At 31.5% G+C, this 72,089-nt stretch overlaps 2 protein-coding genes and 2 long non-coding RNA genes across 8 annotated transcripts; 1 reads left to right on the top strand and 3 right to left on the bottom strand.

The window, feature by feature from the left end:
- Positions 1-17,775: 17,775 nt before the first annotated feature.
- LOC107946208 (zinc finger CCCH domain-containing protein 15) lies at positions 17,776-20,168 on the bottom strand. 4 transcript variants are annotated; one of them, XM_016880436.2, is made up of 3 exons: positions 19,908-20,168; positions 19,185-19,834; positions 17,776-18,544 (listed from the first exon to the last, which is right to left on the bottom strand). In XM_016880436.2, exons 2-3 carry the CDS (start codon positions 19,785-19,787, stop codon positions 18,218-18,220), a joined length of 930 nt encoding a protein of 309 aa, XP_016735925.2. In that variant the 5' UTR covers positions 19,788-19,834; positions 19,908-20,168; the 3' UTR covers positions 17,776-18,217. The 4 variants fall into 4 exon arrangements, with proteins under 4 accessions (XP_016735925.2, XP_016735924.2, XP_016735927.2 ...); XM_016880435.2 differs by having other exon boundaries at positions 19,185-19,809; positions 19,908-20,167; XM_016880438.2 differs by having other exon boundaries at positions 17,776-18,529; positions 19,185-19,809; positions 19,908-20,166.
- Positions 20,169-23,907: 3,739 nt separating this feature from the next.
- On the top strand, positions 23,908-26,441 carry LOC107946207 (uncharacterized). The gene is made up of 3 exons (XR_001696872.2): positions 23,908-24,547; positions 25,081-25,195; positions 25,833-26,441. It is a non-coding gene; the product is annotated as an uncharacterized lncRNA (long non-coding RNA).
- Positions 26,442-30,395: 3,954 nt separating this feature from the next.
- On the bottom strand, positions 30,396-32,285 carry LOC107946206 (uncharacterized). 2 transcript variants are annotated; one of them, XR_001696871.2, is made up of 4 exons: positions 31,941-32,285; positions 31,470-31,687; positions 31,291-31,370; positions 30,396-30,734 (listed from the first exon to the last, which is right to left on the bottom strand). It is a non-coding gene; the product is annotated as an uncharacterized lncRNA (long non-coding RNA). The 2 variants fall into 2 exon arrangements; XR_001696870.2 differs by having other exon boundaries at positions 31,470-32,282.
- A 1,638-nt stretch (positions 32,286-33,923) lies between these two features.
- On the bottom strand, positions 33,924-37,803 carry LOC107946205 (GDSL esterase/lipase 6). The gene is made up of 4 exons (XM_016880433.2): positions 37,510-37,803; positions 37,274-37,419; positions 34,263-34,728; positions 33,924-34,196 (listed from the first exon to the last, which is right to left on the bottom strand). The coding sequence occupies exons 1-4, from the start codon at positions 37,745-37,747 to the stop codon at positions 33,958-33,960; spliced, it is 1,089 nt and encodes a 362-aa protein (XP_016735922.1). The 5' UTR covers positions 37,748-37,803; the 3' UTR covers positions 33,924-33,957.
- Positions 37,804-72,089: the final 34,286 nt, after the last annotated feature.

Raw genomic sequence — 72,089 nt, 5'->3', positions numbered from 1 at the left:
GGGCCGTGGATGCTCGTCAAGTTGAAATCTCGACGTAACTCGGAACTAACCGGAGCCAAAATATGACTAATCCGGCTAAGGAGGGGGTGAGATCCTGGTTTAGTGCTCTGTCTACCTTACATGCAAATGAGGACGAAAATGGTGCGACGACTACTGATTTGTTTCAGAAAAAGGAGTTCTTAGAGAAGAGGGAACGGGATAACCTACTTGGTGCAAAAATTCAAAGTGGTGGGCCAACAGTGCAGGGCTCACATTCTTTAAGGGTGGTGGGCCAGGGTATTGCAGCTGGACCTGGGGTTGTTTGTGAAAATGAGGCTATGGATGGTAATGGGTCTGGTTTGGAGGGATGTGGTAATAACCTTGAGGTTTCTAATAAGCGGCTTGGTTTGGGACTTGGGTCGTCTTCAAAAAATGTTAACCCCTTTTGAACTGTGTCTATTCAACAGGTACAAGATAGGGTGTTGGTAACATCGATCCCTTCAAATAATTTTATGGCGTCTCACGTAGGGGATATGGAGTTAGTGGGTCCTTCAGACCTTGATGGTTTAAATGCTCTAGTCACTTTGTTGAAGAGTAAGGAACTAGCGAATACGTCTTAGTTCGCATTTTAATCCCACTTTTGAAGGTCCGATGGAGTCGACGATGAAGCTAAATATTGATGTCTTTGATCCCGGTAGGCATTCAGTGGTGTCCTTTAAGGGGAATGTTGTTCCCAAATCTCTTAAGTCTATGGGTAATGTTGATTCGATTGGGGTTAGTAAAGGTCACCTGACTTCTAAAGGGCGAGGCTCGGTAGCCGGTTTTGCTGCAACAAGAGGAATAGTGCGAGACCGAAATGGAGGATGGATTCTTGGCTTCAATAGATACTTGGGGAAGTATTTTGTATTCAATGCTGAATTATAGGGATCTTAGATGGGTTGACTCTTGTAATAGATCGGGTTATAATAATGTGTTTATTCAAATTGATAATCTTAAGGCAGCTTAGGCTATTTAGGAGAGTTTTTTCAGATGGTTTCAATTATGCTTTCATCAGGCTTTTGTCGTAGATAGGGCATTGGAGTATTTAGCACATATCTAAAAAAGATAATCACATTGGTTCGGGATAGAAGAGGTGGTCTACGCTTGTTTGAGGTATCCTTGTTGTTGGGGGGGGGGATGTAGTCTATGTAGCTGGTTTGTTTATTTCTTTTCACCAAAGAAGCCTAATCACATAGGCTTTCGCCACTAATATAGAGTTTGTGCTATATTGGTTCTACAAACCCCACTTGTAGTAAAGGGATGCATCAGAGTTTAATCTCCCGAAAGTCTTGGCGAAGGGCAGCATTCCATGGGACCATTTAGCAAGCCGCAGAAGATATCCCTTTCATTTTTATAAAGGGCCCATTTGATTCAATTCATGAATTGGTACGCTATTTTATTGTAAAAAATTTGTGAAAGTTGTGTGAATTACTAAATATGCTTGATTTCAAAATGTGAAATGGATACTGAAGCTATGGATTCACCACTTTCTTTCCCTAAGTAATATGGTATTAATGTGTAGCTTAATCCTACAGTTAAATCTTTATATATTTTTTAGTATTTTTCATGTATGTTGTCCACATTTAAAGTTTTGTTGTTTTTCTAAACAATATTGCCTTCCATAGTTGACTTTTAAATATAATTAACAACAAGTCCTTAAAGGAAAATTTAAAAAAAAACACAGAAGGACTGAAATTGAAATTTAAAAAACTATAATTACATTGGAGGATGATTTTAAATTTTTATCAATAATTAGAGGACTTATAAAGCAATATTTAAAAGTGAAAGTATTTAATGCCTTGTTTCAAATTCAAATTCTGTATTTGGATATCCAATAAAAGGTCAATTTCATAAAAGGATTTGAACATAATTTTAGAACTAAAATTTTCAAAATTCAAATATCATAAACTTTTCTTTCTTGAATCAAACTAAATCAAATCCTTCCTAAATCAAAAGTTACATCAAGTTCCTATAGCTTTTTTTTTTTGGTTTTTTCCAAGTTTAATATAATTCTAAAATTTTTTAGTTTAACCCTCAAATTTAGAGTTTGTAAAATAGGTTTAACCCCAAAGTCTGCACCTATTGATTTAAGCTTGTAATGATTCATGTTTGAGAAAGCATCAAACACGTAATAGATTCAAGCTCGAGAAAATTTGAACTCGATAAAACTAAAGATCGAGAAAGCTTGAACCTGTAATAATCAAAGTCTCAAATCGATTTGTCTCGAATTTAAAATAAATCCGACCCAAAGCCCGAAAAAGACAGAATTTATAACTAAACATCCATAATAAACATTAATAACTAATATAATTTTATGATGTTAATTAAAATAAAATAAAAAAATGAAAATTATTTATTTTATGAAAATGTGTTCATAAACCTTAGATATTTATATTAAATTTTTATTAATAGCAAAAGTAATGAATAATCAATTTTTAATACTATAATTATATTTTATAAAATTAATAATTATTAAATCTATAAAATTTAAATTTAATAATAATATAAAATATATAATAACACAATATTTTAATTTAATCATTTAATAATATGGTAACTACTGTTATACTTATCATCATTGCTAATAAATTTAAATTTAATAATTTGAGAATTTAGATTTTACTTTTAAGTTTTTTTTTATGATTTGAGAATTTAGGTTTTACTGTTAGTTTTTTATTGATAAATTTTTACTGTTTTTTATTGATATTAAAATTTTATTAATATTATTATCTTTATATTAATTTTTAAATTGGAATGGGCTTATATTTATTTAGGTTGCATTTTAAATAAGGTCTAAATTGGGCTTAGGTTTGAGTTTGGGTTTAACTAGTATTGAATTTATATTTGGGTTTGTGTTTGGGTTTAAATATATCGTATATTTAATATGTGTAAATTTGGGTAATTTGGTTTAAATGGTTTTGAATTTCAAAATTGAACCGAATTGACAAAATCAAATCAATTGATTACCTCACTCGACCTTAATGCATACATATAAACTATTAATATATTAACCGATTATACAATTTGTCAAAAACATCACTTTCACATGTATTAAATATAATACCCCACTTTCGACCCGACCGTTGAATTTAAGATATGAGGTGTCACATTCATTACTAAAGCAAGTACGGTTTCATTTCAATATTCAAAAGACAAATCATACAGGATAATCAAGTTTTAATACTTATAAAAACATTATTTATCAAAATCTGAGTCATAGGTATGCTTATGAAATCTCTCATGATACTTCATGAATAATTGAGGGACTAAAATGTAAAAACTATCAAAACAGGAGGGTGTTGTCGCAACATCAATGAGTAGTGTTGCGACAATGTGGGTAGTAAGTTTATGTCACGACTTCAAAAGGGTTGAGTTGCAACCATGAAGATAGTAACCCGATGTCGTGACTTAAAAAGGAAAATGTCGCAAGCATTGATGGTAGAAAGCTTAGTGTTATGACTTCAGCAAAGGCAAGTCGGGACATTGAAGATAGTGGGTTGATGGTCACGACTTCAAACAGGGGAATGTCACGACTATAGGGGAAAAGGCTTAATGTCACGACACCAACGAGAGTGTGTCACCACTATAAGGACAGGTTCCTTAAATTTTGCATCTTTTTCTCTAAACTTGCCAAACACCAATCTCAAATGATCTAAGTGACCTAAAAACTCAACATAATACATTGTAGGCATTATTTCAAATGTCAAATTACTATCTAATAAACTTGTTACCATATCATATCAACTAAACTTATACACAAGAAAATCAGAAAGCTTATTATAACAAAAGGACTTGATCAACAATATATAACAAAGAACTAGACATTTTTTAGCTATATCATAAAAATGTCAAGCTTAACACTTCTATACATATGTTTGACAATTACTTATAAAAGATATGCACATGTCACAACGTTTGATAAAAAAATAAACATACTCTTATCGTCTTATGGATAGTGTGGTATCCACCCTAAGCTGGCTTCAAGAATTTCGATAGTTGAGGATTTACACATAAAGAAACACAAATGGTAGGTAAGCATTCAATGGTTAGTATGTTCAAAATGGAATTTACTATACTTACCTTGGTTATAGGTGAGCATATTAAATGCCAAGTGAACTAAGCACAAATCTAGCTAAACAAGGCACATAACGTTACAAGGCAAAGTAAGCATATGTAAGCAAATATATACGCTCAAAACATAATAACTACAACCAAAAGCATTAAAGGACCATGTCATTACTTATGTGTTTATATAGTTATCAATTCCATCCAATGGGTTACTCATCCATACCATGACAATTATATCTAGAGGGATTCATAAACTGCCATATCGAGTTCATTTTTCATTACTCAAATTCACATGCCATTTAACGTTTCACCCAATGCAACCTTAGTAAAAATGGATTGGGACACAAGTATGAACTACACCACACCAAGATAGCTCAAAAAAGTAATAACTACACCACACCAAGCCACGTAAGTGTAAGGCTCAAACGCATCAAAGATATATATATACATAAATACATCATTCTACCACATCAAGGTCTCCTTAGAGATAATTCGTATTCGATGATCCACAACAAATGCTAAATCATCCAATGACATAAAATATTCTTCATATCACTACCAAAACCTGTACAAGAATGTACATATGAACTTATTGGCATGCCAATTGTATCCTATCCTTTCTACCAAGTTTACATGGGCATATATCATTAATGATAACACGTTTAGTTCTAACAATTACATCTTAATTTTCTTAATTCATAAGTCGTAGCTTTATACGGAACATATACTTATCATATAACATAATAAAGATCATTGACCCTTTTCTTAGGCATATCTCAACAAGCATTTTACTATGTATATATACATACTTGCATTCCAACTTCACTAGTATCCATTTCATCTTATTCACAATTCATTAATGTTTCCTTGCCAAGCATTTCTAGTTCATTTATTTTTAACATAATTGTAACACCCTAACCCATATCCGTCGCCGGAATAGGGTTACAAGGTATTATTGGACATAGCACAGATCGAGACAGATATTTACTACCTTTCTTGTTTTGAAAGTCAATCTTATTAATAGACATACATTTTATATTTAATAACAATATAACACAATTTATAAATCTGAACACATGTAAATACTTATAATACATATAATTCATTGAATCGATTAAAACTCAAATAAGTTTCACAACTTAAAATTTATACGCAATTCATGCTTTAAAATTTTAAGTATATCAATGTTTATTATTTGCTTATATATTCGAAATAACTAATGTGCAACAGAAACCATGTTACAAGCACTCAATACGTATATAATTTGAATATTATATGACTTCATCAATATTGGCATTTGCTTCCTGAATACATGCTCAAACATATAATCTTACATTCACATAGCAACCATGTTACATAACCCAGTTTTTATTTGTTCTTGTACATATATACGACATTAAGAATGATATACTATGACCGAACAACTTAACATATTGTATACCATTACTTAAATCACCAAATAATACACCATATCTTACGACAAATGAGAGTTCAATAATATACATAATCTACTAAGTCAATTGAATAATAAATATAATTATTATGAACGCTTTATGCTTAATATTATACCTATTTTCATTAGATTTAACGAAACCTAATATAAAGCTTAATAACTAAAAACATAAGTAACATTTCACATTTCATAGAACCAAAACATGCATATTTTCCATTTATATGCATACGCATATATATACATAATTAGACTATTTCCAATGTCCATATTTCATTACCTTAACAAAAACTAAACTTTACATATTCGATTTAGTCTATATATAATCCAGTCATAGTATATTTGTATTAAGCTATAAAATAAAAATCATGATTGTCATTATAAGCCATCCCATTAACCTAATACATATATATATATACACTTAAACTTTCATATCTAAATCAACCTATTCTTTTGTAACATGCCATTACAACTCGATAACAAAACCACAAATCTTAGTTCAATACACACCCGAACATACAAACATTCATTCATTTATCCCATTATTATGCCAAATTGTAGTAATTACCAACCTCTTTCAAACATACTTCAAATTATGAATCACAACCTATACTTACTTAATTACTAAAATCAAACATACCATACATGTCATTTATATATATAGAATGCATAACCTAATCACTTAACTTAACATTATTTATCTTAATAAGTACATCAAACATACTTACCTCAACCACTTAATTGCCGAGACACATGAATGAATACCACCACATACATATATATATATACTTTACCATATAAATACTATCCATATAAAATTTAACCATGATTAAAGTATACTTAAGCCACAATTCAACCACAACCGAACACAAATAAGAAAATTAAGCCATTTTTGCATGGCTTTGATACATACACTTTCGAATTAGGCTATCTCCAAAACTAGTCTATACATGCCATAGTTCCAAAAGAAATTTCAGCTTATAAGATATCGTAGTTAGTCGATAGAGTGATAGGCTTTACTGATGAATCCCCGAGCTCGTAACAATTTCAAAATCTATAAAACAGAGGTAAACAAGTACAAACATACAGTAAGCTATTTGAAGCTTAGTAAGTCGTAAGCATAAACATGTATATTAACTATGGCTAGTAACATTTAAGTAGTAAAGATAAAGTCACAGAATTTACAATGTATAAGAATATCCTTTAGTGCTATAATGCCATACTTTGATTTCATACACAAGATATATATATTCGAATGTAACCTTTCATAAAAGAAATTTTAAACTTTCACCTTGAACATTATATTTAACACCATAAGCCGAATCATATACATACATATATATCAAATATGTTAATTCAAAAATTATATTCTCATACCTTATATAATAACAAAGAAACAACTTACCTTATTTTCATACATACAATTAACCAACACATACCTGAATATATAACTCAGTTACATATCCGTCTTCGTTTAACATTGCCCGATGAACCGTTCAGAATTAAAAAGGATACACGGATAGTCGGATAGCTCAAACAATACCGACGTCCCAGACGTGGACTTACATGTGTTCTTAGATCGATGCCACTGTCCCGAACAGGGTCTTACACGTAAACACAAGTCGATGCCAACGTCCCAGACATGGTCTTACATGAAAACACATATCGAAAATCCTATGTCATGACATATGTATCCTATCTATTCCTAGGGTTCGTACGGGACTTTCAGACATTGAATCTCGATCGGATCAAACTTGAAATATAGCTCCTTTGCTCAATACACATTCGGCCATACACAAATACATTCACAAAAATTCCATTCATCATGTAACATTTATATATTATCAAATTTAACAACATTTATATGCTTATAGACTTACCTCGGATATCGACGAACGAAATCAACTAATCGACTACTTTCGACTTCCCTCGATCTAATTCAATTTTCTTCGATTCTCGATCTAAACATATTCAAATTTAACCCTTTTATTCACCAAATCATTAAATTTAATCCAAAAATACATAAATGGGAAAATTACCATTTTGCCCTTAATTTTTACACTTTTTGCAATTTAGTCCCTATTGCATAAAACACAAAATACACAAAATCTCACAACAACATAGTTAGGCCGAATCTTTCTTGAATTGATAAAAGTCCATGCATTTCACTTATTTTACATTTTAGTCCATCAATTTATTATTTTTACAATTTAACCCTAATTACTCAAAATCATCAAAAATTTCAATTCAAAACATATATTTCATAATCCATCATCAAACATCATAAAAAACAATTATTCATCAATGGCATAACTCAAAATATTCCTCAAAATCAAAAATTCTAGCATGGGTCGGATACTACTCGAAGCAACGATCTCAAAAACATAAAAATTATCAAAAACCGAGCTAGAACTCACCTTGAATCAAGCTCAACAATGGCCGAATACCCTAGCTTTGTTTCTTTTTTTTCTTTTGTTTAGTTTTGGCTAGGAGAAAGATGATAATGGCTTCATTTTTTTAACATATATTATCATATATATTTTTTATTTTACTAATTTAACCTTATATTAATAAACAATAAACATACATATTTTAAGGTTATTCTTGTCCTTTTCCGCCTACTATCTATATATTGGCCTTATTGCATCATAAATTCTCTATTTTATAAAGACAACAACAATTAGGTACTTTTAGATTTAACCCCTAAATTTTTATTTTACGCGATTAAGCCATTTTCTTTAATCGGTCACTCAAACGACAAAATTAAAACACGAAAATTTCACACAATTAAATTCACACATAATAAGCACAAAAAATAATATTAAAATATTTTTCAGACTCGAATTTGTGGTCCTGAAATCACTATTCTGATTATGAGTCGAAATCGGGCTGTTACAATAATACATACTACTAATATTATGAACTAAAGAATTCACACAAGCATGCATAACAAACAAGGAAAGATAGTAAGTTCCACAACAACTTACCTTCCAAAACACAAAAATGAGTAGTTTTCTCTTAAGACTTAATCAACAACTTTTGTAACAGCCCAATTTTCAGTGGTGTCAGAAGCAGTGGTTCGAGATTAGTAAATCATACAAGTGAGCTCGTAAATTTTATTATATAGTGTTTATGAGTCGATTGTGAATTTAGGAAGGCTTATGAATTAGTGAGTTATGCTTTAGAAATATTTGTTAGATTAATTGGTTTTGAAAACGAGGTATCGAGACCTCGATTTTATAAATCGAGCTGTAAATATTTTTATAAATATTTACAGAGTGTCATTAAGGTAGTATTAAAGTTTCATTAGAAAATTTTAATGTTTCGATAGTTAATTAACTAAAAAAGACTAAATTGAAAAAGGTACAAAACTTACTAATTAAAGAAATAGTGATTAAATGGCTTAATTAATGAATGAAGGAGAAATTAAGGAGGAATTATGCCTAAAATAAAGGCATGAGGTGGCATAAGCAGAAAAGAAAACAAAAATCATGTGATTAAAGGGAAAAATTGTAAATTTTGTGAAATTAACTTAAATAAATTGAATTCTAAACTTTTCTAGGCTATTCTTCTTCTAATTTTCAGTCCAAAAATGCCATTTAAGGTCCTCTAAGCTTTTTTTTCATATTTTTGCATCATGTGAGTTCAATTCTTGCTATTTTCTTATAATTTTTGTGTTTTTAAGACTTTTACAATTAGGTCCAACTATCTAATTCATTAGTTTTTGATTCTATGGGCTATTTTTAAAGAAACCATTGATTAGTTCTGGATTTTTATGATGAAATAACATGGATTTGAAGTTTTAATTTTGTTATATGAAGATTTTATCAAGTAATTTCAATAGAAATTGATTATAGGACCAAATTGTGAGAAATATTAAATCTTAGGGTTTGGTATTAAAGTATGTTTATTAAAGGCTGTGTAATAGCTTATAATATTTATATAAAGTGTTAATTTAGAAAAATTAGCTCATTTGATGAGTTAATTGGTGAGGGACTAAATTACAAAAATTGTAAAAGTTGGGGTAATTGTGTAATTTCAAAATTTGAAGGGTAAAATTTTTGAAGTGGACTGAAATTGAAATATATGCTAATGAATGAAAAAATTTACATTTTAGATCAAGAGCTCGTAGATCAACGAGAAAAAGGAAAATTAGCCGAGTAGTCTCTAAACTACTACCAATTTTACAATCCAACCCAAGTAAGTTCATATGGTTAAACTTTCATGATTATTTGTTAATTTAGGAATGGTATAATATATTTATTCATATTTTGTTGTTGAAATTAAGATTATTGTAAAAGTATGAAAATTGAATTGAATGTTTAAAACGAGTAGAACGCAGGATTGAGTACGATCGTTCCGTAGCAAAGAATGAATTGACCGATAAGACCATGGTTGGACCATGCCAATGTTTAAATGTAAGACCATAGCTGAGCTATGACATTTTAATGAAAAGACCATAACTGGGTTATGGCGCCTCGAACGTAAGACCATGGTTGGACCGTGGCAGTATAGATACAAGTGTAAGACTATAGGTGGATTATGACATTCTGATGATAAGACCATAACTGGGTTATGACACTACAAATGTAAGACCATGGAAGGGCCATGGCAATGCATGTGTAAGACCATAGTTGGACTATGGCACAAAAAGAACGATGTACTCATATCCGTAAGCCGTTCTTTGATTCAGTAAGAAATGGTAAGAGACTTATGTGATTGAATTGAAAGATTTATATATTATTATTGATATTGATCTGAAGGAAGTGTGTTTATTGATTATATTGTATTTGACAGGGAAAAATGTATGATTTATTTACAATTTAATTTATTATAGATCAATGTTTAACCTGTTGAACTTACTAAGCTTCATTAAGCTTACTCGTGTTGTTTAATGTTCTTGTAGATTAACGTGTAGTTGGAAGATTGGATCAACACATCAAGCTACACTATCCAGTTTATTCTGGTAGTTTTTGCAATGTAAATTTTGGTTTATAGGGTTGGTTTGGCAATGAAATAGTTTGAATTGTGGTTGTGAATCTTAAATGTTTGCATGTATGTAATTAGTAGTAGAATTTGATAAATCAATGAAATGAGTTAAATAGGTAGGTATAAGTAAATGAAATATTTGTGATGTTATGTCATGTTGAGAACATGTTTAAGCTTGTATTGATTGCTTGGTTGGGATATATTGGTGTATTTGAATGTTGAGTGCAGGTTAATGTCAAAATGGGTGAGAAAAGTGGCCTTAAAATGACCTATTTTTGTCCACACGGGCAGAGACACAGGCGTGTGTCTCACCTGTGTATGACACACAGCTTGGCACATGGGCGTGTAGTCTGGCCGTGTGTCCCCTACACCTTGAATTTCAAAACAGAATACCCAGGTTTTTACACATAGCCTAGCACAAGGGCGCGTGGCTTGGCCGTGTGACCCCTGCACCTTGCACACGACCTAGCACACGGGCGTGTGGTTGGCCATGTGACACAAGTCAGAGAGTTACACGGGCTGGGACACGGTCGTGTGCCTCATATCAAATGCCCACACGACCTAAGACACGGGCGTATCTCCTTACATGGGCGGCCACATGGGTGTGTGTCCCTGTCTTCTAAGAAAATTTTTGAGATTTTGGGAAAAATTCCCTGAGTACCCAGTTTAGTCCCGATTCACTTCTAAGGTGAATATTGGGCCTCAAGGATCTTGGGCCTCAAGGATCCATCTAAGGGACAATATGAGTGTTATATGATTGATTCTTAATATGTGTAACAAACGTTGGGAAATGTTCGTATTTAATTCGTAAAGTTCGGTAATGCTTTGTAACCTTGTTCTGGTGATGGATAAGGGTTAGGGGTGTTACAACTTTAGTCTTTCATTTGTTTGCTTCACTTCTTGTAACACCCCTAACACGTATCCATCGCCAGAATAGGGTTATAGAGTATTACCAGAGTTTACAAATTAATTTACAAACATTTCATTTCATCAAGCATTCATATTTATAACCAATCAAAATCAAAACTAATGAGCTAACGTTGGCCAATTTAACTTATTCATGCCATTTTAACCAGAATCAAATCATCCAAAATTACTAATATAACCAATAGATAGTGTGATATATCTCTGACAAGCTTCCAATCCAATCGAGCTTCCGATAATCATTGCAATGCATCTAATAATTATACATATTACCAATAAGAATTCAATTCCAATAATAAAACACATATTTATATAATATTCACCACCAAATGACATTCACTTTAATTAAAATTATACAGAATAGTTCATACGAACTTACCAGGCTAAATTGTAGAAATACTAAATTTAGGGACATTTTGGTAATTTTCTATTTTCCTCGAATTTCCACCCAATCTTAATCTAAATTAATATTTCATTCAATTTATTAATTTAAATAATAAAAGAATTCATTTCATGCAATTTGGTCACTTTTTGATATTTTTACAAATTTACCTTTAAAATTTTACTTTTATTCAATTTAGTCCATGATCCTAAAACATGCAAATTAGCCATTTTTTAATGAAAACTCATGCTAGTTGAATAATTATTTATTTTCCTCATCCTCCTCTCCATTCCACATCCTTAATGTATATAACATGCTTATATATAACATTATCTATAATTTCACTATTTATTTATATGTTCATTCAAAGCTGTCCACTTGAGTCACAGTCACCAAATTGTTTATATATTGAGCTACGAAACTCTGAATTAAGATACAATAAATTTATATGAAACTATACTCACATATATTCTTACCATAAAATTTTCAGAATTTATGGTTTAGCCAATAAGTGCAGTTTATTTTAAAGTCATCCCTGTTCAACTATTTGACAGTTTCGACCCTTCTTGACTAAAAATTAATTATCTCCTAGTACGAGATTTGGATGATGTTAAAATTTGCTTTTATTGAAAATAGACTCATTAATTATTTAAACATATAAATTTAAGCCCCTAATTATTTTTATAAAATTTTTGATGATTTTCCAAAGTCAGAACAGGGGAACCCAAATTCATTCTGACATTGTCTCACAAACTTTATTATATCTCATGATTTAAAATTCCATTACTTACACCGTTTCTTCTATGAGAAACTAGACTCAATAATATTTAATTTCATATTTTTTTCATCCTCTAATTCGATCTCCACAATTTATGGTTATTTTTCAAAGTTAACCTACTGCTGCTGTTCAAAACTATTTTAGTGTAAGATGTTGATTACTAAGTTTATAACTCCCTTATTCCCTTTCTCTATAATATTTCTCATCACTTTTACTTATTTCCCTTCACTAATATATTAATAACATAAGGCCTTATATAAGAAAACTCTACTATAACATCATTTCTATGCTTTTTCAATAATATTAAACTTAAAAATATATTGAAATCTTGATGTTCTTACCTTATCCTATTAGTTTCAACCTTTAACTTGATTTTCTCTCTCCTCCAGCTTCTCTTTCTTGAATCTAATTTGATATTATAGCTCCCCATAGTCTCCTTGTTATCTTTCTCTCTTGATGGATATGGAAATTCTTTTAATTTCTAAGTGAAAATGGTGAATTTTTGGTGGAAGGACCAAATTGTAAAGAAAGCAAAACTTTCTTTCTTTCTCTCTTCTTCTCACGTTGGTGCATGGGAAAAAATGGTGGGATGTTGATTCTTCATTTTCCTTTTCTTATATATATACTAAATAAAATAATAATAAAATAATAAAATAATATTTAAAAATCAAATTAAAATATTAATAAACTAATATTTATTTAATTAATTAATCTAAAATATCTCCAATATCATCATTGCCTTCTAGATTTCTCTCTCTTCTAATTTACCATTTTTCCCTTTATAATCTTTAAAAATTCCATCCTTGAGTTATCACTTAATTTGATAAAATTACGATTTAGTCCTTCAAAATTCTTCACATTTTCAATTTGGTCCTAATTCATCCGTTTTCCTTAGTTTCTAGATTATTCCACCCTTAAAATATTTTCACCATTGGTCCTTTAACTTTTTCATATTTACACTTTACCCCCTCAAATTTTGAGTATTTACTCTTAATCAACAAAACTTTTTCCACTTTTGCGATTTAATCCTTTTTTGAATTAATATATCATAATATACTTCCCAATGTTGTCATAACTCAAAATTTCTCTTTTTGTCATTTTATTTCCTTATTTTACTATATCAAGGATATGTACTTTCTTATTGTAGTAATTTTCGGGGTATTACAATAGTAATTTTCGAGATATTACATTTCTTTCCAATTCATTCTCTATACAAGTATATAGACACACAATCAATGGAATAAGTTAGACATGTAATAGCCATTCAATGGCTCACCAACAATAATGTCATGAGATGTATGACCCTATTTAACCCTTTTGAATCCTAATGTCCGAAATACTTGTATTTTTCGATATTTAACATCGAATAAAAATCTAATTCCATATTCTTTCATTAGGGACCTTACACTTTTAGTCTATAGCATAATCTCCTAACAACTTTCACTTTATTCAATTTGGCCTGTAATGTCATAAAATTATCTATAAAACTTAACTTAATTTCTAACTTAATCTTTAACATAATCCAAGCTCTCATGATTCAAATTTCATAAAAATTTTAAGGAAAGAACTTAATTACCTTGATTAATTTTGGATCACAATGAAAAGAAGAAGAATTTTTCCTTCTTCTTTTTAGGGCATGGAAAACTAAATCAAAGGGGAAAGATGATGATGTTGTCATCTCTAACTTATGAATATATATACTTAGAATAATATTTAATTAGTTTAACAAATCATGCTTTGTTTAATAAATTTAAGTTTATTTTCTATATTATAGTTATAATAGATGATTAAGTGGATTTCATCATCCACTTCCACTATCTTATACAAAACAATGGTTTAATAACCATTTGGATCCTTTGTTTAATTGTCAATCGGGTCTTCAAGCATTTTCCAATTTAAAATTCAATAATGATTTAACTTTTACAATTTAGTCCCTGAACTTCAATTAATGATTTTCTTGATTTAATTACTCAATCATTCATTAATATACATTCATTTTAACTTCATAAATCCTCCTATTATAATCTCATGGACTAGGTTAACGAATTTGGGTTCTAAAATAGTATTTTCTGACATTTGTTAAAATTGGGTCGGTACACTAAATATAGAAGCAAAGTTAGAACCATCAACATATAATTCCTTAATATGTTCAAATCCTAGAATGCCAACACTCAAAGTAGTTATTAAGGAATATCTTCTGGATAAATCATCAACTACAACATTATCATTTCTTTTACTTATATTTAATTACATATGGGAAAATCTCAATAAACTCGACCAACTTAGCATGCCTTTTATTTAGCTAACCTTGACCCTTTAAGTGATTAAGAGATTTATCATCAGTACAGATGAAAAACTCCTTTGGAAGCAAGTAGTGTTGCATATGTCAAATGCTCGAACTAAGGCATAAAGTTCCCTATCATAGGTAGAATAATTTAGATAGTGCCATTCAACTTTTCACTAAAAAATGCAAATAGGTTTCTTTTCTTACATCAAAATTGCACCAATCCCAACACTAAAAGCATTACATTCAAGTTAAAAAATGTTAGAAAAACATGTTACTTTAATATTTGTGCACTATATAATTAAACTTTCAAGGTGTTGAAAGTCATGTCTTACTTTTCACCCGATTTAAATCCCACATCCTTTTTAATTATTTCGAGCAAAGGGGAAATAACAATGGATAAATCTTTCCCAAAACGATGATAAAAACTAGCAAGTCCATAGAAGGATCTCACCTCGAAAATTGACTAAGGAACATGCCTCACAAAAGACTTACATTTTATTCATTAACTTTGATACATTTAGCACTAATAACAAAACCTAAAAAGATTAATTTGTTGATGCAAGAAGTACACTTTTTAAGATTAGCATAAAGTTGTTGTTCCCTTAAAACTTTTAATACTAATATAACATGTTCAACATAATCATTAATACAAGTATCTATAGATTGGTATACCATCAAAGTAAACCACAACAAATTTCCCTAAGGCCTTAAAACACGATTCAACTATCTCAAAAAATAAATAGATGTATTAGTCAAATCAAAAGACATAACTAACCATTCATAATGTTCATATTTAATTTTAAAAGCAATTGTCCATTCGTTTTCTTCTTTAATTCTAATTTAATGATAACCACTTTTTAAGATCTATCTTAATGAAGATAGAAACACTATGCATATATTTGATGGTACCAATAATAGCTCTACAATCAATGAACTTTAGAAAACTATCAGCTGTTTTAGGTACCAATAATATCATAATTGCGTACGGGCTTAAGGTTTCTCAAACTAATCCCTTCTCTAAAAGTTCTTCCACTTGCTTTTGTAATTCCTTTGCCTCCTCAAGATTACTTTTACAAGCTAGTTTATTTGGAATAATGGAACTAGGAATGAAGTCAATTTGATGTTCAATACCTCAAAAATGTGGCAATCCTTTAGACGTCTCTTTGGGAAACCTATCGGCATAATCCTTTGAAAAACATATAAAGAAACTAGAATTTTTTTTGTTAAGGTTAGATAAAGTTAGAAAATTTTCCTTGAACCTAAGTAGGAAAAATGTTTGTTTCAAATTAAAGGTTTTCCTAACATCTCTCTCCTTATAAAATAGCTTAATCTATTTGTCCTCTGCTTTTTTTTCATAAGAGGATGCACATACCATTGGATCATTATTTTGCCTTTTTCCTTTAGTGGTCTCTTTTTTCTCAACCTTTTTCGAAGTGTTTTCCTTACTTCCCTTTACCTTCTCACAAAATATCATCATCTTTAGTAGACCTTGGTATACATATTTAGGAGATAGTGGAGTCAACGTGTTTCTTTCCTTTGAAGATGACAGAATAACGGTTCAATTTACCATGATGAACCACATCTCAATTGAAACCAGTATGGTCACCTTAAAAGTAGATGGCTAGCATGCATGGAAATTACATCATACCAAATCTCGTAAGTATAATTTCCAATTTTAAAAGAAATTAAAGAATGTTTAATTACCTTAACTTCAATTAAGCTATTGAAGATTGTATAGAGTGTACTCAACACATTAGCACAACTTCCACTATCAAAGATGAGTGAACAAAGTTTACATTGGATTAGGCTTTGAGTACGGATATATTATCTCTTTGTTTCGAGCTGTCTCCCCCCCTTTTTATGCATTCAACATGTGGTGCACAATTAAGCTTTGAGAATCACAATATTCATCTTCTTCAATGAATGCTTCGAAGAATTCTTCTTTAATTTCATGATTAATTTTGACATCTTCTTTTCGGAATAGGGCATCTTCATATTTGTTTTCTAAACAAGAATAATTTTCATCATCATTTTGAATGTACATGATTCTTTTATTTAGGGTTTCCAATTGATTCAACCAGTTTGATCGATTGAATTGATAATCGAAAAGACTCTATCGGTAATCATGAGACTCGATTGGTTCAATCTCCGATCTAGTTTTTAGAACATTTTTTTATTGGCCATGAAATGTTTTACTGACCACTTTTCCATTTTGAATTTTTTTTACTTATAAAAAATATATAATATTTATTTTAAAAAACTAAAATTTTATCGTCTCTTTACAATATTATACATTTCTTTTATTTTTTAGAATAAGGACCCAAAATAACTCCTTTTACATTCCTAATTTTTCCCTTTTATAAAATTTTTGAAAATTTTATTAATTTTCATTAACAAAGTGGTCTCCCAATTTTTAGTATATATAAAGTTTTGAATTCAAAACTCCATTATTCCATGGGCATAACCAAACTACTGGTCACCTAGCATATGTTATGTCAAAGGCTCTAAAAGACTTATAGTACATTAGTTCCACATCGAAGAAGAAAAAGTGAGGTTTTGGGCATATAGGCGAGAGTGCATTGCATATCAAACATGTTTCTTAGGAAGAAGGTACTGCTCATGTTAAGTGGTATATGGACAACCCTTTATTGTTCAATTCCTTACTGGCTGGATAGTAAAAAATGCGAGAGAAGCTTATCATGATAATGGCCTCGTGACACAAACATATGGGAAAAAATTCCTTAAATAAAGAGTTTTTAATCATAATTCAATTTTCTGCCGTACTTAATTTTTTTTATATTGTTGTTCATACAGTAAAACCGTATCGCATTTAAAATGGTCGATCAAAGTTATATGACACTAACAATACCAATATCATATTGACTCCAAACAGAAGATGCTTAATTTGCCAGAATCAAGAACATCATCACTATTAATGCTTTTCTTTTCTTTTCTTTTTTTGTTCGACATTGGATTGGTTTAAGCATACCAAATATCCCGAGTAAGGATTATGCTTTAATATCATCCTGGAAGAAACAATGATATTAAGAAAAAAAAAAGTGAATACCTCTAATAACCTCAACAAATCTCCCACCTTCCGGGACCACATGGCCTCTTCCAATCTCCATCTACTAACTTGTGTGCTTTTTATGATTCTAATTATTCCAATTGTATATACGTCCACCATACCTGTAAACTTCCTTCCTACCTTATGCATATAATACTTTTAACAAATTTTTGGGGATTCAGGATTATGATTATGATTATGATTATGAACATTGATCTCTACAACAAGCAACCAATATGTTGTTCTCCCATTATTTACCTGTTCCTGGGCTTGAGGTGGTCCATGAACTTCTCCTGTTCAGTAAGTGCATGGCGAAAATGGCATCGATGCCCATAGGGACAGACATCACCAGCAAGGACCATCCTGCAAACCTCAGTCTTGTAGCGAGGGTGGCGGATTACAGGTCGGAGCTCTTCAATGCCGTGAGCAAATTGGCAGTGATCGCCATAAGGACAGGCACCAGTCTCTTGCCATTTGTTACAGAGTTCAGTTTTGAACATGCCTTGGTTGTACACTTCCAATTCAAGCGGCTCTTCCTCCTTCTTTCCGCCCTGAACGTACACCTTCTGCTGCACATTCACCTAAAAGGATTAGTCAGCATTTCCATTTTAAGGACTTAAGGAGAACAAGAATCAAATGTAAACCTATTACTGTTCGCATTTACTATTATATATATAAATGAATAATTTCATTTTAATTTCTAATTTACGGCCAGCGGCCACAAGACTGTTCATAAATACACAAACCTTACATGTCCAAGCACATTTCTTGATAAGGGTAACAAGTTTGGGACTGTTTCACTAGATTTCAGTTACGCTGCCCGTGAATCCGGAGATTGGAAGTAAAAGAGTTTAAATTCTCTGAATTAACAGTAAATGTGAACCCTAGTTTTACTCGCTTAATAAATTGTCTAAACTATGCAATTGTCATCTTATAGTGCCAAAATAGAGGACAGTAACAGACTCGGTTGAATTAGGTTCTTGCCAAAGCCCCCAAACAATTTTATTTATTTAAAAAAAATAAAAATTAAAGGAAAGAGAGTAGTCTTAAATAATGAAACTCGCGTCTTAACATGATTGATTTAGTTAGCTTATTGCTTCATTGCCAAGCCAAAGAAGGCATTCATTAAATAAAATAAAAACAAAAGGGAATACTAGTGGCAATTACGAATTTGCATCCAAACAGAACTAGAAAAAGAAAAAGAAAAAGAATCAAACTCACCGCTCCACTGAGTTGAGAGGTATTTCCAGTCCGAGTTGGTCCACGAGTTTTACCACGATGACTCGCTCCAGCTTGATTCATCATCTTCAGATATCCATTAGACCTAACAGATATGCTCTTAGGTAACATGACCCGCTCCACGTCCACCGCACCACCTTCCATCACACTCGTCGGACTCTCATCAGAAACATCTACCTCTCCTCCACCGCCACTACCGAGACAAAGTCCTCGCAACGCGTTCACCAACTCAAACGGCGTGGTATTGTAATCAGATGATGAAAAGTGGTTCTGCACAGAGGCTTGGATCAGTGCGCTGAGTTGCTTGTTGAGGTCTCGGTTGGCAGATCGAAGGGAGGTATTCTCTTGGCGGAGTGCCTCGGCTTCCTTTGCAGCTTCACGGAGGCGAGTGAGGCAGAGGTTGTGGCGGTTGATCATATCTTGATGTTGTTGCATGAGGATGCGAGGATGGTAAAGAGCGAAGACAGAAGCGGCGGAAGTGGAGGACGAGGTGGTGGAGGAAGAGAAAACTCCGTCGCTCTGGTGATCTTTCGATTGCTTGGCTGCGAGGTCGCCATAGACGGTTGCAAAATTGTCGTTTTGCATTTCCGAACGAAGCTTGGAAAAGCTTTTAGGAATAACAGCAAAAAAATCTAAAAAAAATGATATCGAATAAAAAACATCAGAAAGTAGATTTCATTGAAATTGAGAAAATTTGACGCTCACCTGAACCTTAACTGTAACACTAGTGATTTTCTCTTCAGAACAGCGAAAGAGAGTGAGTGAGAAATCTCTTTTTTGATATATATATAATATATATATTCTTGTTGTTTGTTTGGAGAGAGGCAAAAGAAGAAAAGGAAAGTGGAAGAAGAAGAAGACTGGTTTATTATAGCAAGAGAGAATTGGAGGGAAGGAAAAAGTTGATGGTTTCTAAAACCGTTTAAACAGAATTATCCTTTGCGCTCGATTGGATTTTCAAACCATTATTAAGCATTTCCTTAAGGGTATTTAAGTCATTTGCTTAATCTAATTTGTGATTCTCTAATCGATTAAACGTCGTTGGATGGAGTGGGTCGCCTGATTTCATCAAAAAAAAGTTTGGAGGGGAAATTTATAGTGGATTTAATTATTATTGATGTAATAATGAAATAAAAAATAAATTAAACGCAATTTTCACAATTACAGTTACAATTTTATATATATTAGTATGAGGGATAAGTGAGAGATATTGTAACACCAACAATTAAGTTTCAAGTCAGTGAACTGGGTTTGTTAGTTGTTACCCAATAAATGAGTTTTATGTTAGATTATTATGCTTAAGCAAGGGTAGAGTCGCAGGCCAAGAACTTCTCCAAACTCTTCACCTTTTACAAATTACTAGTTTGTCAACTCCACCTCATATTAAGTTTTTTTTTTTAATTAATGTTAGATATAGAAATTAGTTTAATAATTTAAATAATATAATAAACATTTCAAATCATAATTACTATATTATAAATTATACTGTAAAATAAATAATTTCCACTCTTAAATTTTCATTTTTTTTCTTTTCTTGTAAGCAATTTATTCTTTTTAATATTTAAATTCACCAATGTGCTTTTATTTATATAAAATTTGATGGAGAAATACATTTTTTATTGTGTATGTAAATTTTTTAACCAATCTAATATCTCTATTATATTAATCTAAAATATTATATATATTAATATTTATTGAACGGTTGAAATTTTTTTTATACAAATCAAATATATAGTTATGTCAAATTTGACACACATGATTTATATGAATGTGATATGAAATTCAACTGTTAGATCGTTAAAATATTTATTGTAAAAAAATATTTTTTAATTTTATACTTGTATAAGTAGATCCCTCGCAAAATTTGATATTAATAAATTATAATTTATAAATTGTAAGTTATTAATATATTTATAAATTCTCTAGGTTTGATTATATTTACCAAGATAGCCTTTAAGGGTCCTTTTCCTTTTTAGTATCTCTGAAGTTTCAACAGCCCAGAGTGGTCCGGGGGGCGGGGGGATAATCATCATCAAATCTTGAATGTTTAATCCAATGGTTGGATGAACCATAATTCACTCATTTATATCACTTATTTAATATATACTAAAGATGTAATGAAAAATATTAATGTAACAAATATATTTTTTAAAATATTTTTAAAAAATATTTAAAAGCTAAATAAAATTTTAATTGAAATGATACAAGATATATATATATATAAAATAAGTATGGGGTTTGGTTGCAAATGACATCAACTGCAATTTTTTTAGATTTTAGATGTTTTAAAATGATAAAAAGTTTCCCAGATTTTATATGATTTGAATTGACTAGAATATCTCTATAATAATGTTTATTATTTTTTATAAGGAAGAATTTTTGGTAATTGCTTGATTAAAGAGTGACACGACTTCAATAAGTTATTTAAATATAGTATAGATATGCAAATAATTCATATATTAAAAATTGATAAGAAAATTAAAGGTGACCGTAGTTCAAATGGTTCAAATTTTATTATGTACGCATATACATGAGAAAATAAGTTTAAATTACTTAATATAAATTCAGAATTGAGATGGGTGAACCAAATTAGTAAGAAGCATAAAGAATGTATTGATAGATAAATATTCTATATTTTAAAATTGAAAAAAGTTTCATGTAATAAATTAAATGATAAAATAAATATACACATAATATAATGAAATTAAGATTAATAAATGTTGAGTACAATAGTAAAATATATAGAACAAAAAAGATGCATTCGAAAATGATATTATTGAATCGAGGAGTAAGATAAATAAATAAATAAATATGGAATTAGGGAAGGTGAAGAAGGTACAAGAAATGCAAGGGGCGGTTGCGGTTAGAGGGGCATTTGATTGTATAATTTGCTTGGAATTGAAGTTAAATGAGAAGGTGATATTGTGAAAGGGGGGAGCTTTACAAAATTGTCATATTTAATTTATTTCAGAGTTTGCTTCTTTATCACAACTACAACTACCTCCTTTTCTCCAATTTCAAACCTTATAATTGAATTACAAAAAAGAGAGTAAATCTTCCAATCAAAACCCATTTGAGCTATTGTCATGGTTGTTAAGTTAGGCATACATTTCTTGTTAATATAAATCTTTGTTGTAATTAACATTTAGGTTCGTCTTTCATTTTCATTTCAGTTAGGGCATGCTACTGCTTTAGCTAGCTCTTTGCCCACGTTGCTGTTGCCGGGGATTTATCAGGCAAAGGGACCAAGCGCAGTCTCCCATGGTGTCTCTCAATTATCATCCCAAGTGCTGATTATGAGAGTTTCTTTTCCATTCATCAACCTGCTAACTTGATGTATGACTCTTAGCTGATATAGCTAAAAACAACGTTAGCAGCATCTCTTATTTCACATCAAATGTTGGTGCTGATAAATAATTTTTAGGCAATGATTTTCTACCATATACAACTCTTTTTGTTTTTATTTTGGGAGCATTCACGCAACAAATAATATCCATGTATGACATTTGAATGCTTTTACAGCAAAAGAGATCATATGTTATAAGAAATTATTATATTAATCCATTTAAATCATACCATGTAATCAAATTTTTTTATTTGTTAATGAATTACTTAAATAGATAGTAGGAAAAAATTTATATAGCAAATATATTTATAAAAAAAATGATTTAAAGATGAAATGAAGTTTTAGTTAAAATGGTAGACATTGAACATTATTGTATTTTAAGTTTGAATTTCATCAAGCGCATATTTTTAGATTTTACGTAAATTGAAATGATAAAAATATCATTTTGATAAAGTTTATCATCTAATTATTATTATGTAAAAAGTAAATAATGTTTTTGTAATGGAAGGGGTAACTAAAATTACCTTCCTTTCATGTCGGTCGTAAAGAGCATAGATTTGGGTGGGTGTAGTGCCATCAATGTAATCAAAGGAGTTTAGCCCATGTATTGCCTTGAGATACAACAGCACAAGTTCTAAATCATTACAACTAACAGCAAATGCATATATTTTGTAGGTGTTTGTTAAAGATGGTTACTTCAGAGACAATTAACAGATAATATCAACTTCCACATGAGTTGATTCTTTGGTTATATATAAATAAATGGATCTATAAGCATAGAGATATGCATTTTTTACAGCCAAAATTTTTCAGTTAAAAATAAATAAAAAATTATATAAGTAATAAAAAGTTGTTGTTATTTATAGTGATGAATTATATCTCCTACATTGAAAAGTTATGTCACTTGATTATTAATAAATAGTCAAAATTATTCAAGTAAATATCTATTGAATAATTATGTTTATTGTTAAATATACGACTATCTATTTAGGTAGTATGTCCCTATGAAGAGACATAAAACCTCTTATAAATAGGAGTGAATTTTTATCTGTATAACACATTCAAAAAACATAAAAATAGTTTCTTTCTATTGTCTCATCATCGTTTATATTTCTAGATTGTTATATAAAGAATTTCTGCAGTGCCCAGTGGACTATTTCTATCATTGTAAAATATAGAAAGTTATTGAACTATATTGCATCTTTGAAGCTCATTTGTCAACCACTTTTTTTTACACCATAATAGAACCTTAAAAAAAAACCCATTAATATACACTTTAAATTCTTCATTAATATCTAGTAAATTTATTTTTATCCCACAAACTATAAACAAATCACTAAGAAAATATTTTCCCAAAAATGTTTTTCTAATTTTCCAGTGTTTGTTTGCTTGAAAATAACTTACCTTCTTAAAACGTTTTCAGAAACACGGGAAAATGAGAAGCTATTTCTGGGAAAATGTCTTACTGAAATTATTTCTGGAAGACATTTTCCATCTTTCCTCCTCCTTCCGTCCTTCTCCTTCTTCATCCAGTTCTAACTAAAACCAGAATTACAGCTCCCTTCACTCTAATCTAATCATACCCCTACTCTTTTCCTTCTCAATCTTTGAATTTTTCTCTCTTCGTTTTCGCAATTCCTTACCAATCTGGGTTTGCTTCTTTTCTGGCGGGAACTCTTCAGCTGGATGGATGGAACCAACTTTCATTTAAAACATTTCTTTTTTCTTTTAAATAAAAAATTCCTTTTGTGTTTCCATTATATTCTGTAGGAACCAATAAAAGGTGTGAAAATCGGAAATTTTTTATTTTAAAATTGATGGTGAACCCACCAGGGAACCATAAAAAAAGAAGCGAATCAAGCGTCATCTTTTAATGGAGCTCACTTGAACAACGGGAATCCTGTACCAGAGACCTCAGGTTCGGGTATGAAGCATAACCCTGGTATTTCCTTGGATTGGACCTTGGAAGAGCAAGCTATCCTCGACGACGGTTAAAAAAGTGAGTCTTCTTTGCTCTTTTGGTTGCATGGGATTTTGGGGCTTTGGTGAAATTCTATTTTTGTGAAATTTCAATTTATAGTTCTAGAAATGTGAACTTTGCTGTTGTATCATTCTTGATTGAATTTATCGTTTCTTTGAACTGGTTGGGAGTGTTTAAATTTATAAAATGGAAGGGAATGGAATAGTTCAGCAGCTCATACGCATGGTAACAACTTCTCTTGTATATGAAAGGTAGTGGAGCAGAGCTCATTGAGCATAGGGAGGTTATTGAGTTGAACATAGTATCTTATATTTTTGTGGTACATATGTTAGATAGAGATTTTTTTTTTGATGAATATGTTAGATGGAGATTTAATTGGTTTTTAGACTTGTAATATATTAGATTCAAGCAAAATAATTTCTTTCAAAGTTGCCAATTCATGATAATATTTTGTTGACATAATAATAAATAGGGAAATATTTGTAGTTTATGATTTATGACTGTTTTTTGGACCAAAAGATGCTTAGGAATAGCTTTCGCTTTGTTTTCAGGACAGAGTTGCTGATCCCATGGAAAAGCCTACTCACTTTGCAGCTCGACCTAATCTTTCTCCTTATGCACCCCCAGTGATTCCTATGGACTATGACGATGGTATTCCATACAGAGGTGGGTGTTATCTTTGACTATTTTTAAGTTGGTCTTAATTGTTCGAGGTTTAGAGATGTGCTCTATTGGTTTAGATTTGATCTTTGAATCATTTTGGTGCTTTCTTGGGTTTTTTTATTTACTTGATCCCTGCTATGCATATTGTTCTGATTTTAGATGTTCATAGCCTGAGCTATCTGTCAATGCTTTTGTAATTTATGTTGACAAGAGATGTTGAAACTTTGAAGGATTTGGACAGTGGGGGTGAAGCATTATTTCTGCCTTTTTCTTAGCCTGTGGGGCTTTAGTTGGCAGGTCTTATTTGATTCCCGTTTTATGTTCTGTCATGAGCTTTAATAAACTACCAATTTCTAATAAAGAAAAGAAAGTGCGAAAAGTGAAGAGGAAAATTTGATGTTCTTCTATAGATACATTTTGTGTCACAGGATGCAAGTAACAGAAGAAAGGGTCCAAGTCATGGCTAAAAATAGTCTAAAAGAGAAGTAAGAAGTAGCCGTAATTTTTTATTGAATATATTCTCTTCTTGATCATTGCAACAAATAAAAGCTTGAATATAGATTTATGGTGCTTGATTAAAATAATTTATGATGTTAACACTGGAAATTTTAATGGAAAGCTGCGTTATGCTATTTTACAGCTATTGGTGGGGTGACAGGAGAACTTCTAGAGCAGAATGCTCATGCCTTCAATCAAATATCTGCAAATCTTGCAGCTTTTCAGGTTAACTACCGATGTTATGAGTAGATTGTTTTATATTATCCTTCTATATGTTTGGTGAAAATGATTGGTATTGAGAGGTCCCTTTGGGACATCTTGATTTCTCACTTCTATGAAGTCTGGTATAAAGTATTTTACTAAAGCACATTAGAAGAAAAAAAAATCATCTCTGTTACATACTCTTCCCTGCAAATGAAAGCACTCAGAAAGCAGTGCTGGAAAAAGAACTATTTGGCTGGATTCAACCTGGCTCAGTCTTCTAGCTATGACTTCTCATAGTTGTCCAACTTTCAGAAGATTGGACGAAATTGAAAGGAGTGCATGATTTCTATGTGGTTAATAGAAGTGTCTTGACTGATTCATTTATTTGTTCAACTAGCGTGTGCTTTTTGATGTATTTAGATAAAAGCTTTCGTTATTCTACAGTGAAAGGGTCTGCATCATTATTTTCAAATAGTTATGATATTATTTAAACCTCCTGTCTCTAATGTTATTCCTTAATTAAAATAAATTGTATTATTTGAGGGTATTTTAGTCTTTTTATTTAAAAATAATAATAAGTTTACGTATGGTGAGATTTTAATATTATATTTACATTTTAATTGTATTACACTATTATGCATACTTTATTGCTTCAATGAATTGTATATCTATACTTAAAATAAACCATTGACTAGGGAAATACAAAAAATATGCATGTGGCAGGATTTAAACTCGTGTTAATATTTTAGTTTAATAATTGAGTATTATTATATATTTAATTTAAAATATAAATTTATTAATATATGTAAAAATAACTTTTCTGAAAAATATTTTCAGGAAATCTTTACATAGATTCATTTAAACATTAGAAAAATAAATCATTTTCAAAAAAGTAAATCATTTTTCAAAAATTATTTTCTAAAAAATATTTTAAGCCTCAACTTTAAATAGAAATTGGGAGCCCATACCCACAAAAGTCTCACGCATCAAGTGTTTTAATGGGCAGAGTTCAGTATATTGCTGGTATCCTCACGGTGTTTTAGCTTACTATAATATAATAAGATAAAGACGATATTTTTGTGTATAAATCCGGTAATATATGTTCCACGGAGATAAATTGCGTTTGTGATCCCATTTTTGATTGAATTGTGCCCCCATAAGGCGTAAATTTCTTCTTTCCAAATTCACACAATTTATAGTAAAAATTACTATACCTTCTAATCAAATTCCAAGAAAAAATAATTTCATATGTTAACAGAAAAAATTTAAATAGATTATTAAAATTCCAATTATGTTATAAGGGATAATTATGAATTTAGTTGTTAATGTTTTTTTTTGTCACTTTACTCTTTTTTTTCTTTGATAGTCAACCTTCAAATTTTAGTCAATTTATTTTGACAGAAAAAAAGAGAGAGAATAAACTGTTAAAATCTGAATGACATTTACATGGCAACTCCCATGGTAATTTACATATATTTTATTACTAGCATTAATAAAATTTATACAACTTTTTATGAACTTTTAAATATCTTTATTTTTTCATCCAAAAAAAGTAATTTGGCTAAAATTTGAATGTTGCAATCAAAGTGGTCCCAAAATAAGAATAAGGGTTAAAGTAGGAAGATGAGTAAATTTAAGTCAGAATATGAGAAAATAAATCTTTCTGTTCTTAACTTAAGTGAGTTTTAAGAGTTGGAAGGTTTTCTCCTTAATTATTGCAACATCCACCAATGAAAATATTTACAACAAATTATTATTTAATTACGAGGCTTTAATAATAAAATGATTCATATTCCCATATTCACCCCTAAAGTTTTTTTTTTACTATAAGTAGTCCTCAAAGTTTTATTCGGTCACACAAATTGACCCTTTTACATAACACCATTGAAAAAAGTATGTGGCTCTTTTAGGTGAATGAAATCGCAACATGTGGCATCAATTTTTACAAGTCAATGTTGATGAGGAATTTATTTTATTTGAAATTAAAATTTTAAAAATAAATTAATTTTAATTAAAGGTGTATTTGATAAACTATTGAAAATTTTTATGTAGAAAATATTAAGTTGATTTTATTTTATTATTAAAAATGAGATATTTTGATTATTATATTTTTCTTTCATCCAAATTTATTTAAAATAATATAAAATATTATATTAATAAAATTAAAATTAAAAAAATCAATTATATTTTAAAAATTAATATCTGTTTTTATCAAACAATAAAATTATATTCAGTAATTATATTTATTATTTTACTATAAATTCAACACTTATAAAATTTAATAATTTTTTTTGTAACACTTAAATTTTCAAACACTCAATTAAAAAAATGAAAAACATGTTTATTTCTTCCAAACCTCCAACAATTAATACCCAAAATCCATTAATAACATCTCTTCAATTTCAACATCAGAAGAAGACCAACAAAACCCATCCCTTCAATTTCAGCATCAGATGAAGATAAGACTAACAAAACTCATATTTTCCTTTTTAGTTTTCTGCTCATACTTTCTTTTTCTTCTTTCTATTTTCAAAATTTTAATCTTTTTCGGAGCATTTTTTCTGATGTTGTTTTATTTTCCAACATAATTTTTAGTTTTTTTTTTTTAAATTTAGACTTTCAATTCGATTAAACTGGGTAATTAGGGGGTTTGTCGACGTCAATTTAATGGTGCGAAAAAGAGGTTAGGAAGGATAGGGTAACAGAGTTGAAAGGGGTTTAAAGAAGATGAGAGAATGGAAAGGGGTGAAGATTGTTCAGTCTTTTAATTTAATAAATTTGTTTAAAATTGTAGATTCACATAAAAGTCCAAACCATTAAGAAAGACGGTTGATGATGATGAAACCAGAGGCCGGAGAAGGTGTGGTTTGTGAGTGAGAGAGAAGGTAGATGAATATAAAAGAGAAAGTATTTTAACTATTATTTGGTAAAATTTTTAAATTTAATAAATTTGTTTCTTAATTTCACACAAATAAATAAAAGTATACATATGGAAGCATCTCATTACTATTGTCTAAAAGTCTTGCATACTTCATTTTAATGTTATTACATAAAAGGGTCAGTTTGTGTGATAGAATAAACTCACTTGCATTCTATAAGTTTTAACCCTTCAAGTGGGTCACTCAATATCCATACTTAATTAATATACATAAATCCATCTCAGACCTCATGGCTTCTAAGTCATTTCTCAAAATTTAGATTGTCATTGATTCTTGATAAGTCTTGCGATAACCTTAATCCTTAGGTAGAAAATCATCATGCGTTGTAATGAGAAATCCATATATCTCAGCCGCATGGAGTTCTTTTATAAATCTATGCGATGATTGTATTTCCTCAACAGTTGTCTATTTCTTAACAACTTAAGAAACATGTTATCAGAGGTGTTTTGTAGTTCTTGAATATTTTCGAGTTCAATTTTTCTCCCACTTTATTTTTTAGAGACAAACTCTTTTTTTAAGAAGACACTTGTTTGAACAACAAACCCTTTGTTTCGATGAGACTAAAGAAATAATATCCTTTAGTTTCTTTAGAAGATCCCACAAAGATTTTTTTTTTCCGATTTGGGTTCATGTTTAGTAGATGTTTAATGTCTAACATAAGCTTCATAACCCTAAATATTCATAAAAGACATACTAGGATGTTTCCTAGTTCACATATCATATGGAATCTTCTAAACCAATTAAATAGAACACAATTAAGTGTAAAAGTAGATGCAATAGATGTATCTAGTGCACGTCCCTAAAAAACTTCAAAAGATCAACATGACTCATTATTGATCAAACCATGTCTAACATAGTTTGATTTCTTCTCTCAAAAGCTCAACTCCATTGTAGAGTATTATGAGGAGTAAGTTGCAAGTCAATCCTAAATTTCTTCGAAAGTTCATCAAACTCTAAGCTTAAAAACTCTCCACCTTGATTCGATCAAAGTGTCTTGATACTTTTACCTAGTTGATTTTGTACTTCTTTTTTTAACTCATTAAACATTTCAAGAATTTCAAATTGATGGCGTGTGAGAAAAAAAATACCCATAGCTATTGAAATCATTAGTAAAGGTTATGAAGTACTGAAAACCACCTCTATTTTATGTATCCATTGGTTCTTATACATCACCATGTATTAGGTCCAATAAATCACAAGTTCGCTCACTTTTACTAATAAGATTATGATTGCTTGATTGAAAATAATTTCCGAAAAATGAATTTTAGAAAATGAATTTACTTTTTTTGAAAAAGTTGATATTTTCTGGTATTTAGATGAATTTATGTAAAATATTTTTTGTTATTTGACAAATTTCCAAATAATATTTTATAAAAGTTGTTTTTAATGAAACAAATATACATTTTAGATTTTTTTTTTTATCTTTTCATTATTTAATTGAGTTTATTAATACCAATGTGAACATATTAATCATCTGTCATAACTCTTCTCTCTTTTCTGCTTAATATAGAAATTGCTAAGAGAATAACAATGCTTGCTTCTGTAAGAATTCGACTGAGATGAGATCATAATGTAGTATTGAGATTTGAGATGACAATGCAGCTATGCTCAAAATGATATTCACAAAATACATCCTTTTAAAAACTTTCTGTGCAAACTGTCCAGTAGATTGATACTCGAATATTATAAAAGATTGATAAAAGAAGAAAAACACATACACAGACAGAAAGGCTTAGCTCCACTATCTCCTATTTCATGGAAAGATCATTCATGACAAGTAGTGAGTTTCCAATGCTACTGCTTTTCTTTAATATCTATGCCTTCTAATCAACAACTTTCTTTGAGGATACAACTGCATTGATAGCACCTAGTTTCTCAGCTTTTCCCACCACAATCTCAATCTTCCAAAAAACAAAAACAAACACCGACAAAGAATTAGACATATGAACAACAAAGTATTAGCATACCAAAATTAGACATGGAAAATATTCTCTCAAATTCTCGTATGGTAACTGCGCATCACAGTATGCAAACTTGCCAATCACGATCAATGTTGAATCATAAACACATAGCAAGGAGGGAGGTTAAAGCTAGTAAAATTAAATCCTTCATTGTCAATGTGCAGATTCAAATTCTTGGTAACTACAATTCAATTTACAACATAAATGGAACATAGAGGCAGACATACAGGGGTAAGGACACCTCCAAGACTTCTGACATAATTAACTCACATTATCTGACAAAAGTCTGATTTCAATATGCTTAATCTTCGATTACTCTCTCCCTGAAAGCAATTCTGACATAACACATTTTGCAAATTTTTGCTAAACAGAATCATGATATTTCCTATGATTGTTTACTTCATATAGATATAAACAAACCCAATGATATCTAAATTCATGAAAAATAATCACAAAAACTTATTAAAGATCCGTAAGGAAATCAAGGGGCACCTACCTCTCAATTTGATATGTGACGAAGCGATCTTCAAAGTCAAGTTGTTTCAATCACATCTGCTTGGTATAATTATTTTTTTACTGTTCAATATGGTAAAAGTTCCAAGAATTCAATCATGAAAAAGCAAGGAGTAAAGGATAAAGGAAAAGGAAACGGAAACGGAAAGAGAATTATCCTACACTATCTTTTCTCCATCAGTACCATCTGCACATGTTAAATCAGAACCATCCTTGCATCATATCCAGCCAATTGCTCAATACCACCGGTTCTTTAAGCCACAAATAATAATATACAATCAAGACAATATGATAACACCACCAATTCATAGAGCATCTTACTTGCACGAAGATAATGTAAACATGTCTAAGTTGCAAACCTCCCGCAAATGTTGCAACAACTGCAATAGAGCCAATGATTATTAGAGCAAAAAAAGAGATTAAAATCCCATGATATGAAAAAAGAAAACATCAGAAACCAATTTGAGCACCAAGAAATAGAAGAATTAAAACCCATTTCGGAATAAATGCAAGAAAGCATAGAAAACCAATGAAAACAAATAAATCTCAACTTCTACTCCAGGGACTAAAAAACGCATTTTGGAACAGATGCAAGAAAGCATAGAAAACCAATGAAAACAAAGAAATCTCAACTTCTACTCCAAATTAGGTGGAGGGACGGGTAAAATAGGAGGAAGAGAAGACGAGGTTGGAAGAGCGGTGGTGAATTTTCTGGTTTGTTTGTCGACTGGTGCAGTGCAGATTTTGGCAATGAAAGACAGAAAGGGGGAAGATCAAAGATGAACGCTGATGACTGGTGCTGAGAAGCGTTGCTGGCTGGCGGCAAGCATCGGGTCTGGGTCGCAACGAAGGGGGAAGGGGAATGAGGTTTTTCTTTGTTGGGATGTGAAGAGGAAAAATATTAGAAAATGTCTGATTGACAAAAAAAGGTAGGGCATTTTCTTAAAAAAAGTCTCATTTTCTTGTGTTTTGAAAAATGAGTTATGGTGGAAATTCATTTTTCACCAAACAAAAATGAGAAAATAAAAAATATTTTTCATAGAACATTTTACTGTAAACAAATAGGCCTAAAAGGAGTTTTACTCATTTTGTCCAATAAGTAAGATTTACAAACTTCAAAATGTTTGAAAATAATTAATTCAAGAATCCATCTTTATGGAGCTTGAAAATGCAATTCTCACTTATGAGTAGAGTTGTCCATGGGTCGGGTCGGGCCCGTAGGAAAAGTGAGAGGGTTTAGGCAAAAAAATAAGGTCTATTTAGAAAATAGGTTGGGCCTCAGGTAAGGTTTTTTTAGCTCGACCCAAAAAAATAAGGAAAAATTTGTTGTTTTGTTGTTATTTTTCCACTGTTTAACTATCATTTTATTATTATATTGCTATTATTTTGTAGTTATTGTTCGAATATTATATAACTCTTGTTTTATTGTTAATTTTGCTACTATTTTAGAGGTATTTGCTCATTAAGTTGCACCTTTCTTAGTGTTATTTAAATATAAAGACCTTTTTAATTTATTTTCAATTTGTTGGGAAATATTTACTTTAATGTATTTAGTTTATTGAGATATTATATTTTTAAAATTTTTTATATAAAAAATAAAATAAAAAAATTAATACGGCCGGACCAAACCCAAGTTTTAGCATTTTTATTTGGGTTGAGCTTGGGCAAAAATTAGGCCCATTTTTTGAATCAGGCTCGAGCCTATCAATCGGGCCTAAAATTTTGTTAGGACCTGACGCATGGACAACTTTATTTATGAGACCTAAACCACAATACTAAATATTATAAGTTTCATTTGAGTAATTCATTTTTGATCTTTTAATATTTTGTGTTAAAAACATACACATCATAATCTAAAATGTACTAGAATAACAATTATACCAATTGTACAAAACATAGAAAATACCATTGAGATAAAAGGAATAACAATTATTCATTATAAAAATCTCAAAACCCATTTTATCTAAACATGAATAATTAATGAGGAAATCTTATATAATTCCCTAACACTATTTGTTGTCACAGAATATTATATTCTCAAAATACACAAGGAAAATTGATACATCGTCATTCTTAATCTTTAGTGACACACCGTGTTGAACGTGGTCACTATAAATTTTGTGTCACCAAATACAATTCGTTTTAAATTGCCAGTGTTATATCAATCATGTCCTTTTGTTACTAGAAGCGTTAATTTAATCGTTAAATGATATATCAGATTTTATACGACATAATCTAAGATGAAAAATGTAAGAAACTTTTTGTTGTTAGAATGGATGTTGTAAAAATCTTGGTTTTGAAGTTTTCTGCTTTATCATCCGCTCTCTCTTTCTTCAATTTTACTTTTAAAAGTTATATTGCAATGTATTATTATTATTTTTTAAAATTTCATTTTAAATTTAGCTATATAATATTTGAGGATGCAATTAAAATGAGTATCATAGTATGATATCTGCTGCAATTAACTGTTTTGGTTATATTACAACAACAATATCTTCCCTTATGAGACGAATAATAAGGAAAGCTAGTACACCTCTTAAACATTTTGGAAAGCAAAGTTATAATACTTGAGCTTAAAAACCTTGGATGAATAATAAGGAGACAAGGAGAAAAGAATTAAGACCAATTAATAAATATATAAGAAATAACATTAAGCAAGTGCGAGGGTAAGATTGGTTAGAGTCTTTACATTAATAGGCCTAATTCGAGATTTTTTACCCTCCCATAAAGCTTTGGAGATAAGTTCATAGGTGTGTTGGGTTGGATGGAAGTAATCCCAGAACAAGAACCCTTGAGGATTTTGACAAATTTTATATCCTTCCTTACCGCATTGCACCTCCCCTCCCAGAGGTCCATCTCCACAGCAGGCGCTACTCACGTTAGAGAAACCTGCTCAATCAAACGTGTTATTATACATAGCATTTATAAATCCATACGCTTACATAAAAATCATACCATAGCGAGTTGGAGCTGCCCGGAGGTGTTGTACAGTGTCATAAACTGCTCCATAAACACCAATGGCACCAGGGTGCCTTGTGGGGATATCATTTACCAAGCTCTCCAATCTCTTATTGTATTTCTTGACCATTGCATTCATCTTTCCATAGCAGCGCTTGATAGGGGCAGCAGGCAAGAGGGCTCTTGCTGGAACGCACCCAACTGGACCTAGTGAAAACACAACAATTCTGCGAGCACCCACTTTGTAAATTTGGTCAGTTAGGTTGGTTACTTCTTTGACCATGGCCTCTACATAGGCGTCTGGATCCAGTTTCGGGGTATCCAATGGAAGGAAGTAATTGAATATGTCATTAGATCCCGACTCCAAAAAGAAAAGAGACCTCTCGACTACACTTCTATTTATCGCTTTTTGTTCTATTAATGTTTTGAATTGTCGTAGTTGTTCTTGGATTGGTAGCACTCCCTGTGGCGTGCCATCAATCACCAAACTGTTAGTAACATAAAACTCTAAATTTCAGCATATGCACGTCACAAAATTTATAGTAATATTTATAATATCAAAATAAATTTATAATCATAAATATATACTCCAACCAATTATATGAGTGAAAGAAATTAATATTAAAATAATATTTATAAACATATTATTTAACAACTTAATTATAAATAGATTCATAAATAAATGTTATTTAAACTAAAGTTCAATAGTTAAATATCTTTTTTTTAATTATTTTATTTAAACATTTCATATAACCACCATTATATAAATAAGGTTGGTAACCAAAAGCGCAAATGGATGAGTTAACAGACGAGCTCGGAGAGTGTTTGCAGAGGGGATGCTAGTGGCAACGGTGTTACCATTGAAGATTTAGTCAGCCTTGAAACACCAATCACTAAATCTAAAACAAGAAAAGTGAGATCCTTGTTTGAGATTGAGGAAGAAAGAACATCAAAATTGGGGTTTAAACGATTAGGGAAACGTAGAAAGAGTAAGAATAATAAACCTATGACCAAATCTCTTGGAGGCAAAATTGCTAATGAGTCATTATCCGGTTTTGACTTTCTTAATCGAAACAAGGCTTTGCAGAAAGAGGTGAAAGAAGCGTTGGAGCTCGGTAAAAAATTGGGACTTTGGGAATTAAAAGTTCTAAGGAGTGATTTGTGGAATTATCATCTAGGGTATATATAGAGGATAAGATTAAAGTGGCAGCTACAATTTGGCTTATATGGAAAGGAAGGTGAGATGTTGTGGCAGGAAAAAAAGAAAGTTGATGTTCAAGGAACTGTTTTGAAGCTTCGGTAGTTTCTGAAACGTTGGGATTACTTATTGAAGACAAGAAAGATATGCATTCTACTACAGTACTGGAAAATGGTAAAAGGAAATAGTGTCCCCTACGAGAAGGATAGGACTAAACTGAATTGTGATGGTGCCTTCTTGGAAGGTAATCTTTGAGGTGCAATGAGGATAGTTCAAGAGATTCCCATGGAAAGCTGGTTGGAGGTAGGGGTAAACAACTATGTGTGAAGGATGCATTGGAAGATAAAGCTTTAACTGTGAGGGAAGTTGTTTAGTTGGCCTAAGGTTTAAAATTGCTATCAGTCATTGTAGAATCAGATTCCAAAGCGATCATAAAGGACTGTTGCAAACCTAAATCTAGTAGAAGATGGAGAACCACTCCAACCCTTGAAAATGGTTATCAACTTAGGGAACATTTCTTGAACCAAGAATTTTCCTTGGCTAGGCATTCTGCCAACGATGCTGACAATTGGGTAGCAAAGGTTACAGGGATGGGATGATACCAAAAGGTTGGGTTGAAATGCCCCCATCCTCGTTGACTCTGATTCTGAACAAGGATGGACTTCCTTGCCCACATTAGTTAATCTTGTGTAGCTTTAGGTACGAGTTGTAGTGTTGTCTACTCCTTTTTTAGCCTTTAACAAGGGATTTTGGTTAATCTTCTTGTTGGTATGACATTTCTTTCTTGTTCACCAAATAAAAAGGTCAATTCGTTTAGCAATATAATCATATATGTTGCAGACTTCAAGTTTTGAATTGATTTGATATTTTTATTACATATAATGAAATTAATGCATTTTTTTTTGCATTATGAATTGGGAGATGGATGTTATTATGAATAAAAAAAAGTAGTTAGATAAATTAATATTAGAAATTTATTTAAACACGATTTACATAAATGAAGTGTTCAATATTATGATCAGAATAAAAAAAAATCATATAGCATTTTATTTACATAAATGAAGTGTTAAATATTACGATCAGAATAAAAAAAATCATATAGCATTTAAATCTCACGTTTATGTGTATATATTATTTTTATTTATCTGTTGAAAAAATTCAATCAATTAAAAGTTAGTAATATTGGAAAATTTATTTTTTAAAACACATTTGATAACTTACAATGAAATTTAGTAGATATAATTTTTTTTTTAAAATGTGAAAAAATGATAAGTAGATTAAAAGAAGATAAATTCATTTATTTTATTTTATTTAAGATTATATTATCATTTATCAAACAATATTCTAATTATAATCATTATTTAATTTTAAGTAATATACCAAACAAATTTTATCACTTAAATTCAACTTATTAATTTTTCAACATCTACTTTTTTTTTTACCAAACATAGCAAAAATTCTTTGAATTGAGTTTAATGTCATAAGAGCAAAATAGTAATTTTATAAAAATAATAAGTATTATTTGTTGTGATAAAAAGCATTACAATTCTTAAAAAAAATTAAGTTTAAATTGTGAATATAACATCATATTGGGAACCAAAAAAATTAATATTGTAAAGCAAATGAACTATGGGTGAAATAGTTTGTTTTCACTCTGATTATCTTTTTGTTCAATCTTTCATCATGGATTGTTTTGAAGGTATATTTCATTTTGGTTACCAAAAATTAGAATTTCAATGTACGAAATTTTAATTATGATTTGGCTTTTATGTACTTAAACTAGAAAAAAAGAAGTATGGGAGTTACATACCCAGTCTTTATTGGTTCCTTGCAGAACACCACTCCCAGCGCTAGCAAAGTTGAGTCCGTTTGATGGATACTCTTTGCTACTACCATTCATCACTGCAATCTGTGCCTCTAGGTATGGTTGTTGCAAACCAATGCCGATAAATTGTGCTGCATGCATTCCATTTTAATCAATCCTAATAATTAATTAGTTAAAAATAAATAAAAGGAAATCAACTACTTAAGTAGGAGGTAGCTCACAGATGAAATCCGCAACTGTTCTGCCATCAGTGAACCTGCCGGTGGGATGGTGGAAAAATGTTGAGCCATAAGGTGGGAAATCTGCCTGTACGCTACAGTTTTTGATAAAATGATTGTTTCCGGCATCAAAAACTGAGTCTCCGAAGATAAATATTGCTGGAACGTTTAGGGATGGTGACAGATTAATGAGGACGAGAAGAATAAGCAGATGAGTAGTGTAAAGGTTCTTCTTCTCCATGTTGACGAAATGGTGAAAAAGTAAAGGAAGGAGGAGGGTGTTATATTAAGTGAAGAACAAAGGTGACCGAATATATGTAACGTTCAAGGAGAGAAGAAAAAAGAGAAAAATGAAACTGAATGCACGAGGTTGGTGTTGGTCTCACAATAACTTTTTTATTTCTCTTATGTCAGCTCACCCTAAAATTCATCATATATGCTAAATCCATTCCACCTCCATCAATTTGCTCTAGGAAAACTATGAAAGCAATCTCCTTTGACATGAATTTCAAACCATATTGTTTTTATTTTAAAATTTATACTATAATATTAAATTCAAAACTTGAGAATAAAAAATAAAACTGAATTTTACCATCTGTCCTCCTCATCTATGTAACGCGAATTTATCATTATTAGAATTTTTATCACTGTGGAAATTATATACTTAGAACACATAAATGTGATTTAAAATAACTTACAATAAATAGTGAAATGTGTGGTTTGATGCCATCAATCTTGAATTGATATCAAATTAATTGTATGCATGTGGAAACTATATACTTAGAGCATAGATGTATGTTTGAATAACATACAACAAACAAAGAAATGTATGGTTTGTAACTAATTAATAATAACACATAAAAAATGTGTAATATTAAAATGAAAAAAATAGATTAAATTGTGACTAAAATGAAATTTAAGTACGTAAATACATCATATTAACAATACTAAATGCATTATAATTGGTCATCATGGTGTTGTCATTAATTTTGAGTTAGTGTCAAATTGACTTGGGACACCAACTCAATCAAAAACATTATCAATACTAAAAGTCCTATCACACACGTATACGTGCGAAAACTACGTATTTAGAATACAGAAGTGTATAAAAATAAATACAATAAATAATAAAATGTATTGTTTGAAATTAACTAATAATAGCACGTGAAATATGTATAATATTAAAATTAAAAAAATGATTAAATTGTGAGTAAAATGAAAAGACTAAAATATCATCGAATAATATAACTTATTTTAAATACGAAATGTCATTTTTGTAATTTTCCAAACTGAGTTAGTGCCCGAGACAGAAATAAAGATATCAAATTCCTACCAAGATAACTAGAAGTTCCAACTAATAAAAACCATAATGAACCAAAAAAAAAAGGATAAATGTCCAGCAGAAATTGCTTCTTTTTCGAGATCCCACTATAAATTCTATCCATATAGATTCTGATCGCCAACTCATACAGACTAGATCCAGTTGCATTTTATTCGAATTGAGAGAATAACCAAAAAAATTCGACTTTACTTTTTTTGTTTCCAAAGTAACTCTCATTAACTAGTACTATTTTGATATGAACTTTTAGAAGGAATTCATCAAACACACCAACTCAATCAAGGATTTTATTAATAATATAAATTATTATTACGCATAATAACTTATTTAGCCCTCCAACTTTACTAAAAGGTTATTTTAGCCATTCATTTAATTTTTCACCTCTTTTAACGTTTGAACTTTTATTGTTTGTCAAATCACCCCAAAATGTATGGAAACGTTAATGTTTGTTAACTTTGCTGATGTAGCATCCATGTGGCAATCCATATGGCAATCCACGTGCATGGCACGTCAGTAAAATTAACAAATATTAAAATTTTCATATATTTTAGGATGATTTGATAAATAGATTAAGTTTAGTAAAATTGAAGGGCCGAATAAATTATTATGCCTTATTATTATTATTAAAGTAGAAATCCGATCATGGTTTTAAAGAGGGATGATGGCAGTTGGGCGAGGGGATCTGTTTGAGTAACAACAAATGGATGTTGATTATTTGAGTTCATAAGAAAAATTAAATTATACAGATTATACTTGTTTAGTTGTATTGATTCCTTTTGTCCTATTTCTACTTACCATTTTTTGGAAATTAATTACGCATAAATTTATACATGGTTTAATGTACAATTTAATATATAAATTTTGATTTTATGTAATTATACTTGTGAAGTTTGAATTGTAGTTGATATGTATATATGAAACTTTGATTTTGATTCAGTTGTACACATTTAAAGAAATGAATATATATTTATTTTTATATTGAATTAATATAATTCATATATAATTTTGATATTTATCTTAATTAAGGTTCCCATTTCACAAGAATCCTAGATCCAATCTATTTCTTCATGTATAAAATTTCTATCCTTAATTGATTAGTCTCAATTTGAATTAAATTTGCAATTTGAAAGGAAGTCATTAAAGTTGCAAATGGGTTATCTTAAAATGATTTAAATTCAACCCCAATGTTGGTGTGAACTAAATTGTAACCGATATTAACCATGAACAAATGAACAAAAAGAACAAAATTGTAATACTGACACCTTCATATATATGCAAAATGTAATTACAAAATAAATCCATGTCAATTAGGGTACGTTTGTTTCACCATTTCTATAGAATAGAATTTCAAGCAGTGTAAATCTTTGTCTCCTTGAATTCATATTGATAGTCTTTAATATAGAATAGAATTATCAAAGATCTTTACAGTATAATCTTCTTAAGAAAACAAATCTCTTCACATAAAGAAACTTTAGTTGAAGTCTTTAAAGGATCCTTGCTTAACTTAAATTTCTTCATATTTTATTTCAATAAGGTGCTTCTAAAAATCTTCAAAGATGAGCTTCTATAGAGTCCAAAGATTTTTAGTCAAAAGATGCCAACCAAATATGGTAAGTAACATATCCTTTTAGATGCAATCTGAGCTACAATTAGAGTTGCATATCGACAATGTAACTGGAACTAACAATGTGGTTTATTTGTAAGAGTTAAAATTTGATATTAGTATCATAAAGACCGATTTTATTTTTACTAGTTGTAAATAGAGGGTAGTCTTATAAACGGTTAAATTTTATAAAAGATAAGATAAATGTACGAAACAAAATCAAATTTTAGGATATTATCAAATTACCAAAATGTTCAAAATGCATTAGATGCCAACAAGGTTAAACTCAAATAGTGATATAGAATGATATAAATTTAAACTTGTTGCTAAAGGCTATACTCAAAAGGATTATAAAAAGATTTTCTCACTAGTTTTCAAGAATGACTCCTTAAGAATTACTATGACATTGGTGACTCATTATGATTTAGAGTTGCACCAAATGCATGTGAAAAAAACATTTTTCAAAGTTTATATGGATCAATTAGAAAGTTTTTCAATAGAAGGAAAATGGCATATTGTGTGTAAACTTTGCATAAGACTTAGACAAAGTGTACAAAAATCTTGATGTATAAAACATAGACAAGATGTAGGAAAAGGTCTTATAGTGTGTAGAATACTATTCATCGAGTGCAAACACTTGATTTGTTGTGTCAAACAACTTAGCATAAAATTCTAATGTCGCACAACTTTGCATAAAACTCAGATATGGTCTCATTGTCTTTCATCATTAAGGTCTCAAATATTGTTGCTAGCATTTGAAGCTTAGATTGCATAACAATATTCCTTTCTTCCTATTTAGTTTTGAGAATGATCCAAACTTTCTTTGCAACGGTACACTTGGAGGTACACCTAAAATCTAATGGGTCAATTTCACTAAAAATTGCATCGTGGACCTTAGAATTTGCATTGCCTAAAACCTCTTCACTAAAAATTGCTCTCCTGGGTCTCGTACCCTTTTTCATGATGGAACTTACAATGGTTCCTTGTCTTTCCATGGTTTCCTCTTGAATCAGAAATAACTAATCCCCTTCCTGCTCTCATGTCTACCCCATTATCATCATGATCGGGTAGTGGATTTTTTGTGCTAGACGAGTCATCCAATCTGACAACACCCATGTTAATGAGTTTTTCAACCAGTTTCTTGAAGGCAGTGCAATTCTCTATTGAATGCCCCGTAATTCCCGCATGGTAGTCACATTGTGCGTTCGTGTCATACCATTTGGGATACGGAGGTTGTATGGGTTTTAAGTAGAAGGGGGAAACCACGCGTGCATCAAATAAACTTCGGTATAACTCACTATATGACATCGGTATAGGTATGAACTGAAGCCTTTCTGTATTTGTCTTTGTGTAAGATTCTTGCTTTAAAGGACTCTAATGTCTGGTGGTTTCTGTCTTTGGCCTGCCCACTATGATTGGCTTTGAGTGGCCCCTGTTATACTTGCCTGCATTATCCCATTTATTTCCCTTATTCCTTGGGGCCTTTGTAGTATCTAGGTACTCCACCCTCGCCTGCTTTGTCTCAGTTGGGTTATCAAAAGCAACAGGAAAATTGTTCCTAAAATTGGATCTTGGGTCTGTCAGGCAACTCACTGGTGTTGCTGTACTAGTCTGATATTGTTGAGATCTGATAATGAAGAGTGCCCCCTTGTAGGCGCCCATCTAGCTGGACCTGGGCACTTGTCGAAGTACAATCTAGGAAATAAGCAAAATCCTCATTATCAACCCCCAAGTGGTCCATCGGGTCTTTCATTTTTTCTCCAGCTAGCATTCAGTTTAACTACTCATCATGGTTCTTTGTAATTTTAGCATCTGATCTCTCATCTCCTGTTGAAATTCGGTCAATTGCTCCTGCATTTGTATCTGCATTCGCTCTAATTTTTCCAACCTTTGTTTCATTTCTCTAGTCTTTGCTTGGATACTGTAAGGGTGTTTGGTTGGCTGGTTTTCCAAATTAGCTGAAATAAATTTACTCAATTAGACTCTTTCAATGGATTTATGCATGCGATGTCATGTAATGCAAATGCATGAAATGAATGCCTAAAGAGACGTTGATTCTAATTAAATTACATTTAGAAAACTTTACTAGAAGGATTATTTCTTTATATAAAACGGATATATGTACGACATCTCCCTTATATTCCAAGAGACAACATCGATCTTTTTCTTCATCCGCATGTTTGGGATAATCTCGCCAATTTCCAATAGATACCACTGCTAGCTCCTTTTCTTGATCTTGGTCACGATCCATCATCTGCCCATCTTCATAAGGCTCGTCCGCTTCTTTAAAAGAGTTGGAACGTCGAAGGCTCTTAGACAACCGCCTTGAATCCTCAGGCCATGAAGCATGGTCACGAACTCTTCCATCACTCTTCTTGTGTTTCTCAGAATATATTCAGGTAGCCGTATTGTTTTTCACTTTATCAAGGAATTCGTATTCCATGACAAGCTTTCTAATTTAGTAATTGGATTTGAATCAATATCTCTTTCCTAAGATGCAAATGCAATGCAATCATAATCAAAACAAAACAAGATGGGTTAGTACAAAACAGAAGCAAACAAAGAAAACAAAAGTACCTAGTCAGGTGACTACTAGGGGTTTGGGGTGACTCTACCTAGGATGGGTTCCTAAGGTCTTCTACATGCGGTTTGACTTTAAAGTCAAGGTACCCGAACTAGTAGATTTCTCGATCTTCACCCATTATAGGCTCATACAGATCGAGTTCAGTTCAGGGGAATACATTTCCCTATGGCTACACGGAGATGAAAATCTCACGATGACATAGGTACGGATGTATTCCGAAAGTGATCCACTATCCTGCACAGAGGTGAAAACCTCACGAAGGAGTAGCTTCTCACTCCCACTTAAAAGGGTAAGACTAAGCAGTCCTTATGCAATATGATGCCAAGATATAAAATTTAATTTACAGTAATCATACAAACAAATACAAAGGGAGAAGCAAAATTTTTCAAATCAAATTTTCAATTTTCGACAATAAGATAGAAAGCAATCAATTTTACGGTCTGACTCTCTATCCTCCTCAGTGGAGTCGCCAAGCTGTCGAAACCATTTTTTTTTAAAATAAAAATTTAGTTGTCGACAAAAAAACAAAAATTGGAGCCGCCACCGATATTTTATTGAGGTGTGATCGGATCACCTTGAAAATAATTTTAGGTCTGCGAATTTTGAGAAAATAGGTTTGGGAGTCGGTTACACACGAGGAAGGGTTAGCACCCTCGTGACGCCCAAAATTAGTACCGAATTGATTGTTTAATGTCTTAGTGTCGAAATTTTGAAAAGATTTTAAAATATGATCTTTTTAACTTGAATAAATTGAATTGGATGATGAGACTCATTTATTTTAAAGAAATAAATTGTCACACTCAGTGAGTTAGAGTGCAACATTTTAAGTCCTCAAAATTAAGTTTATCTTTTGACTTTTAAAAAACCGTGCATGTTGAGAAGGATATTTGGTTATTTGGGTCAAATGAAAAATCAAAACCCAGTAAGTTAGGGTTCAATTTCCCGAAATTCCTAAATACCGCATACTACCTTTATTTTTAGAAGAATCCACGTCTCAAGAAAATAACATGTTATATCCAATGCGTTATGACATGACATATCGAATTCCCGAGAATGAGCTTTTTTATTTATGTGTTTTGATTAAAGAATATCTTCGATTATTTGGATTCGACAAAGAAAATTGGAACCCAATGCGTTAGGGCTCAATTTTCTCGAAGATTTCAAATGTCGAGTATTTGCATTATTTACGGATAAAACGATTTTAATGCTCGAATAAAATGTAGTCATTTTAATAAAACACAATAAGATGACAATATGTATCGCGAAAGAAAAATTCATAAGCTAAGTGTAAACTAATGAACAACAAAGAATCGATAAAATACATATAAACAATACTACCTACATAAGGACAACCATCTTATATTACATATTATGCTAACATTCAAAGGCTAATGAATATAAAATCAATCAAAGCACCAAACAAATTAACACACATGAAATTGTACAATTTTTAAAATAACTTAAGAAATATAAAAGAAGGGAAATTATAAATAAAATAAATTTCAAATAAATAATATATACATATATGAAAATTTGAAATAAATAAAAAAATAAAATAAAATAAAAACAAATACTTCATAAAATAATGGTATCCCAATAAATTTAAAAATAAGTATTATATCAAAATACATAAAGTTATATACATATATTAATTTAGATAAGTAATATATGAGAAAAAAAATATAAATAACATACGTATAGACTAATAATAGTAATTAATTAATTAATAAATTAATAAAAACAAATGTAAAAAAGGGTTAAATCACAATTAGATCTAAATTAACAAGTGATTAATAGAATTAAAACAAAGTGGGGGACTATATTGCAACGCGCGAATTATATGGGGAGGTCGAGTGGGAAATATCCCGCTTCCCAAAACGCTGCGCAGTAACATGGGTCAAAATAAAACGAAAATCAAATTAAAGGGTGAAAATTAAAAAAGCAAAGAATCTATTTGGACACGCCACAATAGGGAAAGGACCATTTATGCAAAGTTCCCAACAGAGGCCAAAACGCGCGGATCCTTCCCCGGGTCGGGTCACCGGGCGGGTCTACACCTTATACGGCGTCGTTTCGACTCTTATGATTCCTTGTTAAAACGGCGCCGTATCAATGCACCATTTAAACCAAGTTTCTATTAAAAAAAACATTTGCATAAACAAAATAAAAAAAACCTAAACTCTCTGCTAGGGTTTTAACCCTAGCTTTCGCGCTGCTCGGAGGCTCCGTCAGTCCTAGCCCCACTGTCCTCGCTCGAGCTCCGATCACGACGAAGCGAACGAGGACCTAATCGGCGTCGAGAAGGTAAATCCCTCCCTTTCCTTCCCTTTTATTTATTATTATTAAAAATAATATATATGAAACAAAGATAAAAACCGAAAGAAAAAAGAACTCGAAAAATAAATCACCTTTAGAAACTGTTTTTCTATTGCTTTTCAAAATTTTTCTTTCATACAATATTTGTGTGTGTAACCTTACAAGAATGAATCAATCGGCTTTTTATATTGCCGAATATTACAAAAATGGTTTTATCCTTTTCTTCTTTTTTTCTATTATTTCTTCCGTTTTTTTATATGCTGGCCTATTGTTGTTGTTGTTATTTTGCTGTGTTGTTTTCGTCTTCTTTGCAGGTACGGAGGCCAGCTGGTGTACGGAATTGGTGGACGTGGCGTGTACGGAGATGTGGTTCGCGGCGGTGGTGCAGTGCGAGGGCAGAGCCTGTGTTTGATTGCGGCGCGATAGCTTGCTAGGGTTTTCTGTTAATTGTCTTTAGGTGCTCGGCCATTGGGCCATTAGGTTTAGGTTAGTGGGCTAGGTGAACTGGGCCACTGTTCAGTGGGTTTTGGGTATGTAATTTTGGGTTTTTAAATTGGGTCAATGTAATGGACATTTGGAGTTTGGTTTTTTTGTTTTCTATTGGTTTTATTTATTTATGCTTTTGGGCCCGTGCAAATTGGGCCTATTACATGTATGAAACTTAAAGCTTGGTGTCTTAAGTAACTTTATGTTAGGCTAAATTGAGTGATTTTGGCACATTTTAGATCCACACGGCTAGCACACGGGCGTCCGAGGCCATTTCGAAGGGTACACGGCCTGGCACACAGGGGTGTGGCTTGACCGTGTGACCCAAGTCAGTGAGTTACACTGGCACGGGCACGGGCTAGGACACAGCCATGTATCCCTACTTCAAATGCCTACACGGCTATGTAAACCCTATAGTAAAAAATTTTGCAAATTCTTCTCTAACTTTGCAAATGATTTCTATTAGTCCCAAAATGTTTTTAAGGGAACTTTAAAGCTCGATTTAGGGACAATTCGCATTTTAATGATTGAATTAGAATATGCTTATGATTACTTATGAATTGGTTGTTAAATGCTTTGTTTGGTTGGTAATATTTCGTAACCTTACTCTGACGACGGATACGGGTTTGGGGTGTTACAGATATCAAGGAAAAAATCTATACGGGTCAACCTAAAGGTTTCTGATTTGAAGGAAAATGTAATCTAGTGTGTAAATTTCAAAAGTCAATATATGAATTTAAACAAGTTTCACAATAATGATACATCAAGTTTAATGATACCTAAGGAAAAGATTTGTGCACACTGCTAGCCAGTGAATTCTCAACTTGTTGAGAGTCAATATAAACGGTTAAGAAAAGTGTGTGTTCTTGATTTGGTGGAACTCATTACAATTAGAAATGTTTGATCTTTTAAGTTTTAAAATTATAAATTTAATCAATTGGGCTGGACATTTTATTTGAAAATTAGAATTGAATTTCTATTGGGTTTCAATATATATTTAATTTACACTATTATTTAAACTCTTCACTAAGTTGGTGGCACAAGTTAATTGGACACTAACTCAATTAGAAAGTAACTAAATTACTCTTATATATTTGAAATAAGTTATATTTTTACAGGGTACTTTTGTCTTTTTAACATTTTTAATAAAACTAGTATAAAATTTGCATATGTTGATATTTAAACATGTCATCAACATACATAAAACCTAAGCTTTGCCTCTACAACCAATGATTCATTTTAATTTTTTGGTGCATTTTAATAGTATTACATAAATGGTTTCATCCGCACATAATTGCATATTTTATTTTTGTATATATTGTATATGTGGTATTATTATTAGTTTCAAACGATATGATTTTTTTATTTATTATATGCTATTTTTAAATGTATACTTGTGTTCTGAATATGTTGTTTCGACACACATACATGTGTGGTGAAATTTCTAGTATTTATTAAATAAATATTAGATTGTTTAAATTTTTAATTTGGTTAATTAATCGTTTTCTAATCGATAACTGAAATTTTAAAAATGTTTTAATTGATCTCTGCTAAACTAGGTCTGCCAAATTAGTTTTAGTGATTGAGGAATTAATCAAATTAATTCAATTTTAACTAAATTTAAAATTAAAAAATTAGCATGCCACTAGGCAAGAAATGTGATATCAAAGTTCCGTTAAGCCAAGGACTAACTTGTCTGACAATTACATTAAGAAAATTTCCCTTAAATACCACATTGTAAGGTAGGATATACATACTAATCCTTTTTTAAAAGAATAATAGAATATCTTTTGATTAAACTATTGAAACCGAAGACAGTCCATAAAATTGGGCTAAGAAAGTTAAGCATGCCCAACTGCTTTCAATCACTTACTAAAAAAACAAAATTGAAGTCATAGTTACTTGAAATGAGTAAAAGCATGAGAGAGCTTCGCTTTAAAAACAAAAATCATTGTAGGTAAAATATTTATTTTCCTTTTACGATTTCAATTTAGAGTTTGTACTTGTTTCTTTTAATAATACCATTTTTAAGATTTAAATTTATACTCTCTTTTTAAAAATACAATATGTATTACCAATCAGTATTTTATCTCTATTTTTCATGCACTTAAATGTAATTTTTTTACTCTTAACTTTTTTTTGGGCCTTTTATTTCCATTCATGCTAAAGCAACCATTTTAATTACTAGGACAGTTTTGTTTGTCTTAAAACTATGTGAAAGCCCAACCAATCAACACTTAATACAGAGGTTTTCTGTCTTTGCTCCAGGATTAGGTAAGGGAAAGCTAAGTTATGGTACAAATAATTGTCTGATCTTGTGACTGTAGAGGAACATATATGTATGTATACATAGGGTTTGCTTTACACTAAGTAAGAAAGGCACTATGGGTCACGAGCGACTGTTGAGGAACATCATCTATCAAAAGTAATGGCTAGCTTTTGTAATTTTGTGCAACATGCATCTTCCTTAGAACCAGCCATCACATGCCTCGTTTGTTATTTTCCGGGAATTGCCAAAAAATGTTATGTTACTTAAATCAGAGAAAAGGGAATTTCTCCATGACCAAGACCTTTCATGATTCACCTACACTAGCTAATATACATACATGATTCACCTACACTAGCTAATATACATATAGTTTGATTGATTTGAGATCACTTAATTTGTAGGAATGTGATGTATTGTTCCTTTGCTTTTCTTCGGTTTAACTCTTTCACGGTACTTTTGTTTTCTTTTACATCTTTTATCAATGTTAAAGTTGGAGAAAGGTATTTTAAAGGGTGTCGAATTCTCTTAAAATAATAAATAAATGAAAATATAGGGAGTAGGGTCGATCTCATAGAGACTTGTATATTTAAAATTGTCGTATTGACTTAACTAGGTTGCACGCCAAGCAATTATCATTAGACTTGTTCATGGGTCAGGCTACCAGCCTAGGTCCGAAGGCCCGCTCAAAATTTGGGAGGGTTAAGGCAAAAATATTAGGCTCGAAAAATGGGTTTGGGTATAAAAATTAGGTCCGTTTAAAATATGGGTTGGGCTTGTGCGTGAACATTCAAGGCCCGAACCCGGCCCATCCCGGCCCGTTTTAAATTTATAATACTTTATATTATGTTATTTTTATATATTATTTAATTTAGAACACATTAGAAAAATAAACCTATACTAAATATATAATACTACTTTAATGTAAACATTAAAATAATATATGACTATATAAAAAAAATTCAATAACTAAAAATGTATAAAATAATTAAATATTAAAATAAAATAAAACAAATAATTTAAAATTTTTAAAAATAATATGGGTGGGCCTAAAATGGGCTTGGGTTAGTCTTTTGCAAATATGGGCGGGTTTGGACAAAATTCTAGGTTAGGTCCAGATTTTGGGTCGGCCTGGGCTTGGGCAAGCACAAAGAATGTTAATATCATACTTAGACCCGACCCAACCCAACCCATGAGCACCTCTAGCTTTCATGCCCAGGACCAGAGGCGAAGCTAGGGGCTGGCAGGGGCCCCAGCCCCCCTAACATGTAAAATTACTATTTAGGCCCTTAAAATTTTTTAAAAATTTTAAATTAGTAAAGGTGAAATTGCACTTTGGCCCTCCTAAAATTATAAAAATTCGATTTAATCTTTTACAAATTATAAAGATACAAACTATAAAAAAATTAAAATTTCATCCGCCCCTAAAAATTGTTTTGGCTCTGCCCCTGTCCATGAGGTATGATGATCTATGAAAAAATAAAAAGGGGAATTTAAATATGATAAAAGTAAAATTAATAGAGATAATTGAAATTAAAATAATAGTAAAAATAAACAGAAAAAAATAAATTGAATAAACTGGTATGATGAATGTCAAAACCTTTTGTTTTGAAATCGACTTTTTATTTAAGAACAAATGAAAATGTAGTCGCCACCAATCACTTTTAGGAGGTGTGATCGTGTTACCTCGTAATTTAATTATTTTAATAAGAGGTTTGATTTATTAAAACAATTTTTTTTGGTCTACAAAAATCCAGAAAGTGGGTTCAGGAGTCAGTTACGCAGGAGGAAGGATTAGCACCCTTGTTACGCCCAAATTGGTTTCTAATTGATTACTTAATGTCTTTAGTGTCGAAAATTGAAAATTTGAAGAGATTTTAGAACACGACCCCACTTTGCATAACGATATTATTTAAACCACTTAAATAAATCAAAACGTATTTAAAAAACTCTCTTATCTTGAGGTAACAAAATGTCAGATCTTGTAAGTTAAGGCACGACATCTCAAATCCTCGAAAATAAGCTTATTCTTTATTTTAATTACTATTTAAATCTCATGTGTTTAAATTTTAAGAGGAATGTTCGGTTATCTTGGTTCAAAGAGAAAGTTGAACCCCGTAAATTAGGGCACGACCTTTCGAATCTCCAAATACGAAACATTGTCTTAATTTTAAAATTTTCTTTTTATGCATCGAGCAAAAATTAACGTAATACTTAAAATGATATATATTTAATTTATTCGAATATGGTATAAAAACGGACAAATATGTTTAAATGTAACACTTTGCACGAATATTAGCACAATATAAGATAACGGGTAAAAAAAAATGACGTAACAAGTGGATAAACCAATAAAACGAAAATACTATGCTAGTGAATAATGATAATACACTATAATGATGATAAAATAAATAAATAAATAAATAATAACAATTTAATAATAATAGCAATAATTATACTAGTAATCATCATAGTATTAACATAAAAAAAAATAATAGTAGTAATAATAACAATAATAAAAACGAATGACGCGTAATAAGATGGCAATTCAAACATTATGAAAATAAAATAAGGGCAAAGAAATAATAAATGAATAAATAAAATAATAAAAATAAAAAGTTGAAATTAAATAAATAAAGGATTCAATTGGAATTAAAATGAAATTAAGGGCATAAATTGTAAAAATAAGTAAATAGATAAATACGTAAATAAATAAAATGAGAATTATAAAAGATTGAAATTAAATAAACCGAGGGCTAAATTGGAATTAGAATGAAATTAAAAGTATAAATGTAAATAAAATAAGTAAATAAAATACTAAAATAAAACTGAAAAAATATTAAAAATAAAAAAAGGACTAAATGGTCAAAGGACCGAAATAAAAAAAACTTTAATGGATAAATTTTAAAAAAGAAAAAGGCTGGAATTATGACCAAAATAAAAAATTATTCCCTGTCCCAAAATGTGTCGTTACTTAAGGGACTAAATTGAAATAAAATTAAAATCATAGGGTAGAAATTAAAAATAAAAAGGACTGGATTAAAAAATAATAAAAAAGTGGAAGGACCAAGAGGGCAAATATCCCCTCTAAGCTAAAACACGCGGATCCTAGGGAATAGATCGGGTCGGGTCGTGGGTCATGTCAAAACGACGTCGTTTTGGGGCTATTGAAGCCAGCCCTAAACGACGTCGTTTAGTGGTGTCTATAAAAATCAAAACTTTTTTGAAAATAAGGCCATTTTGCCAAAGTTTTATTTTTTTTAAAAAAAATCTCAAAAACACTTTGTTTTTATTTTATTTAAAAAAACAAAAGAAAAAGGATAAGAGGGTTTCGGTCTCCTGGGCGTCCCTCTCATGCCCTCCCCTCATACGGAGCCCCAGCAAATCCAGAGGGAATCAAGGGCTCCTCCACGTTGGAGATGGGTCATTTCTCTTTGAAGGCGGCGAATCTGCCCACCCACAGCGGCGGCACAACAAGAGCAGGAAATTTTTTTTTTTTTGTATTTTTTATATATTTTTCGAAAATAAACAACGAATAGAATGGATACCTTTTGAATCTTTTTGTATTGTTTTTTGATTGCTCTCCGTGTGTAAAAAAATACATGGTAGCTGTTATGGCTTTTATAACCGATTTACAACACTGTATGTTACTATTGTTTTGTATTTCTCTACTGTTTCTACTGCTTTGCGTGTTTGTGTTCGTTGTCTTTTGTTTTTTTTTTGTAGGTGTCCCTGGAGAGTCAACCGAGGTGGTGCAGAGGGGGTGTCAGACGGCACGCATGCTGATGTGGCGAGGCTACGGCGCGAAAAGAGGCTAAGGTTTCTGATTTTTTAAGGTTTTAGGCTTTTAGGGTTTTCGTATTTGGGCCTATTTGGGTTTGATATATTTATTGTAAATGGATTGGACTTTTTTATTTATTTATTTTTAGTTCTGTTTATTTTTTTGTTTTATTGTTTGTAATCTGGGCCCGGGCAAAAATGACCTATTACAATAAAGTTCTAGCTTCAAGCTAGATTTTTGTTACGGTTTCTCATTCAATTGATAAGCCAACTATAGTGATTGAAGATACCTCAAACCACCAACCTTTCCATGTATAAATTAATTGAGGGAACACCCAACAATTAACCCTTATCGAACAAACAACCATGAAATACACATCCATGATTTAGCTCTTTATTAGCCTTACGAACTAGAATGATCCAACTTGAACCAACAGCCTCAATCGCGCAGGTTGTTTAGATCCAATTGCTATTTTCCTTGACGGATCCAACTAATTATTTAATTGGACATGCTAATATGTTCTTCGGTATATTTAATATGACAAACGATTGATTAATACAACTTTGTGAGACGATGGTGTCTATTTCCTAAACAAAAATAATAACAAATACAAAAATGAAAACTTTTAAATGAAATTTCAAATCTCACAGCTTTCTCTCGAATTGCCTGTTGGCCTAAATGTAGATGAGAAATTTAACTACTCACCAAAAGAAGAAAAATAGAACAGAGAAATTGGTAACTTCAAATTGAATTCTATTCTAAGCCACAAGGGCGCCCCCAATTTTCTATAGGCATATATAATTCAAATATAAATACGGATTTTATCATTGTAATTTTAAAATTTATAATCAGCAAACGTAGAGAATTATTCATTGAACTCACTCGAATGGGTATCTTGAAAAACTAAAGAAATCAATCTAATATTGAAGAGTTATCTAAAAATAAAATAATAAAAAATAACAATATTATTCTAAAGATAGGATAATTTAAAAATAAAATATTATCCTAATGAAAAGATAAAAATATTATTTTTACAAATAAATTCAAAATAGAAATTCTCAAAAATAGATTCTTACTCATAAATTTGTTTTTTAGCCCAAAAAAATCTTCGACTTTGGCCCAAAATAAAACTACATTAATTAATTATAGAACAAATTTAAAACTCGAATTGTTTTTTCCTATTATTATTTTGAGTAATAAGCCCAAAGTTAAAATTGAGTTCGTATGGAAAGTTATACCAGATGTAATAAAAATAAAATGCACACCACAACCATCTATATAAAAAGAGTGATTAAGGAATGGAAAGTTATATATACATTTACAATGCTACTAGCATACAAAAAGTGAGAAAAGCAGAAGCATAATATATAAAATAACATAAAACAAATTATACACATTTACAACATTTCTAACTCAAATGATTTTAAACATACAATATCATCTGAGAAGGGATTGATGACGACAATTCTTTGTATTTAATGCAATTCTTAACTAAAAAATATTAAATTTTAAATAACACAAAACAATTCAAATCATTAAAACTATTATATCACCAAAAATAATAATCATAAATCAAAGACTAATTATTTTGTTCACTGCCCCCACAAGCAGGTCTAAGATGATGTCAACTGTCTTTTTTAATTATTTTATTTGGTACATTACTAATGAAGTTTTTATACTTCACAAATATTAAAAAAAAAAATTTTTTTAGAAACGAGACATGACAATTTTTAAATGTTGCCTATAGAATAAAATAAATACTAACCATTTTATTATACTCTAAGAATAAATGACATCAACTTAAACCCGCTTGTGAAGTTGTTTTTACTCTACTGACTATGTATAAGATAATTATCCTAAAACAAATATAATAATATATCAAAGTTTATCTAAAATGAATTATTAATGTGTAAAGAATTATATAAATTTATATTACTTTACACAAGAAAAAGTAATGAAAGCACGATACAAACATCTAATTTGTTTTTTAAAAATTGAATCACTTAGGACATGATATGAACAAATAAATTATTGGTTTAAACTTTTTATAAAAAAAAAAGAATTAAGTTTTTGTATCAAAAAGACCCTCAAATTTTTTCAAAAAAGTAATTAAGTCCTTACCTTTTTTTTTCACTCAATTGGGTACTTGAACTTTCAAAATGCATCAAAAGGCCCTCAAACTATTGTTTTTTAAATGAAGCAATTAAGCCCCTACTTTTTTTTGCACTCAATTGGGTACTTTTTTTCAGTTAAAGCCACCACTCGTCACAACCACAACGTGACATATGGCAAAAAAATGATAAAAAATAAAAATCAATAAAATTTATAAAAATGATTAAATTTTAATAAAAAAAATATAATAATATTTAAAAATTATTAAATATTACAAAAAAGTTATGAAAATCTTAAAAAATATATAAAAATTGTAAAATTTTATAAAAATCATAAAAATTAGAAAATATATAGAAATATAAAAAAATTATAAAATTTTATAAAGTTGTAAGAAAATTATAAAAAATATAAAATTCATAAAAAATTATAAAATTATCGTACTAAAAGAAGCATTTTATAATTTTTCTATAATTTTTATTGATTTTTATTTTTTTTATCATTTTTCTTCACATGTCACACTATGTTGCGACACATGATGCCTTTAACTGGAAAAAAATAGAGGGTCGTTAGTCTTTTTGATGCCTTTTATAATTTTTATGACTTTTATAAATTTTTACAATATTTTATAATTTCTTTTACGATTTTTATAATTTTTTTCCTAATTTTAATAATATTTTTATATTTGTATTAAAATTTAATTATTTTTACAACTTATATTGATTTTTATTTTTTACAATTTTTTTGCCACATGTCACATCGTGGTTGTGACACGGGGAGGTTTTAACTAAAAAATGTTAAGGGCAGTGTAACACCCCAAACCCGGCCTAGAAGTTAGGCCCGAATCTGGCGTGTCACATTGAAGAGTTTTTCAAAAATCATGTTTTCATTAAAAACTCTTTTTGAAATTTCAACTTCTTGCCACTTAAAACTTGTACAAAACCTCAGTTTGCGTTTGTTTATTTTCAATCGAGGTTTAATAAAAAGTTATTACCTTCAAAACCTTATTGTTGTGGAAGCTTAATTTAAAAGTAACCGATCTACGAAACTGTGATGTTTAAAGATTAAGTTGTGAAAGCGTAGTGTTTTGAAAACAATTATTATTTTGGAAAACTGTGTTCTACTTCTAGCAGATATAAATCACGATCATATCAAATCCCAAATTAAAGACCAGAAATTAAAAAAAGCCTTATTACAGCCCGAATCAAAACCAAATTGCTTAAGTAAATAAGCAAAACAGAATAAAACTTGTGCAATTGTGTGGCCTTCTCTGAGTCCCTCGCAGCTCCGAACCGTCTAACGCTAGGGATTACCTGAAAGGTTAAAAATAGGGGGATTTTACGAAAACTCAGTGTGTAATCCCCTTATTAAAGAAACATAATCAGTCTAGGCCTAAGCCCTTTGATAGTAACATACAGTGTGGGCCTTAGCCCAAAACAGAAACAATGTGGGCCTAAGCTCGATACAGTATCAATATGGTACAAGTATGCAAACCCATCTCAATCTAGCCATCACACCACCCGTACCAACCCAACACATCATGTGGGGACAAAGTCGACCCACCTAGCCTTCACACCAATATCGCAGCATAGCTGCCAGTAGTCAAAATGGCTAAGAGTCGTAAACAGGATAGCTATAAGCTATAAACAGAATGGCTACAAGCCATAAGTACAGTAATATGTTTGGCACAAAGCCATCAATAGCAGTGATATGATCGGCACACAGCCATCAATAACGGTAATATGATCGGTACAAAGCCATCAGTAACGGTAATATGATCGGCACAAAATCATCAATAACGGTAATATGATTGGCACAAAGCTATCAGTGATGATAATATGATCGGCACAAAGGCATCAGTAGCATCGCAACAAAGTTGCCAGCAGTAGTATCGCAGCAAAGCTGCCAATATAGTATATGTGGCCAAGCCACTAGTAACAGTGATTGTGGCAGAGCCACCAGTATAGTACTTCCTCCATAACAGTATCCCAACCCCATGTAGTATGTCGTGTATGTAGAATGCCATGCTCAGAATCAGTCATTCAAATCACAGACAAATCAATCATACCAAACACAAAAAAATCAGTCATTTAACTGTAGACAGTTCAATCCTTTGACCTCGAGGGTATTACGATCATTTTACCTTACAGGGGCATTACGGTCATTTTACCTTACAAGGGCATTACGATCATTTTACCCTACAGGGGCATTATGATCATTTTACCCTACAGGGGCATTACGGTCATTTTACCCTACAAGGGCATTATGGTCATTTTACCTTATAAGGGCATTACGGTCATTTTACCCTACAGGGGCATTACGATTATTTTACCCTACAGAGGCATTACGGTCATTTTACCTTACAGAGGCATTACGGACATTTACCCTACAGGGGCATTACGGTCATTTTACCCTACAAGGGCATTACGGTCATTTTACCTTACAAGGGTATTACGATCATTTTACCCTATAGAGGTATTACAATTAATTTACCCTACAGGGGCATTACGGTTATTTTACCCTATGGGGTATTACGGTCATTTTATTCTATAGGAGTATTACGGTTATTTTACCCTATGGGGGTATTACGGTCATTTTTCCCTATAGGGGTATTACGATAATTTTACCCTACAAGGGACATTATGGTCATTTAATAACCTTTCTGAAGGTCTACAGTTGCCTCGAGCGACATAAATAACCTAAATGGTCAACGATGGAAATGGGCCCAAGGCTTATATTCGACCCAAGTGGGCCCACATGCTTGTGTGACCCATTTAGCCCAAATTTAATCACGACTATGCGAATGTTATAGCCCAGTCCAGTATTTTCCATTTAACGTAGATTATATCCAACAAGGCCCATAACAGCCCAAGAGCACGAGACTGTTCGTGGTGTCCTCAATAGTCTAACGTCCGTATTCGTGGTATCAATTCACTACACGAGCGCTCGCACGCCCATGTGGCCTCAATCGTCGTATTTCTGGCTTTTCGGCTTTACGACAGTAATGTTTTACGATGTACAGATACACACACACTTTCGGCTTTTCAGCCGATCATCGAATACCACATACAATACACACCTAAATACGAACTCTTGCGAACAACCCACGAGCACCACTAAACAAGGTATTTATCAATCGCTTGACAATAGGATCTCAACCTTTCTTGATAGTTATCTACATATAAAGCGAATTTAGTAATCAAGATTGCTTGTACATATGGGTTAAATCTATGGTTATTAGCCTAAAGAAAACGCAAACCCCAAACAAGGGAAAAACATATTCGACCAATACCAACCCACGACAACATATTCCAGTTCAGATCATTCACTGCGAGTAGTATTACCTTCGGTCAAGAACGAAAGAGAAGGGTCCAATCGTTTCTACAATGCTAGAGAACTCCTCCACTCCTCATGAATTCCTTCAACCCGAAAGAACACCATAAAAAAGGTAACAAAAAGAAGATAAGAATCAACATATAAGGAAATAGAAGAGAAAAGCCGAAAGAGTAGAGATGTAGGGACCTACCAATCGATATTCTGCCAACGGAAACTATTTGAGTGATAGGGAAGAGAAGTTAGAATCAAGAGGCAGATGAGATGGTCATCCACCACGGCTTGAGAGAGAGGGAGAATAGAAGAGAATCGACAATCAAGGATAAGGGAGAGGGTTGATGGCACAAACAATATTCGGCTAATAAGGGAGGAAACGTTCGGCTACCCAAAACCAAAAATAAGTAAAGGCAAAGTACCAATGAGGGAGAGAAAGGAAGTTGATCCAGCAAAGAACGATTTTGAAGAACAAAAACCCAATTACCCGAATGGACACTAATGGTACTTGGCTACCAAAACACACAATACACAAGAGGGAGAACAACAGCACAACAAGAGGTAAACGTTTTTGAAATGGAGAGCCAAAAATGCACATCCTCTTTCAGTACAAGAATAAAAGCCATATGACCAAATTTGCACCATGGGAAACCTACTTTCAGCCAACTACTACTACACCCTTAATTCCACTCCCCAAATCTCTCAACACCCCTAATTTGAAACACTTTCAAAATTTCAGCCAACTACTACTACACCCCTAATTCTACTCCCCAAATCTCTCAACACCTCTAATTTGAAACACTTTCAAACTCCTCTAAATCATTATCCCATGAATCACTCCTCCAAGACCAATTCCACAACCACCTAAGCAGAATCCCACTACAACACAACCACTATGCGTCATAATTGCAAAATAAAACCTCCCAAGACTTAAACCTCAAACCTTTTGCCGGCTATAACGCCACCTTACCACTAGACCACCCATGCTCTTTGTGTCACATTTTACCACATTTTATTCTTAAAGCCTACTTACTTACTCCCAGGGTTTTATTCACCTAAAACTAAAATTTTTGCTACAACCTAAGTTTGAACCCAAGACTTCTCCAATACTTCTCAGGACCCTTAACCACTAAAGTAGACATACTTTTGTGTTATTCACTTGCGCAGCTAAAATATCTAAGAGCAGTCTCCTATCCGCTTTCAAGCTCAAGGCCCAATACTTCTAGGCCCAAAATTCGAGGCGTTACAGGCAATTAACTTTAATGGTCAACTGTTAAAGTTAATGGTCAGAGAGTATTTTTAATGCATTTTACAGTTCAAGTACTAAATTGAGTGCCAAAAAAACTCAATGGCTTAATTGTTTTATTTTTTAAAGCTTGCGAGCTTTTTAATGCATTTTGAAAGTTCAAGTACCCAATTGAGTGCAAAAAAAAGTAGGGGCTTAATTGCTTTTTTTTTTAAAATAGTTTGAGGGCTTTTTTGATGCATTTTGAAAGTTCAAATACCCAATTGAGTGCAAACAAAAAAAAAGGGCTTAATTATATTTTTTGAAAAATTTTGAGAACTTTTTACACCCTTAAGCCGAAATTATTCTATAAATTAGAATAAGAAATTATGCAAAACGTGTTATAATGCTAAAAAATAACAAAAAAACATGACTTACAAATATGGACTTATCAAAATTTATATAAAACAAAGTATAAATATATACATAAATTTATAATCCTATAAATATAGGATTATAATGTATAAAAAAATTATTATACAAATTTCATGATATTTTAAACACACTAAACACTAATATACCATAAAATAACATAAATATATATAACTTGTAAAGGATACATAAAACAAATTATTGACGGATAAAAATAGTATAAAATGCTTATTACATAAATACATAATTTTTTTATCTTGTAACAAAATATCTAAATAATTTCCATAATCATGTTCAAAGTCATTGCTTATAATTTTATATTTAATTACCCTTCTAATTAAACACTACCTTCAGTCCCATGCAATTTGAGATTGGTTTTATATTAGGAGTAGGTGATAGTGAGGTGTGCCAAGAGATGTGGTACATTGAATTGTATACCATATGGTAAATTTATAAGCAAATTTTAAAAGAATAAAATATTGAACATTGTTAATTCAGTTTAGATTTAATCTATATTTGCGAGGATTTGTCCAGAAAAGAATTCCACAACTAATGGTACAAATAATGATTTAAGCTCAGTCTATCTTAACCCTTAAATAATTCTATCATCACCTAGATACACTTAGTATGAACTCATCCTCATTCACCTTTCCTACTTTAGGTAAAAATAAATCACTAAAATATGGAATTTACATAAATCACTCACCTTTTCGCTTGGTTGGCCATCAATTGGGCGTGATGCCTAGCACACGTTGCACACTTCATGTGTCTACGGGAGTGTGAGGTCTCGGCACCTCATGTGCTGTGTGGGATGAGGTATCTGTTGGGGCGCGAGGCCCTGGGTGCTGTGCACTCCCCAGGCGCCTGGCCTGCACGATGAGCTGCGTGCCCTGTGACACTTCATGCAGTGATGCCTATGCTTCAGCTTGTCGACTGCTAGCCACGATGGTCCTCCATCCATTATTCATTCATTCTCCGTTCAATCTGGGTTATAGGTCCACTATGCATTCTTGGGTTCTGCCAAAATGCTTTTGGGTCGAATAAAACCTAGTCTGTTTCTAGCTTACAAAATTTTCTAATTTTACAAGAAAAAACTAAAAAAACTTACATAGAGATGAGAGTCCATGATCTAATTAAAAACAAAAAAATACAATCGATTTAATTCTAGGAACCACAATTTTTGACAAATTACATAATGATAAATATTATATAACATTCAAACATTCAATCACATATATAATCCAAAAACATGCATAAGACTAAAAATGTCACTTTTGATCAATTTAATCAATCCAATAGAGTAGAAAAATGTAACAGTCATTTTACATCATATATATAACACAAGGTTGCTCCAATAGCAATTGTTGAAAATTTTGCACAACGAAATTTTAATTTTCTTTTCATAAAATTGAATTGTGTTATGTTATCTATAGCAATAAACTTTATCAAATTATGTTGGGGATCTACTGTATATGCAACAAGAAAAAAAAAAGTAAAAGTAGAGGAGATCAAACACACAAATATTTACGTGGAAAAAATTTCTCCAAAGAAAAGGACAAAAACCCACGGGCAAATGAGACTTCACTAAATGAGCAAAAACTGAAAGAGTACAAGATGAAGATAATCTCAACACATAACCCTAAATCTTGAAAGAACAAAACAGTCTGGCTAAAACTCGAAATTCCCTAAAACTCACAAAGCTCTCTCAATCTCAAATATGATAAGATTATTATTCTAGGTTACAATAGCCCTTTTTATAGGCTAATTTCATAGATTAAACATGACTAAAATAACCTAAATTGATCAGAGCTTAATTGGAAAACAATAGCAGAGTTTAACTAGGAGAAGAAAACCTAGTTGAATTGGGGAACACATCACCACGTCGCAACGTCACATGCACCTTGTTCGGATGTCGTTCTTCGTGTTGTTGGGACATGACGAATCTTCTCGTCGGGATGTCGTGGTCTTCTTGTCACGATGTTAGCTCTTCCTCATTGAGACGTTAGCTTGTAAATTCGAGGCACACTCTACAAGTTAGTACCTTGTTTTTCAAGCTTAGCAAGATCTGGTTAATTCCTGGCTTTCAACCAAAATGGTCTTATTTGCTATTCTCGAACCCTTGGTTGCTTAGAAAGTGGGCTCTAGTTCTTGAGTCGAACATAGAATGAAAACTTTAACTTTTTAGTGGGAAAAAATTAATTCTCTTTATGGGTAAAGAAACCAAAGTCAAAACTTGAGTTCTCGCAAAAAAATATAATTTATTTTTGGGAAATAAATCTCACTAATTTTTGATAGAGTAATTACGCCCTGTGATGTTGTATATTGGACTTAGCCCATAGTCCTTATAGGGAAATATCACAAGAGTTTTACCAGAACAATAAGAATATAAATAACATTTTAACAGAAACCATAGAATCCCTTAGGATTCTACCAGGTGGGCGGCACATACTAGGTTACTAGACTTAGTATGTCTCCCGCCCCTTATGTTGTAGGCGTATTGGACCTAGTTTATGTGTTGAGTACAATTATATGTATTATCTAATCTTTATTTAATTTAAAACAAGCTCATAAATTCTCCAACCCAATAATCAATTTTCTATTCCTAAAATATCATTTATTTCATTAATTTAAATAATTCTTTAAATTAAAATATCTCTTCAACCCAATTTTAATTCAATTAAAATTATGACGACTTTATCATACTAAAATTTATGAGTAAATAAATTTAATTGTCTCTTTCAGTAAAATTGCAATGACTAATTAACCTAATTCTCATTTTGGACTCAATTATTTAATTACAATCAATTAAATATTAATTCAAAAATATTAATTCCAAGAAATTAAATTAATTTCCAAGTAATCTTTTGTTTCTCGTGAGAAAATGCATTTACTGTAGGTAGAAATATATGCAATCTATTTCTCTTTTCATTGTTTCCATTCACTCAACATATCAGTTCTAATTGCAATTCAAACAAGGTTGTGTTAACTAGCAGAGGAGTCGATTAGACATATATGATTAGGGATAAAATAATTTATAATTAAGTTCTGGATCTTCATCTATTAATTACAACATTATTTAGTGATGAAGTCAATCTATTAAAAGTACCGGAACTAAACTCTCTCTTATTATATATAATTATGAAAGCAACTTATAATTTTGTTTGTCCAATGACCTTGTCATTAGTGTGCTACACTCATAGGATATCCTTAATCTCTTTAGATTAAAATTCATTCACCCAATATGATGATCCTATTTTATTTCATGGTTGCAACTTCCACCATGAAAAATTTCATTACTAACAAATAGTAATGAAAATCATTTGTCTCAAACAAATGACTCGTAGTCACGATTCTTTTCCATAAACAACACAATGCTATTGAGAGAATCTTATTTACCCTTTATCGAGCTAGGAATTTCACTGTTGTAAATGAAGTCATACCGTACATAAGTGAATAAATTCAAGTAGGCCAAAACGTGAATGTCGCAAGTGAATAAATTCATTAACAAATCCAGGATAAATTTAGCTTGGGTCTTTCCAGATGTATTGTTAGTCCAGAAAATTACACCTATGTCTCTAACTTTATGGAAGTCATCTGTTCTAATACTCAAGACAATGTATCTCCCCACTTGAACTCAGACATGATAGACAACATAGTAGTCTCTTGAATAATTTTGCTTAATTTTAATTCTTTAGACTACGAACAATTTAAATTACCTACTAGTATAATGTGCCTTTTGCCCGACCACATGATGCTAATTAATATTAGTTAAACCTTAAGTATTTGGTGAACTGATATTTACTTATCATTTTTCTTTTCACACAAAAACCATTAATGACACATATAAAAAAAATTCAATCCGTTCAAACTATTGCAAACATTAATCGACGAAATCGTTACATCACTACACCAAAACAGGTCTTTAGCGGTGTTTTTTTAGGCCTTTAGCGGCGCTTCGTAACGCCACTAAAGGTATTTGCGGCGCTTCCAAAAGCACCACAAAAAAGGCCGCTAAGGAAAACGTCATAAACATTTGCAGCGTTTTTAAATAAAAGTGCCGCTAAAGACCATGTTCTTTAGCGGCGCTTAGGAAAAAACGCCGCTAAAGAACATGTTCTTCAGCGGCGCTTAGAACGAAACGCCGCTAAAGAACATGTTCTTTAGCGGCGCTTAGAAAAGAAACGCCGCTAAAGAAAATGTTCTTTAGCGGTGCTTTAAAAAGAAACGCCACTAAAGAAAATGTTCTTTAGCGGCGCTTTAAAAAGAAACGCCGCTAAAGAACATGTTCTTTAGCGACGCTTAGAAAAGAAACGCCGCTAAAGACAATGCTCTTTTAGCGGCATTTATTCTTAAGCCCCGCTAAAAGTGTTCTTTAGCGGCGTTTTTGTAAAAACGCCACTATTTTTGAAATTTTTTTATATTAAATTTTTAATTTTTTTCAGCCCTCCTATAGCAATAAATCAGAAACAACCAGATTTAAACCAGCCAAAAGTAATAAATTTATATAATATTTCAAATGAAACGAAAAAAATAATATTAATATCAATAAATAAAAGTGAATTCATAGTATTTTTGCAAAAATGTTAAATGTTAAAATGATAAAAATATTTATGTCATACACTATCAAGGTGGAAGTTGCGACTGAAACATCTTCATCACAGCCTGAAGCTGTTGCTGGAGTTCGTTGTACTTTTTGGCCTGCTCTGCTTCTCTTGCTGCAGCTTCTGCTTCTCTCGCTGTAGCTTCTGCTTCTCGCGCTGTCGCCTCTGCTTTAAGTTGTTGCTGAAGTTCTTCATATTTCTTTTGGACCTCAACTGTGGTCGCTTGCATCTCAGCCATCTGGTCTTTCAACTTTTGAACTTCAGCTTGAGCTTGACTCCTCGAAGCCATGTATTGGTTGGAGCTGGATCCAAAATATTGGGTCAGGCTAACAAAAGATCCTTGAAATCGAACCCGACCATACCTTTCAGGACCCAAAACTTCAGTAATAATTCGGTTATCAATGTCTTCAAGATGAACCGAACTATCACTAGAAGCAATCGCTTCGTACTCCGCCTTTTTATCCTTCAGTTTTTCCTAATAAATAAATCACATAGTTAGGAACGCAATATTATATATTAAAAAACATATGCAACGTAACAATAGTCGCATTACAAGCACTGAATTAAACCATTAGAAAATAAACACTAAAAATAACTAAAATAAGTCAAATCGTATTAAGTAAACGTACCATTATTTCACCAGTTTCAGGAGTCATGGGAGATCCATCTTTCTTCCTATGTGTAATTTCAAAAAGTTGAAGACGTCCAACTTTTTGACCGGACGACAATTCCTACAATATGGTAGTATAAATATTATTTAATAGAAAGTTATAAATATTCGACAATATTAAAAAAATTAAAAATACCTCCGCCTCAGCTACACATGCAAAACTTCTTGACCCGGCTGTGTGGGTGAATTTTTGTTTCTGCCTGCTGGTTTTTCCAACTTGTTCACGATCCTATGTTATGAAATTTTAGTACGTAAATAGAAAATACTATAAATCAAAATAATTACAATAGTTTGGAAGTACGTCATACCTCGCCTTTCTTCGAATGCCAAAATCTAACCGCATCTTCCCATTGGTACCTCAACATACCCGGCGGGACATTTTGCAATTTCTCATCGAGGGTTGTTTTTGTTTTATAATAATTTTCTTCAAAGTACTTTTATTGTCTCTCCATCTTTTTCCCAATGCCTTCTTTACGTAAGCATCGGAGACCTCTAAAGCAAACATCGCCTACAAAAAACAAAAAACAGAAGTTAATAAAGTAAGTATAAATGAAACAATTTCCCAAGCATTACAGATGGCATTAACATTTTCTTACCTTAATATTATCGAGGGCTTGGTTTTTGTTGCTATCGGGCATTTCACGCCATGACTCGTAGTTGGTAGGCAACATATTCGGATTTCGTGCTAAAATGCCCATGTATCCTGCTAAAAGTCGAGCTTCTGATCCAACAGGCTGACCAAAACTGTTTCGTCCAACTTTGACACGCTCGACTGGATCTAACTCGTACAGTTCTCTAAGTAGCGTACGTCCTCGACCTCTGCGCGTCCCACCATTTTCAGCTACAAATGGTATATTATAATATAAGAATTAGAAAAATAAATCAACTATAACAGAAACACGCATGTAAATTAAACGTAAAGTTACTTTGAACTTCTGTAGGATCCTCAGCTGTATTCGGAACATTCGAAGATCCAATTGCTGTCTGCTGTTCAGTACTATTTGTGTCTGTCGAGTTAGAATCATGTTGAACAATGCTTCCCTTTAGAATTTTTCTTCTAGGCATTTTATCTGCAATACACATAAAATAGTTGACAACTTAATAACTAATTACAACAATATCAGCACATATAAAACAGTTGAAATATATAATAAGACCAAGATATAAATTATAATATAATACATATAAATAAACAACCGTAAAATCTTACTACATCATTATTCGTAAATATCTTCATCGGTATCCTGACGAACCCATTGAAAGTGTGCACTAGTACTAGGGATATTGTCGTTTAAGTTTTGTGCTGGAAAGGGTAAAGTTTTTGATCTGTCGTCAATGTTATCTCTACTTCCACTGCCCATGTCAAACAAGTCTCTAGGGATGTTACGGAGTACAACGTACCAACCCTCATCAGTTGGATCTTTAGAGTAAAAAACTTGTTTGACTTGAGATGAGAATACATACGGCTCATTTATCAGTTGTTGTCCTGTGTGAATCAATCGGTCAAAATTCACCATTGTAAAACCAAATTGATCTTGCTTAATTCCACGAGCTGTATTAACATCGGCCCAATCACCTCGAAATAAGACAACTTTCCATTTTCCGTAGTAATCCAACTCAATTATGTCAGTAAGTTGTCCGAAATATTCCACATTTCCCTCGACAGGATTATTGTCCCTAGCACTAGCATAACTTGTAATTGCAGAATTGACAACTATTCCACAATTTTGCGTTCTCCTCAACCTCTCGCGATATTTTGTATGAAATCTGAATCCGTTAATGAGGAACGCACTGTATCTTTTAACCACTCGATTTGGACCTTGGGAGAGCCATTTAACTTCGTCGTTTACGTTCTTTCCACTCCAAACCTATTGAACGGAAAGTAAACTGAGTAATTCAAAATGTTATGAGAAAACATTATTATTTGTAAGCGGAAGCTCAAACTGCATACTGTTTGGCTTATCCATTCATAAAAAGATTCTGTAAACATTTTATTGATATCTCGATGTTGTGTTCTTCGGGAGCGCGCACGAGATCTCAATATTTGTTTGTACTCACTATTTTAAAAAAATGTTCACCGCGTTAGAAGATAAACAGTTATTAGTTTGATAAATATTTACCAAAGTTGTAGAACTTACTTCCGTAAAGGTTCCAATGATTCATGGTGAAACAGAACATATCGATGTGCTTGTACCCACGATAAATGATCTAATTCTGCAATTTCAACTTTGCCGATTGGTTCTCCAAAACTTTGGAACAAACAAGTATCGGCTAAGTTATGGTCCGTGAGTCCAGCATTCCTATTTGGTCTGTTTAACCTTGTTTCAACATCTTCCAAATATCTTGAGCAGAAGGTCATACATTCCTCTGCCAAGTAGCCTTCAGCAATCGATCCTTCTGGATATCGCTTGTTGCGGCAGTAAGACTTTAATTTGGATAGGAACCTAAACACAGTATACAACATTTCTTAATTATTGAAACTAAAGGCATAGAGGTGAATGAGGGAAAATTTTAAAAATTTTAATTAACGCCTTTCAATGGGATACATCCATCGATAGAAAACGGGTCCGCCAAGAATTGCTTCGTGCGGGAGATGGATTATCAAGTGAACCATAATGGTGAAGAAGGAGGGTGGGAAGATTTTCTCCATGTTGCATAAAGTCAGAGTAGCTCTATCCTGTGCCTTCTGAAGTTCTTGAACATCCAAAACTTTGCCACAAATGGATTTCATTATGTTGGATAGTTCAATTATACAAGACGTCACCTTCTTGGACATACAACATCGTAGAGCCACTGGCAGTAAATCTTGCATCAAGATGTGATAGTCATGTGATTTTAGCGAATATAATCTTCGATTTTTAACACTAACACATCGAGATATATTTGATGCATACGCATCTGGAACCTTCATATCCTTCAACACCGTGTAGAACACTTCTTTCTCCGTCTTGGACATTGAAAAAATAGAAGGCGGCAACTGATATTTCCCATTCGGTAGTGGATTGGGATGAAGATCATGTCGGATTCCCATTTGGACTAAATCAAGTCGACTCTGAAGATTGTCTTTCGATTTTCCGTCGACATTCAAAATTGTACCCACAATGTTCTCGCAGACATTTTTCTCAATGTGCATAACATCAAGATTGTGTCGTAAAAGGTGATGCTCTCAATAAGGCAACTCTAAAAAAATACTTCTTTTTTTCCACAAGTCCGCCTCATTAGGATTGTCCTCTTCGTCGGAGCTTTCATCAGCTTCATCATATGATCTTCTGTTTCTCTATGTGTTTGGCAGTTGGTTCATCTTCCCATAAATGAAATTCATATCTTCCAACATGAACAAGATTTCAGAGCCACTGGTCTACGAAGGAGCTTCTCTAAACTCTTCAGTACCATCAAATACAGAACTCTGAAATCTAAATCTATGATTTTCTGGTAATCACCGATGATGCCCCATGTAACAGAACTTCTTCCCATTGTACAACCATTGCGAACATGTTTGTGCAGCACAACAAGGACACGCATAGCGACCCTTGGTACTCCAACCGGATAAATTGGCATAAGCGGGAAAATCATTAACGGTCCACATCAAAGCTGTACGTAGATTAAAGTTCTCCTTTCTCAGCACATCGTATGTCTCGACACCAACCCACAATTGTTTTAACTCTTCAATAAGTGGCTGTAAATAAATGTCGATATCATTCCTGGGCCCTTTCTCGCCAGGGATAATCATAGATAAGATAAGGGAAGATTGCTTCATGCAAATTCACGGAGGTAGATTGTAAGGAACAAGCACTACTGGTCAAGTACTGTACGCAGTGCTCATGATCTTGAAAGGATTAAATCTATCAGATGCTAGCCCAAGCCTCACACTCCTAGGATCGCTTGCAAAGCCTGGAAATTTATTGTCAAATGATTTCCAAGCTAAAGAATCTGCCGGATGCTTTAACAATCCATCATCGGTTCGACCATCATGGTGCCACGTCATAGACTCTGCAGTCTTCGATGACATGAAAAGCCTTTGAAGCCTCGGTATCAGTGGAAAATACCGTAAAATCTTGACTGGCTTCTTTCTTGACTGTGCATCATTCTCATCGTCGTTCCCACCTTCCGCATTTTTACTTATCCAACGGGAGTGGCCGCATATATGACAGCATTGTTGATTTCTCCGATCGCCTCAATACAACATGCAGTCATTTAGGCAACTATGGATTTTATTGTACCCAAGGCCTAAATCTTTTATCAATTTCTTCATATCTTTGCATGACTGAGGGATTTTTGCAAAAGAAAACATTTTTCTCAAGAACTCTAACAGCATTGTCAAAGAGTTTCCGGTCCACCCTCCCAAACATTTTAATTGAAAAAGACGAACATAGAAAGACATTTTTGAATATTTTGATCCCTCATACAGTTCGTCGTTCATGTCATTAAGTAGCGCGTAGAACTTCGCTGCTTCTTCGTTCAGCTCTTCATGACGTACACTACTTCCCGATTCGGTAAAAGCATTTCTCCCAATATTACAATCATCAGAAGCCACAAAGTCCGCTGGGAACGACTGGACACCATGAGTGTGCATATTAAATGCATCCCGCAACATACCTTCCATGTCATCCCCTCTATCAGACTGGTGGTAAGTAGTACTGTCATAAGATACATCCATCCTTGAAGAGGAAGTACTAGGCGGGCATTCTCCATGAAAAAGCCATTGTTTATAACCCCAAACAAACCCATCAACAATTAGATGCTCGTACACAACTTTACGATAATGCCAGTTTATGTTGACACACTTCTTACACGGGCAAAGAATCATGTTCTCCTGGCTTGCATATTGGAATGCAAAATTTAGAAAAGTCTGAACTCCATTTCGATAACCGTCGCTTACCCTAGACAAATTCATCCAAGACCGGTCCATTTCTTATTTCTTGATGTCTGATTTGCACCAGAAATTACAAGGGTAAGTTGTTCAGTGGTAATCAGAAATGAGTTTTTTTAAATATATATCATATGATATATATTTATGCATTAAGTCAATTATGTAAATCATGTACGTGTATAAGTTATGTAAGTTATGTATTAAGTAAGCTATTTAAGTTGTGTAGTATGTAAGTTATGTAAGTTTTCAAAGTAATGTATGTTATGTAAGTTGTAAGTTATTATGTATTATGTAGGTTATGTAAGTTATGTAAGTTTTGTATTATTTAAGTTGTGTAAGTTATGGATGCTATGTAAGTAATGTGTATTATGTAAGCTTATATAAGTTAATATGTAACTAATGTAATGTTTTTTACTTATTTGAGAATTTTATATAAGTCATGTATTATGTAAGTTATGTATTATGTAAGTTTAATAAGTGTATGTGTGATAGTTATATAAGTTTATTGAATATTAATAAGTTAATTTGTCGTAAAAAAATATATTTTAGTAAGTAATGTAAGTCATGTAAAATGTACTTAATAATATATATTTAAGTAATGTAAGATATCAATTTTAAAATAATATATTAATAAGTCATGTAAAATATACTTAATAATATATATTTAAGTAATGTAAGATATCAATTTTAAAATATATATTCATTAATAAGTCGTGTAAAATATACTTAATAATATATATTTAAGTAATGTAAGATATCAATTTTAAAATATATATTCATTAATAAGTCATGTAAAATATACTTAATAATATATATTTAAGTAATGTAAGATATCAATTTTAAAATATATATTCATTAATAAGTCATGTAAAATATACTTAATAATATATATTTAAGTAATGTAAGATATCAATTTTAAAATATATATTCATTAATAAGTCATGTAAAATATACTTAATAATATATATTTAAGTAATGTAAGATATCAATTTTAAAATATATATTCATTAATAAGTTAAATGAAATTGTAAAAATATATTTAAAAAATAATAAATTTTGAAATTATATATTAACTTTAAAATATATATATTAACGACTAATTTATATTAAACATGCAATCAAGTAATAATTTGTTGAGAATTCATTATATAATGAATTTATTAAACATTCAATCAATTAACTAACCAAAATTGATAATTCATTGACATTCATTATATAATGAATTTATAAAACATTCAATCAATTACATAACCAAAATTGATAATTCATTGACATTCAATCAATTAATCGATCAATTTATTGAATCATCTTAGATTATTAAACATTTATTAATTGAAATAAAATTGTAAATCGATAAAATTGCAAATCGATAAACCCTAAATACAGTATAATTATGAATATATATTCGAATAATTATAAAATTAAATAAAATTATATAAACTTATTTCAAAATTACCCATAACAACTAACAACTATACATGAGAAAAATCAAGGCTATATTAACATCAGAAAACAAATTTTGCATCCTTATCAACAATGCCATTTGCAGGATACCTGAAAAATTTTGAATTCATGCCTAGTGCTGAAATGATTTATGGGAATGGCATGAAAGAATTCTGGAAAGTAAATATTGACTTCGATATCAAACATACAACCACTTCATCTAAAATTGGAATGCATGCAAAATATAATTAAATTAGGAGTAAATACTGGAAAAAGAAAAAGAAAAAGGAAAACATATGCAAATTACACCCAAATAAACAGGAAAAAAATAAAACACTTTAACTCTAAATCCATTACTGCAAAATAACAGTTAGGCACCTATAGCAATTCAATTCGGATTTCAGTTTGGTTATAAAAAGTTACAACAAAATCAAACCAAATCAGAAATGATAAAAGGAAGCCTATATATATTCAATATAATCAAACAGAATAATGGTTTTTCTTTAACAAAAAAGTTTCCATTGAAAAGTTTTTAAAACAAATTCATTAGATAAAACGTAAAATGCCAATAACTTTTCCACGCCATAACTCTCAAATTAGTAGCAGACTAAAGGCATTTCACATAAAAGAAACAGGTCGTACCCTAAACCCACTATCGAACTAATCAAAAGCAGCGAGTAATTTACTCATAAAGGACCGATTTTTGAGCATCAAGGAGTCCAATAAAAGCAACCATATCAGAACTAAGGACCCAAAGCCACTAATTTTAAAATATTAAATTATAAACCGATAGCTTTATACCTTGGAAAGGGAATTGCCCAAAACTGAAGATGGAAACCGAATTGACTAATTGCGGCGTCTTCTCCTCCGTTTCAGCCTTGGAGCTTCTGGGGAAGTTGGAAGATTGAAAGCGTCAGTTGCTACGAGGAAGGAGTAAAAACAACAGCAACCAAGAAGCGATTAATAGACATTAAGGCATGAAGAAAAAGACGGTTGCGGCGCAGAGAAGAAGCAACAATGGCACCATTAACGCAGGAAGGGTTAATAGTCAAACTTACCGATGGTTGTGGCGCCGGAAACGGACGGACAGAGTGATGCAGCACAGGAGACGGCAGAGTAGCAGGTGGTCGGGTTTGGGGGGCTGTTAGGGATTGGGGGAAATTTTAGGGATTTGGGGGATAAATGAGGGAGAAAGCTCGATCGGGTGTATTTGGTCAGACTGATGGAAAAAATTTTGCGACGTTTCATGGAAAGCGCCACTAATTGCAACGTAAAACGGCGCAGTTTCATTAACTCCTAATCCAAGTTTCCGACGTTTTTCAAAGCGCCACTAATATAGATGAACAAAACGGTGCCGTTCCCCTTCCCAGTGACAGGATTAAAGTCAAATTGATCCAAAATTAAAACCAATGTTATAAAATGGGAAAATTAATAATAAAAAAATGAGAGAGTAATACATTTTAAAAAAATAAATTCGTGTTTTAAACCCGCTTAAATTATAATTTCTAATCCTTAAACCTCAAAAACCAAT

The sequence above is a fragment of the Gossypium hirsutum genome, chromosome D12 (genome assembly GCF_007990345.1).
Source record: "Gossypium hirsutum isolate 1008001.06 chromosome D12, Gossypium_hirsutum_v2.1, whole genome shotgun sequence".
In the NCBI taxonomy this organism is placed as follows: Eukaryota; Viridiplantae; Streptophyta; class Magnoliopsida; order Malvales; family Malvaceae; genus Gossypium; species Gossypium hirsutum.
Note: the sequence above shows the minus strand (reverse complement) of the source record. Positions and strands in the feature narration are given on the sequence as shown.

Excerpts from the sequence above, each read along its gene's own strand:
- LOC107946208 (XM_016880436.2), bottom strand. The coding sequence starts at position 19,787 with ATGCAAAACGACAATTTTGCAACCGTCTATGGCGACCTCGCAGCCAAG. Across the intron at positions 18,545-19,184 it reads CCTCTCAACTCAGTGGAGCG|GTGAATGTGCAGCAGAAGGT; the intron begins GTGAGTTTGATT and ends TAATCCTTTTAG.
- LOC107946205 (XM_016880433.2), bottom strand. The coding sequence starts at position 37,747 with ATGGAGAAGAAGAACCTTTACACTACTCATCTGCTTATTCTTCTCGTC. Across the intron at positions 34,729-37,273 it reads AAGGAACCAATAAAGACTGG|GGAGTGCTACCAATCCAAGA; the intron begins GTATGTAACTCC and ends GGCACGCCACAG. Across the intron at positions 34,197-34,262 it reads GGCAGCTCCAACTCGCTATG|GTTTCTCTAACGTGAGTAGC; the intron begins GTATGATTTTTA and ends TTGATTGAGCAG.